The sequence below is a fragment of the Rutidosis leptorrhynchoides genome, chromosome 10, assembly GCF_046630445.1.
Source record: "Rutidosis leptorrhynchoides isolate AG116_Rl617_1_P2 chromosome 10, CSIRO_AGI_Rlap_v1, whole genome shotgun sequence".
NCBI classification, from domain to species: Eukaryota; Viridiplantae; Streptophyta; class Magnoliopsida; order Asterales; family Asteraceae; genus Rutidosis; species Rutidosis leptorrhynchoides.
This window is the reverse complement of record NC_092342.1, coordinates 347,929,608-348,001,696: the sequence shown is the minus strand read 5'-3', so window position 1 is coordinate 348,001,696 and position 72,089 is coordinate 347,929,608. Positions and strand designations below refer to the sequence as shown.

The following is a 72,089-nucleotide window of genomic DNA, read 5'->3' as shown; positions in this document are numbered from 1 at the left end:
TCAAAAATCTAATTTATCAATCTTACACACAAGTTGTTTAAATATTAATTGCAGATTCAAAAGCATTTCCAATTAACGTCAATTATAATTCAGTTGATCATATCTTTTAATCCGTTCATCGAAACTATTCGATATCTAAATGAAAAGTTATTGATTTTTCGCCAGCTTTCCAAAAACATGTATATCATATACCTTTTACCAGTAATATATGTATTTAATTTGTGATTCATTATAAACTGTTTAACGATGAAATTTAGCATACAAGCATGTATCAATATATATACTCGAGCACTAGTCAGGGATATTCTATTAATATATAATAGATAAGATATAAATGCTTACGTATCAATATTGTGATTCAATATTGTAGGAAAGTACGTAGACGTAACAGAAATGATAACACTAGGTTTATCTTGCAAACAATATCCATGAATATTACCCATAGCCCCCATAGCTATAACCCATAATTTCCTTAGTTCTATCCCGCTCGAAAACCCATTTTTGAAAGTGACATGCTCATAACCTCGTCGTAGTATTTTATGTGTAATACTAATTAATAATACTAATAATGATAAGATTAATAATAATATTAATCTTAATAATAATAATAATAATAATAATAATAATAATAATAATAATAATAATAATAATAATAATAATAATAATAATAACTACAGAGGGAGTAATATGTATTCGGATATGTGTGTGTGTGTTAAAAGTGCAGGAACCAGCTCGATTTATAGATGTTTGCTGAATCTGATGCCCATGCGAGTGCATGGGATTTTAGCGCAAATCTCATGCACTTGCATGAGATCATGCACTCGCATGGGTTTTATGCCTATTTCCCATGCGATCGCATGGCCGTCAGATCCAGCTCACATATTTTTTTTGTTTTCTTGTTTGTCGACATAATTAAATATAATATATATAATATATATAATTTAAATAATTAATTATATATTATATTAAATTCATGTGCATAGTTGACTTATAATTTTCGTTCCGATGACTCGTACGTTGTCACTCGACTTATGTCCCGGTTCCGGTTTCTCGAACGCATTTTCGTACGCTTAGAAAACTCGCAATTTAAGTTTTGTGACTCGTACCTTTGTCAAAATATAGTCTTAAATTATCAATAAACTATATCATTCAAAGTGTATCTTAAACTTTCGAGTGTTTTGGTTATTTACTTCTATAAATCATTGTCTCGCTATTTGTTGATATATATATAATAACAAATCGTTTTATGACCAAGTTAATATATATTTTCAACATTCATAAACACGTTTTAAATATACATCGCAAGTTATTCATACAATTAATATTCCAACTTATCATATATATTCAAATAAATATTTAAACCAATAAGTTTAATGTACGGTATCAAACAATTAATACATTGTTACGTTTTCAAGTTATAGTATATATATATGTATCTATATACATATAATTGTTCGCGAATTTTCAAGAACAACCGAAAGGTATTTGAATATATGAAAGTAGTTCAAAAATTTTGAGATTCAGTTTTACAGACTTTGCTTATCGTGTCAGAAATATTAAACCATATCGAGAATTTGGTTCAGAATAAGTCGAAATTTTCCGGGTCATCACATCATGTCTAGGCGTCACTGCTACATTTTTTCACATCTGGTTTGCGGCTTGGGTGGATTGTTTTCAATGATCATACACGCGTCCTTAAGCAACATGGCGTTCTCTCTGTTCCTCATGTGTTCTTAGATATATATGTGTGTATAGTCTTTGAGCTCAATTATATATGTCTGTTCTAGTTTATGAATCTTGTTCAGATCATGGATTGCATTATGGGATATCTCAATACAATTTGTGACTCCATCGTTATTCAGGTTCGTTATCAGTGCTACACCTAGTTAACGATTATGTCTTTGATAATTTATCTCATATTACCTCAAAAGATTATTGAATATTCTTTTTGGATGCATATATCTATGGACTTGTAGGGAGAATTTTTTTATATCCTTGAGATAACTAGAGAACATCCATTTGTAGCTGTTCGGGGTTTGTAGTTTTTGTTAGTTGATTTTCAGTTTCCGATTTGTGATGTTACTTTGGAAACAAGGATTTTCAAATGAGTTATAGTAATTTTGTTTAGATTAATTGGATTCAAGTTGTAATTTATCAAAAGATTCACAGCAAGGTTGTAAAACTCGCGACTCGGGGAGAACTTGACAGGAGGTTTTTGAGGAGTTCTCGGCGACTCGGGGAGAACTCGGGGGAGAGCTCGGACGTTGATTTTTTAATATAGCTATATATATATTTTGATAATATATAAATAACAGGGACTGTTATTGTCATGTTATCAAAGGTTCAAGAGTGATTATCAAATTTGTTCTTTTTATTAATGTTTGGTAATAGTTGAGGGGCTGTTAATGTCATTTGATAAAGAACAAGAAATTATTAAAATATTTAAAATATCACTTTTTATAAACGTCTAAGATCTATACATCCTACCAGATCTAAAATTCAAAACACACGCTCCCTTCCCTTTATATTCAGATACAGTGTCAACTAAAAACCCTAAAATTTTGCTACAAGAATTTGTGGTCTTGCTTAATTCACGACATGTTTCACCTTTTTCCTTCTTCTATTATCTTCCTTTTCCTTTTCTTGCTCTCCTTCCTCCTCTTTAAATATTTCAGGAAAGATCTGTGTTTTCCGATGTCGTTGACCACCGTTTGACCGTCGTTGACCGGCGTTGACCGAGTAATTGGGCGAGTTAGACACTGATTTCGGGTTATGATCTTCCAGCCGATTACTCAGCCGAGTTGGCCGAGTTTTGCAACACTGATTCAGATAATAATGTAAAAAATTTTGTTTGTAGACATTGTTGTTTGTCTATGTTACATTTGATTTTGAATAAATATGTGGGTTGTTTACTTTTTTCCTAGCATGTTTAATATTTAATTTTGATCATTCATTAGCTAGTTTTGGTAGTAAAAAATTGAAAAATTATAATATTGTTCTTCAAATAATGATGCGTGGGAATGGGAATGATAGTCGGTCATTTAGACGTGTTAAAAACGGGGTTTAAAAGACCAGTTGACATGTATGCGCGCTTACAATATAACAAATCTAATTAAGAATATTTAGACAGGTTGACATGTATGCGTGCCATAAGGTTATGCTCTACATAACTATAAGCAATTAGACCTCCTCTATCTTGACGTGTTAAAAACACGTCTAAATAACCTTTTTAACACGTCTACTTGACTTTTTATGTAGTAGTGGTAGTCGGTTAATAAGGTAGGTAGTGGAAGCAAGAGCTTCAGGCCAAAAACTTTTAAGAACTTTTGATTCAATTAATAAAGCTCTTGTCATTTAGAAAAGTATGGGATTTTTTCGTTCGGATACTCCATTTTGTTCGGGAGTATGAGCACAGGAGGCCTGATGAATAATTCCGTTATTTTTCGCAAAAACGTTTCATTAATGTATTAACAAACTCCCCCCCCCCCCCCCCCCAACCCCCACACACACACATTATCGGATCTTAGTATTTGTCTGTTTTTATCATTTTATAAAATTGAGAAAATTTCTCAAACACTTCTGATTTGTAAGTTAAAAAATAAATTCAAGTCATTCGACTATGATCATCAATAAATAGGACAAAATACCGGTAATTGTTTCCCCCATTAACCGGATTTGGACCCCACACATCGGAATGAATCAAGGCAAAAGGTACATCCTTTCTAGTATTACTAGGTTTAAATGTACTACGGTGACTTTTAGCCAAAATACAAATTTCACATTTTAACATAACATTTGATGGAAATAAACTAGGAAATAAAGCATGTAAATATCCGACTGACGGGTGACCCAATCTCCTATGTCATAACCAGGTTTCCCTCGTAGGTGTTCCGTGAGCAAGCAACACGGTACCTTGTTGAGAAACCTCTTCAACATAGTATAACCCTCATTTTTCAGTGCCACGTCCAATCAACAGTCCCGTCCGAATGTCCTGCAAGATGCAGAAAGTCGGATACATTAAGACTTTACAGTTTAATTCTTTTGTAACATGACTTACCGATAACAGCTTATGAGATAAAGCTGTAATATATAGACAATTAGGTAACTTAATAGTTGATGAAATTTCAATAGTACCGCCACTTTTAACTTGAACAATTTCACCGTGAATCTTATTTTTCCTAGGTTTTGTTTTAAAAATAATATCTTTTTCGTCAAAATTCATAGTATCCGTTACCCCACAATCAAATATCCAAGTTTTAGACTTAAAATTATTTGAGACAATGTTTACTTCGGAAGGATCTCTTTGTATTTTAGTTAGGACAGAGTACTTATTTTGACACGAAATCAGTTTGGACTTGTTTTGTACATTATTATTAAATTTTGTTATGTGTTTGGGCTCAATTTTCGATTTTGGCCCACTTATAATTTTGATAGAGTCATGTGTTGGCTTGTTTACATACTTAATATTAGTCCAGCCCATAACTGTGGGCTTACCACATTGTGACCCATTAAACGTTTTATCCTTTGACCTAGCACGTCTACCTAGGTTATCCCCGGATCGTTCCCTTTCATCCCCAAACGGTTTTGTCCAGTTCCCCATTTTTATCATCTCTAGATCGCATGTACAATATCCTAAATTTATCATCTCTAAATTGTTTATCATCCCTAGACTCGCTATGCAGTATATCAGTATCATCCCTAATTTTATCATCTCTAATCTGATTTGGCTATTCATCTTATTATCTTTATTTTCATAAAACCTAGATTTTGTTCTACTTATATCTGTAAAATAAGAGATGAAAGGTAAAAATTGTGTACCATTGGTTTTAGAGGTGGATGCGATACCGATGAAGCCTTGATCGGTGTCAGTGGCGGCTTGAGTGGTGGTTGGCTCGTTTATTGTTGCTACTACCGCCGCCTTGCCAGGTTTCGTCCACCATTCTGGAAACCCTTTAAGCTTGAAACACTGCTCCTTAGTGTGTCTTGATTTTCCACATTCGGTGCACTTTAACTTCGATTTGTCAATTCGAGGTGGATAACCGGTACGGTGTGGCTGTGATGGTTGAGATGATGGGTTATACGATGGTCTTTTTTCGTCAATTGCAACTAATACAGTTGCAATTCCATGACTGGTAGAAGATTCATTGGTTGTTAACCCTAAAATTTGTTGATGTGCAGCTTCTTTTCTAACAGCAGCGTATGCTTCTTCTGCTGTTGGTAAAGGATTTAATCGTAGCATTTCTCTTTTGATAGTGTCATGCTTTCTGTTTAAAGCATTTAAAAATTGGAAGAGTTTATGCTCAGATCTGATTTTGTTGTACTTTACGATATCGGATGCATTGTCCATGGGATTGGGATCTCGTCTTTCGAGTTCTCCCCATACACCTTGCATCTTTATCCATAACTCTTCCAGAGTCATGTTTGATTGTTCCATTTTGATAGCTTTTACATATAAATCGTATGTTTGCAGCTTATCTTGACCACTACTGTAAGTGGTAATGAGAGCATCCCATAGTGACTTGACAGTTGGAAACGATGTCAAGTCACTTGCGAGATTAGGCTCGATGTTTTGAATTAGCCAGGAAAAAACCACAAGGTCCTCGTGTTCCCATTGACTATAGCTTGAATCGTCGCTTTCGAGTCCGTTTGAAGTTAAGTGGTTTAGGAGGTTTTTTGATTCACCTCCTATTGCCACTTTCATCATTCGGGACCATAGCGCATAGTTATGGCTATTCAGATTAATATTAATCTTCAAGCTGCTGGTCAATTTGAGTTTAGGTTGAAAATTCATGCCATTTTTTAAAAAACAATTCGAGTTGGGTTTGAAAATCAGATTTGTTACTTGAATCACTTGATGATTCAATTCGGGATCGATACCGTTAGCTCTGATACCATGATAAAATTAAAAGAAATTGATTGTTTGTATTGATAACTTTGATTATTTGATACAGATACAATTGGGTTGTATGCTTACAAGAGATTGGTGTTTTATACACAAAGTATCCTAACAGCTATTTCTTAATATGGGATGGCTCCAACACTACTTTGGAACCCCCATGTACAAATGAGGAAACCTGCTGAATTGTTGATGCACTTTGACGCGTTGTATTGGCTGCTAGTTGATCTTGTGACATGTCCAAAAGGGAAATGATGAACTTAACTTTCCGATCTCCAAAAGTTACCAAAATAGATAATTTGACTTCTTTGTTTTGTTCCTGTATTCTAACATGACAATGATAAATTATTACGTAGTAGTAAATATTATGTAATTGTGTCTAATTTCGTTTTTTATTGGCCGGAAACAACAATAGCTAATGTTTTATTTTATTAATGTGGTATAGACACTTTTGTCTTTTTACTCTGAAGGGTTCGGGTAAAATTCTCTTACTATTTTTAAACGGTAAATACATACATTCATTTTTAATTAAAGAACTTCTGGCAGAACTGTATCAGGGAGTCTCCTCCCCTATTGCATAACCAATTCAACATCTTAAGTTTTTTATGTCATTTGAAACGGATAACTATAACTATACTCTTTACATAGTAGTAATATGCACCTACTACTTTTACTGTATTAATAAATATGAATAAAAGTTTTGTTGACCATCGCTTTAACGGCTAAACTTATAATGTATACATGTAAGGCATATAAAGGCACAAGATGTTAAATGTTAACATTGTGGGAAGTTCGATTGTTTTGACTCAAGTTTGCGATGGTGAAGTTGATGCTGCGAAGATGGGTTTTAAGTCTTCAAAGAAGTCGGTGGTTGAAGAGGAGGTCACAGTGCCCAGTGTGCATGATATCGTGGATGATGAAGACGAGTCGTATAAAAACCTTGTCTTTTAAGCGATTTGCGATGCGCGGCTTGATATCTCCTTCATCGGGAGCTCTAATTGGAAACGGTTCGGGAGATGTGTTGTCTTACTCCTTTGAATCTCGTTCCGATAAAGATGTCAATTACAATAAAATTGACGGCAAGGCATCTTAGCCTGTTATCAAGGATCGTAAGAGTAAATCCGTGATTCGGTAGTTCTATTCTTGTGGTGGTTTGCCTCTCTGTTTAGCTAGCAGCTTTGTTTGATTCTTTGTTACGCTTGTGATTCTTTGTTTTGTTTGTATGCGGGGTCGCTTGTTCGGTTTTTGTATAGTGATCGGGTTTTGAAAAGGCTCGTATCTAGTTAGCGATAACTCGTGTCCTTCATTAAAGTACGTTTACTACTATCGAACCTTGCCGTTTTGATTGTATTATTGTTTGTCTTTTCAACTTTCAATAAAAACTTAATATATGGTTTCGTTATTTTTGAAAAATAAAAGGTACTACGTAAAAGCATGTAATAAATAAAAGTATCATGAATATGTTAGTAATTAAAGCAAGGCCAACTTTTTGTGAAATCTTCCAAAACTTATCTATTTCTCTGTGACTTTGGACCATGAAAATTGTATAAGGCTTATTGGATTTACAAGGTCCAGCTAGAGTTTAATGAAACAAGGCCCAGAGCCATAATCATTGTCCATGTTAGACGCAAACAAATCCCAATATAACGGGTTGTTTTCACTAACAGGAATACCGGATTATCCATATTCAAAACCACCCAATTAGTATTATCTATATATCTAATAGACAAAATCCTGTAGCACTATTTATCAATAGTAACTAGGAATATTTTCGTCATTTCACTTTTTTTTTTGTCTCCAACGATAAAAAAAACCAACTCTCATAGAAGAACCAACCCTTCAATGTAACCAAAAGATGTCGGAAAAAATTCCTTTTTACCAAAAAAATCAACTAACTTTTTTTTTCTTCCTTTTCTTCCTCAACGATAAAGGAGACAACTTTCTAAAAGGAACAACCCTTCAATGCTACCAAAAGATGTCGAAAAACATTCTTTTTTTACAAAATAGATCAACTAACTTTAAAAAAAACGAACGCTAAAAGAAACAACTTTCACAAAAGGAACAACCCTTCAATGTTAGATGTCGAAAAAAAAATTCTTTTTTACAAAATAGATCAAGAATTTTTTTTATAACTCGCATTCAAAAAGGAGCCCCCGGCGCGAAGCGAGGGCTCCACAACTAGTTAGTAGCATTTTACTTTTCTACTTACGAAAACGTAAACTCAGGATGATCTCCTTTCATTTATAATCGGTTTTAAAAGATAGAATAGATGTTTTTGTTCGGATTACCTGAAAGGACGAGTAATCCGACTCCATACTCTTATGGGCAGTCCAGCAGAATTACTCCATGATTATTTCTAACCATTTTATGACTACCACTAAATATTCTTTCTAAGTAATATTTGAACCTGAGATCTCTTACAAGGAACTCAGAACCCCAATCACTAGATTATCTTGTAATGGTTTATACCGGTTTCTAACTCGCAAATTAAGAAATTAATATTAAAAACTAATATGGAATAATTTAATAAATATAAATACTTGAATATAAATTAACAATTAATAATTAATAATTAATAAGAAGAATATTATTTACAAAAGATAAAGTAAAGAATAATAATAATAATAATAATAGTAATAAATAACTGGTATTAATATCGATAATTTGTATATTTATAATAAGAATAAAAATTAAATAAAAATTAAAAAATTAATTTTTATTGCATTACGAAATCAATAATTTGAATTTTATGACCTAATCATCAGTTAAATCAATAGTAAAATTATGTTTTTTTTAAAAGCTGGGTTTAGAATCACTGACGAGATCGTAATCACCCCACACATACACGTTTCTAGACAGAAACCTAAAACGCATAACAAAGACTCGATTAAATATTACACATGTATTTTTTTGTTAACTTTTCAGTCTTAAATCTTATTTTTTATCCATCTTTTTGTCTTACATATATAAAGTAGGATCGTAAAAGAATTTTATCACATTAATTTTTTCCATTAATGGAAGTGGACAATTAATTTGGGACATTCCAAAAAAAAATACTGAACTATAGAATTGGGACGGAGGGAGTATTTAACAGTGGAGTTGAATGTAACACTCTAATTTTAACTTTCATTTAATAGGTAAGTTAGAGTTATATTAGAAGTTACATTATATTATATTAAAGGTATTAATTCATGTATTTACACCTCTTTTGTTTCTTCTTTCATTTTCACTGCCTTAAATTGTTTGTAAAGATATATAAAATATTGAATTTAATTTAAGAATAATTAGGTAAAAGTTAGTCGAGATAATGATACATTAACACATGTTTCCTATTAGTGACATTCAGGCCAGTCCCGAAGATTTATGGGCCTAGAACGAGATGAAAAAAACGGGCCCTTAGGCCCTAACGAATAATATACAGTATTTAAAAAAGACCCTTTCGGCCTTTCAAGAATGCTAGTGGATTTTGACTTCTTTTTTTTGTTGCTTTTGATTGTTGTTTTTTCACCTATTGTGCTTTGCCTTCGCTACTTTAGTTGTATTTTCCTAGTTCTCATGCTTCTCAAATCTTCGATTAAGTCTATATATACAAAAAAAAAAAAAAATTTGTGCCCCTGAAAATTCTGGGCCCTGAGCGGTCGATCAATTTGCTCCCCCTCCGGGCCTCCCCTGGTGACATTACTTAGATTACTCGTTACAGTGACTACGACATGAAGGAAAATTTTGTGTTTTTCGAAGGAAAAAGAAAAATTTGACTATAATGTGGCAAAGTCAAAATTTGAAATTGTATTATGGTAATTGTCAAATTTGAATGTTTAATTGAAGTAAAAAGATTTTGAGTGACGTGGTAAAATATTGTACTTTAATTAAAGTTTGAAATAAATAAATAAATATAGTAGAAATGCGTGTCAAATTTTTACTAGTGTCAAAAAAGTGATTTGCCTATCGTGTTTGTAACTGACGCCTCACTAGCGTCATAACTGACGTCCCGTAATATCTTTTTAGGCGTTATATTTTTAGAATTTAGATTCCACATAATTTTCTGGGCGTCAGATTTCGTATGTCATGTCCGTAATCGATGGTTTTATAGGCTTTAGCTAACACGCGTTATCATTTAGTTAATTATAAATGTACAAATTTTATGTTCGCGACTAACAATTATTGACCATATATATATATATATATATATATATATATATATATATATATATATATATATATATATATATATATATATATATGTATGTATGTATGTATGTATGTATGTATGTATGTATGTATGTATGTATGTGTGTGTGTGTGATAATATAAATTAAATTAAATTAAATTAGATCAAAAAGTTTTAAATGTGATACGATTGTTACAGTGTGTGTATGTTTGATAAGACCCTATGATTTATTTGAAGTTCTATTGAACTAGAACCACAACTACCGAATACATTGAATTAGGGTTGAGTCAAATCATTGCAAAAACACAAATCAACCATATTAACTACTAAACCTTCATCCCGGAGAGCAATCCACATGAATACCAATTAGTGAACCATTAGGATTGAGATCCCCTAACATCAAAGTACACCCTAGAAAAACCGAAAGCCTTTACCATTGACTTTTTATATTAAATCATACGTCTCATCAGCATTAAATTCTATGTTCGTAAAATGTACTCCATAAGTTATTACCGTAAATATATTTCATCCCATGTGAAAACTTTCTATATCCTAAATCTGGCAATTTTAGGTTGAGTTGTAGATAACTAGATATAGCTACTCATCCTATAAAATACTTTACTCCGTATTTAGCTAAAAATTTGACATAATATAGACCCTATAATTTTCCTTTCATTGTACGGCTTTAAATTTTAATAAATTATATAAATAAATTATTACAGTAAATACGTATTGTTATTGCAGGCTCTACCCATTTTTGTTGAGGCACTTCCTGAGCACGAGTTAAGACCCCAAAGTATACTATAGTACAAACGTATCTAAAATGTCGTTAATAGTAGGTAGCTTTTGTTTCCTACAGAGTATATGTTTTATCCCTAACTATTTAATAATATTTTTATTTTACATACATGTATTACAAGACGGTAACGTTTTTTTTTTCTTTCTCAAACTCGTTTTCGGTAGTGCTGCTGGAAAGCTCAAATGGAACCATAGTTCTTCACCGGTCATCATCTTCCTCCCTTCGCATCTTTAATCCCTTCTGTTGAGAAATTACGGTCTCACTAATTCCTACCACACAGCCCAATTGTTGGAGATAATCGGTTAAGGAAATGCACAATGGTCCCACATCGGAAAGTGATAGAACCAAATGTATGTATATAAGCTTATGAGAACCTCACTCTATTACCGATTGGTTTTAGAGTAATGTGGAACTCATGAGCTTATATATTGTACATGTTGGTGGACCTGAAACGATCCTACACGTGGTATCAGAGCTGGAGCAGGGAGAAAGTAAAACGGGACGCAAGATAATGAAATTCGGTGATCGATAGCATGTAGCAAGTAGCATGCAGAAAGTAAGAGCAAGGATGATCACCGATGCTCGTCAAGCAGCATGGATTAACCGATTAAGGGGGGTGATTGTTGGAGATAATCGGTTAAGAAAATGCACAATGGTCCCACATCGGAAAGTGATAGAACTAAATGTATGTATATAAGCTTATGAGAACCTCACTCTATCACCAATTGGTTTTAGAGTAATGTGGAACTCATGAGCTTATATGTTGTACATGTTGGTGGACCTGAAACGATCCTACACGTGGTATCAGGTTAATCGGGTTTAATATTTTAAGAAAGTATTTACTAAATATTAACTTTAATTATTAGGAAGTTTCTAGGAAACTCATATGATCAAAACTTGGTGAGAAAGACAAGATCATTGAGTTAACTAGAATGATATAATTACTATTATTAGTTTTTGTAATTGGCTATATAAGCCTATTATTTAATGAATAAAGATGTGGTCGAATGAATTAAATAAATTGTTTCTCGTGTCTACATTCTGACGAATGTGAGTTTGTTTCCAAGCAATATCATGCGTTTTTCGGTTTAATATCGAATTATAGTTTCATAACACGTAACAACTCTTGTTACTCATAGTATTTTTAATTCCGTAATATATAGTTCAAGTCAAGTTTATCATTTAAGTTCCAACATTTGGTATCAAGAGCTTGGTTCGTTTGTAGGAGGGTCGATTGCAACCTTATGCAATCAAAGCAAGATTGATCATTATCCGTGATCATAGCAAGAGCAAGAGCAAGAGCAAGGTGATCACCATAGTGATTACAAGAAAGTAGCAAGAAGCAAGTTAGCAAGTTGTAAAAATAGCAAGAAGCAAGTAGTGACAAATTTGTGAGCAAGTTAGCAAGAAGACAAGCACCACGTAGCAAGAATTGTAAGCAAGAAAAAAGAAGAGTAAGTAGCAAGTTGTAAAAGATGGAAGAAACACTTGCAATCCGTGAGCAAGGAAACGTACCACTCCAATGTAGTGACCCGAACTTTTCCATGTTTATATATATATTAAATGAAATTGTTATTTACATGATTAAGTGTTTCCAACATGTTAAGCAATCAAACTTGTTAAGACTTGATTAATTGAAATAGGTTTCATATAGACAATTGACCACCCAAGTTGACCTGTGATTTACGAACGTTAAAACTTGTAAAAACTATACGATGACATATATATGGTTATATATATAGTTAACATGATTTTATTATAAGTATGTATCTCATTAGGTATTTTAACAATGAGTTATATACATAAAAATGAAACTATTAATTTAAGAAACTCGAAAACGATATATATAACGATTATCGTTATAACAACGTCTTACTAGGTACATATGAATCATATTAAGATATTGATACACTTGGTTAATTATGTTAAATGATAAGTAAATATATTATTAAGTGTATTAACAATGAAATACATATGTAAAAATAAGACTACTAACTTAATGATTTCGAAACGAGACATATATGTAACGACATTTAACTGTATATATATCATGCTAAGATATATTATATATCATAATATCATGATAATATAATAATTTAACATCTCATTTGTTATAATAAACAATGGGTTAACAACATTCAACAAGATCGTTAACCTAAAGGTTTCAAAACAACATTTACATGTAACGACTAACGATGACTTAACGACTCAGTTAAAATGTATATACATGTAGTGTTTTAATATGTATTCATACACTTTTGAAAGACTTCAAGACACTTATCAAAATACTTCTACTTAACAAAAATGCTTACAATTACATCCTCGTTCAGTTTCATCAACAATTCTACTCGTATGCACCCGTATTCGTACTCGTACAATACACAGCTTTTAGATGTATGTACTATTAGTATATACACTCCAATGATCAGCTCTTAGTAGCCCATGTGAGTCACCTAACACATGTGGGAACCATCATTTGGCAACTAGCATGAAATATCTCATAAAATTACAAAAATATGAGTAATCATTCATGACTTATTTACATGAAAACAAAATTACATATCCTTTATATCTAATCCATACACCAACGACCAAAAACACCTATAAACACTTTCATTCTTCAATTTTCTTCATCTAATTGATCTCTCTCAAGTTCTATCTTCAAGTTCTAAGTGTTCTTCATAAATTCCAAAAGTTCTAGTTTCATAAAATCAAGAATACTTCCAAGATTGCAAGTTTACTTCCAAGTTTTCTATATCCATTCCAAGTAATCATCCAAGATCAAGAAACCTTTGTTACTTACAGTAGGTTATCTTTCTAATACAAGGTAATAATCATATTCAAACTTTAATTCAATTTCTATAACTATAACAATCTTATTTCGAGTGGAAATCTTTCTTGAAATTGTTTTCGTGTCATGATTCTGCTTCAAGAACTTTCAAGCCATCCAAGGATCCTTTGAAGCTAGATCTATTTTTCTCATTTCCAGTAGGTTTATCCAAGGAAATTGAGGTAGTAATGATATTCATAACATCATTCGATTCATACATATAAAGCTATCTTATTCGAAGGTTTAAACTTGTAATCACTAGAACATAGTTTAGTTAATTCTAAACTTGTTCGCAAATAAAAGTTAATCCTTCTAACTTGACTTTTAAAATCAACTAAACACATGTTCTTTATCTATATTATATGCTAACTTAATGATTTAAAACCTGTAAACATGAAAAACACCGTAAAACCGGATTTACGCCGTCGTAGTAACACTGCGGGCTGTTTTGGGTTAGTTAATTAAAAACTATGATAAACTTTGATTTAAAAGTTGTTATTCTGGGAAAATGATTTTGATTATGAACATGAAACTATATCCAAAAATTATGGTTAAACTCAAAGTGGAAGTATGTTTTCTAAAATGGTCATCTAGACGTCGTTCTTTCGACTGAAATGACTACCTTTACAAAAACGACTTGTAACTTATTTTTCCGACTATAAACCTATACTTTTTCTGTTTAGATTCATAAAATAGAGTTCAATATGAAACCATAGCAATTTGATTCACTCAAAACGGATTTAAAATGAAGAAGTTATGGGTAAAACAAGATTGGATAATTTTTCTCATTTTAGCTACGTGAAAATTGGTAACAAATCTATTCCAACCATAACTTAATCAACTTGTATTGTATATTATGTAATCTTGAGATACCATAGACACGTATACAATGTTTCGACCTATCATGTCGACACATCTATATATATTTCGGAACAACCATAGACACTCTATATGTGAATGTTGGAGTTAGCTATACAGGGTTGAGGTTGATTCCAAAATATATATAGTTTGAGTTGTGATTAATACTGAGATACGTATACACTGGGTCGTGGATTGATTCAAGATAATATTTATCGATTTATTTCTGTACATCTAACTGTGGACAACTAGTTGTAGGTTACTAACGAGGGCAGCTGACTTAATAAACTTAAAACATCAAAATATATTAAAAGTGTTGTAAATATATTTTGAACATACTTTGATATATATGTATATATTGTTATAGGTTCGTTAATCAACCAGTGGCCAAGTCTTACTTCCCGACGAAGTAAAAATCTGTGAAAGTGAGTTATAGTCCCACTTTTAAAATATAATATTTTTGGGATGAGAATACATGCAGATTTTATAAATGATTTACAAAATAGACACAAGTACGTGAAACTACATTCTATGGTTGAATTATCGAAATCGAATATGCCCCTCTTTATTAAGTCTGGTAATCTAAGAATTAGGGAACAGACACCCTAATTGACGCGAATCCTAAAGATAGATCTATTGGGCCTAACAAACCCCATCCAAAGTACCGGATGCTTTAGTACTTCGAAATTTATATCATATCCGAAGGGTGTCCCGGAATGATGGGGATATTCTTATATATGCATCTTGTTAATGTCGGTTACCAGGTGTTCACCATATGAATGATTTTTATCTCTGTGTATGGGATGTATATTGAAATATGAAATCTTGTGGTCTATTGTTACGATTTGATATATATAGGTTAAACCTATAACTCACCAACATTTTTGTTGACGTTTAAAGCATGTTTATTCTCAGGTGAATATTAAGAGCTTCCGCTGTTGCATACTAAAATAAGGACAAGATTTGGAGTCCATGTTTGTATGATATTGTGTAAAAACTGCATTCATGAAACTGATTTCGATGTAACGTATTTGTATTGTAAACCATTATGTAATGGTCGTGTGTAAACAGGATATTTTATATTATCATTATTTGATAATCTACGTAAAGCTTTTTAAACCTTTATTTATGAAATAAAGGTTATGGTTTGTTTTAAAAATGAATGCAGTCTTTGAAAAACGTCTCATATAGAGGTCAAAACCTCGCAACGAAATCAATTAATATGGAACGTTTTTAATCAATAAGAACGGGACATTTCAGTTGGTATCCGAGCGTTGGTCTTAGAGAACCAGAAAATTTGCATTAGTGTGTCTTATCGAGTTTGTTAGGATGCATTAGTGAGTCTGGACTTCGACCGTGTTTTCTTTAGAAATGATTGCTTAACATTTTTGTTGGAAACTATATATTATTAACATGTATATATTATGTGATATATTAATCTCTTAACGTGTTTGATATTGTGTGATAGATGTCTACCTCTAGCACAAATCCCATTGACTCACCTAATAATAACGAAGAGTCGAATATATATTGGACTGAACCGGAAGAAGAATCAGAACCGGAAGAGGAGGAACCGGAGGAGGAAATAGAACCGGTGGGGGAAATAATAAAACGGTTAAGTAAAAGAAAATCCTCAACCAACCGACCAAGGTTAATTATGGTCAATGGTGTTTCCGCCAAGGAATCAAAATATTGGGAGGATTACCAATTCTCCGATGAATCGGATTCCGACGAGAATTCCGATGATGTTATAGAAATTACCCCAACTGAATTTAAAAAGGCAAAAGAAAATAATAAGGGAAAGGGCTTAAAAATAGAGAAATCTAATTCCAACCCTGATGAACTTTATATGTATCATCAACCCCCGAAGCCCTTAAGTTGTAACAATGACCCGGGAACCTCTAAACCGCCAGGTTTTTCTAAACCGTTGTGGAAAACGACAGCTCGTATTAGGGGAACATCATATATCCCTAGAAACTTGGCAAAATGAACCAAAACTGAAGAAGAAGAAACGAGCGAGTCGGAATAAGATAGTTGTATTCGTGTGGTGTAATATATGTAATATAGTGTGCTTATGCTTTATGATATATGTAAAAAATTGCTTGTATTAATAAGTATTTTTTTTATGAATCTAACTCTTGTCAATTTTAAAGTATAAAAACATAAAATGGATAGACAACCCAATATTTTAAGAGACCTACCCGGAGACATGATTGATGAAATCTTGTCTAGAGTCGGTCAGAATTCTTCGGCACAACTATTTACGGCGAAATCAGTTTGTAAGACATTCGAAGAACGTTCCAAGAATGCCTTGGTTTATAAGAGACTTTCGTTTGAAAGATGGGGAATATCACATTGGGAAACTCATAAGTTACGATGTGTTTACTTTGACGCATATATTGCGGGGAACCCAAATGCTATTTTACGCAATGGGTTAAGAAATTATTTTGACTCAATGTATCCGAATATAGGACTTCATGATTTAGAAAAAGCGGCTAACATGCAACATAAAGAAGCATGCTATGCTTACGGGTTAGTAATGTTCGCTTCTCACCAAAGTGAGAAAAAGAACATCGGGCTACAACTATTAAACAAAACGTTCCCACAAGTGACGGAGTCGGTAATTGGGGTAATAAATGAGGTTTTTAGGTTATTACGAGACTGTTGGTCATTACGTAACCCTCATCCCTTTGACGACGTTACAAAACGCTGTCTTATCAACGGCCATAACGGTTATGTTCCACAAGACCAAGGATGGGAAGTAGTCCTAGTAAAACCAGAATGCATGACTTGTTTCTGGACGTATGAATTACGTGTCTTTATTGCCTTTACTGAACGACTTGTGTACTAGCTAGAATTATCTTCACAACTATCTTGTATCAAATTTATTGTGTGCTATATTTCATGCTTTATGTAAAATAAGCGGAATTGTAAGTTTGTAAAATATTGTATAAAAGTTTGAACGCGAAATATTATTATAATCAGTTTTTCATATAGAATTGTAGTAGTTGAATTGTATATTAGCTACTAAGTATGAACTTAACGGGTAGGTACTACCCGAATTTAAACTTATAAAACGCTAATATGAAAAAAAGCTTTTATAAATGAGTTCATATTATGCTACGAAATACTATTAACTACTCTTAATATTCTGTATGATTAACTTGTTCCATTTGACTATTTTGAAGGAAATGGCACCGACTACTCGACACACCGTGAATATGAATGAAGAGGAATTCCGTACTTTTCTAGCTTCAAACATAGCCGCAGTACAGGCTGCGCTACATACCAACAATAACCTTGGATCTAGCAGTACAGGAAATCGTGTAGGATGCACCTACAAAGAATTCACTGCCTGCAAACCTTTGGAATTTGTTAGAACCGAAGGACCGATCGGATTGAAACGGTGGACCGAGAAGGTCGAATCGGTGTTTGCCATAAGTAAGTGTACTGAAGAGGACAAAGTGAAGTACGCTACGCATACCTTCACAGGTTCTGCGTTAATATGGTGGAATACCTATCTAGAGCAAGTGGGACAAGATGATGCGTACGCACTACCGTGGTCAGCATTCAAGCACTTGATGAACGAGAAGTACCGTCCCAGAACCGAGGTCAATAAGCTCAAGACAGAACTTAGAGGGTTACGAACCCAAGGATTTGATATTACCACGTACGAATGACGATTCACAGAATTGTGCCTATTGTGTCCGGGAGCGTTCGAAGATGAGGAAGAGAAGATCGACGCGTTTGTGAAAGGATTACCGAAAAGAATCCAAGAATATATAAGTTCACACGAGCCCGCCTCCATACAACAGGCATGTAGAATGGCTCACAAACTAGTGAACCAGATTGAGGAAAGAATTAAAGAACAGACGGCTGAAGAGGCCAATGTGAAGCAAGTCAAAAGAAAGTGGGAGGAAAACGGTGATAAGAATCACCAATACAATAACAACAGCAATTACAATAATAATCGCAACAATTATCCCAACAATCGCAACATCAATCGCAACTACAAAAAACGGCCCAACAACAACAACAACAACAGCAACAGCAACAACAGCAACTACAACAATCATCCCAACAACAATAACAACCGCAACAACAACAACAATCAGAAGCAGCTATGTCAAAGGTGTGAAAAGTATCACTCGGGGTTCTGCACCAAATTTTGCAACAAGTGTAAAAGAAATGGTCATAGCGCGGTGAAGTGTGAGGTCTACGGACCAGGAGTTAATAGAACGAAAGGAACAAATGGTGTCGGAATGAGTAATGGTGGAGCAAGTAGTGTCGGAGCAAGTTATGCCAATGTAGTTTGTTATAAATGTGGAAAACCGGGTCACATTATTAGAAATTGCCCGAACCAGGAGAACACGAATGGACAAGGCCGCGAAAGAGTTTTCAATATTAATGCGGCAGAGGCACAGGAAGACCCGGAGCTTGTTACGGGTACGTTTCTTATTGACAATAAATATGCTTACGTTTTATTTGATTCGGGTGCGGATAGAAGCTATATGAGTAGAGATTTTTGTGCTAAATTAAGTTGTCCATTGACACCATTAGATAGTAAATTTTTACTCGAATTAGCAAACGGTAAATTAATTTCAGCAGATAATATATGCCGGAATCGAGAAATTAAACTGGGTAGCGAAATATTTAAGATTGATTTGATACCAGTAGAGTTAGGGAGTTTTGATGTAATAGTTGGCATGGACTGGCTGGAGAAGGTGAAAGCAGAGATCGTATGTTATAAAAATGCAATTCGCATTGTATGAGAAGAAGGAGAACCCTTAATGGTGTACGGAGAAAAGGGCAACATGAAGCTACATCTTATTAGTAATTTGAAGGCACAAAAACTAATAAGAAAAGGTTGCTATGCTGTTCTAGCACACGTCGAGAAAGTACAAACTGAAGAAAAGAGCATCAATGATGTTCCCGTCGCAAAAGAATTTCCCGATGTATTTTCGAAAGAATTACCGGGACTACCTCCACATCGATTTGTTGAATTTCAAATAGATCTTGTACCAGGAGCTGCACCAATAGCTCGTGCTCCTTATAGACTCGCACCCAGCGAGATGAAAGAACTGCAAAGCCAACTAAAAGAACTATTAGAACGTGGTTTCATTCGACCAAGCACATCACCATGGGGAGCTCCTGTTTTGTTTGTCAAGAAGAAGGATGGTACATTTAGGTTGTGTATTGACTACAGAGAGTTGAACAAACTTACCATCAAAAACCGTTATCCACTGCCGAGAATTGACGACTTATTTGATCAACTACAAGGCTCGTCGGTTTATTCGAAGATCGATTTACGTTCTGGATATCATCAAATGCGAGTAAAGGAGGATGATATTCCAAAAACTGCTTTTAGGACGCGTTATGGTCATTACAAGTTTATGGTTATGCCGTTTGGATTGACTAACGCACCAGCTGTGTTCATGGACCTTATGAACCGAGTGTGTGGGCTATATCTTGACAAGTTTGTCATTGTTTTCATCGATGACATACTTATTTACTCAAAGAATGATCAAGAGCACGAAGAACATTTGAGAAAAGTGCTAGAAGTATTGAGGAAAGAAAAACTGTACGCTAAGTTTTCAAAGTGTGCATTTTGGTTGGAAGAAGTTCAATTCCTCGGTCACATAGTGAACAAAGAAGGTATCCAGGTGGACCCGGTAAAGATCGAAACCGTTGAAAAGTGGGAAACCCCAAAAACTCCGAAGCATATACGTCAATTTTTAGGATTGGCTGGTTACTACAGAAGATTCATCCAAGATTTCTCCAAAATAGCAAAACCCTTGACTGCATTAACGCATAAAGGGAAGAAATTTGAATGGAAGGATGAACAAGAGAAGGCGTTTCAATTATTAACGAAAAAGCTAACTACGGCACCTATATTGTCATTGCCTGAAGGGAATGATGATTTTGTGATTTATTGTGACGCATCAAAGCAAGGTCTCGGTTGTGTATTAATGCAACGGACGAAGGTGATTGCTTATGCGTCTAGACAATTGAAGATTCACGAGCAAAATTATACGACGCATGATTTGGAATTAGGCGCGGTTGTTTTTGCATTAAAGACTTGGAGGCACTACTTATATGGGGTCAAAAGTATTATATATACCGACCACAAAAGTCTTCAACACATATTTAATCAGAAACAACTGAATATGAGGCAGCGTAGGTGGATTGAATTGTTGAATGATTACGACTTTGAGATTCGTTACCACCCGGGGAAGGCAAATGTGGTAGCCGATGCCTTGAGCAGAAAGGACAGAGAACCCATTCGAGTAAAATCTATGAATATAATGAGTCACACTAACCTTACTACTCAAATAAAGGAGGCGCAACAAGGAGTTTTAAAAGAGGGAAATTTAAAGGATGAAATACCCAAAGGATCGGAGAAGCATCTTAATATTCGGGAAGACGGAACCCGGTATAGGGCTGAAAGAATCTGGGTACCAAAATTTGGAGATATGAGAGAAATGGTACTTAGAGAAGCTCATAAAACCAGATACTCAATACATCCTGGAACGGGGAAGATGTACAAGGATCTTAAGAAACATTTTTGGTGGCCAGGTATGAAAGCCGATATTGCTAAATATGTAGGAGAATGTTTGACGTGTTCTAAGGTCAAAGCTGAACATCAGAAACCATCAGGTCTACTACAACAACCTGAAATCCCGGAATGGAAATGGGAAAACATTACCATGGATTTCATTACTAAATTGCCAAGGACTGCAATTGGTTATGATACTATTTGGGTAATAGTTGATCGTCTCACCAAGTCAGCACACTTCCTGCCAATAAGAGAAGATGACAAGATGGAGAAGTTAGCACGACTGTATTTGAAGGAAGTCGTCTCCAGACATGGAATACCAATCTCTATTATCTCTGATAGGGATGACAGATTTATTTCAAGATTCTGGCAGACATTACAGCAAGCATTGGGAACTCGTCTAGACATGAGTACTGCCTATCATCCACAAACTGATGGGCAGAGTGAAAGGACGATACAAACGCTTGAAGACATACTACGAGCTTGTGTTATTGATTTCTGAAACAGTTGGGATCGACATCTACCGTTAGCAGAATTTTCCTACAACAACAGCTACCATTCAAGCATTGAGATGGCGCTGTTTGAAGCACTTTATGGTAGAAAGTGCAGGTCTCCGATTTGTTGGAGTGAAGTGGGGGATAGACATATTACGGGTCCGGAGATAATACAAGAAACTACCGAGAAAATCATCCAAATTCAACAAAGATTGAAAACCGCCCAGAGTCGACAAAAGAGCTACGCGGACAGTAAAAGAAAAGATATAGAGTTTGAAATTGGAGAAATGGTCATGCTTAAGGTTTCACCTTGGAAAGGCGTTGTTCGATTTGGTAAACGGGGGAAACTAAATCCAAGGTTCATTGGACCATTCAAGATTATAGATCGTGTCGGACCAGTAGCTTACCAACTGGAGCTACCTCAACAACTCACGGCTGTACATAACACTTTCCACGTCTCAAATTTGAAGAAATGTTTTGCTAAAGAAGATCTCACTATTCCGTTGGACGAAATCCAAATCAATGAAAAACTTCAATTCATTGAAGAACCCGTCGAAATAATGGATCGTGAGGTTAAGAGACTTAAACAAAACAAGATACCGATTGTTAAGGTTCGATGGAATGCTCGTAGAGGACCCGAGTTCAACTGGGAGCATGAAGATCAGATGAAGAAGAAATACCCGCATTTATTTCCAAAAGATACGTCAACACCTCCAACTTCTTAAAATTTCGGGACGAAATTTATTTAACGGGTAGGTACTGTAGTGACCCGAACTTTTCCATGTTTATATATATATATTAAATGAAATTGTTATTTACATGATTAAGTGTTTCCAACATGTTAAGCAATCAAACTTGTTAAGACTTGATTAATTGAAATAGGTTTCATATAGACAATTGACCACCCAAGTTGACCGGTGATTTACGAACGTTAAAACTTGTAAAAACTATACGATGACATATATATGGTTATATATATAGTTAACATGATTTTATTATAAGTATGTATCTCATTAGGTATTTTAACAATGAGTTATATACATAAAAATGAAACTATTAATTTAAGAAACTCGAAAACGATAAATATAACGATTATCGTTATAACAACGTCTTACTAGGTACATATGAATCATATTAAGATATTGATATACTTGGTTAATTATGTTAAATAATAAGTAAATATATTATTAAGTGTATTAACAATGAAATACATATGTAAAAATAAGACTACTAACTTAATGATTTCGAAACGAGACATATATGTAACGATTATCGTTGTAACGACATTTAACTGTATATATATTATACTAAGATATATTATATATCATAATATCATGATAATATAACAATTTAACATCTCATTTGTTATAATAAACAATGGGTTAACAACATTCAACAAGATCGTTAACCTAAAGGTTTCAAAACAACATTTACATGTAACGACTAACGATGACTTAACGACTCAGTTAAAATGTATATACATGTAGTGTTTTAATATGTATTCATACACTTTTGAAAGACTTCAAGACACTTATCAAAATACTTCTACTTAACAAAAATGCTTACAATTACATCCTCGTTCAGTTTCATCAACAATTCTACTCGTATGCACCCGTATTCGTACTCGTACAATACACAGCTTTTAGATGTATGTACTATTGGTATATACACTCCAATGATCAGCTCTTAGCAGCCCATATGAGTCACCTAACACATGTGGAAACCATAATTTGGCAACTAGCATGAAATATCTCATAAAATTACAAAAATATGAGTAATCATTCATGACTTATTTACATGAAAACAAAATTACATATCCTTTATATCTAATCCATACACCAACGACCAAAAACACCTACAAACACTTTCATTCTTCAATTTTCTTCATCTAATTGATCTCTTTCAAGTTCTATCTTCAAGTTCTAAGTGTTCTTCATAAATTCCAAAAGTTCTAGTTTCATAAAATCAAGAATACTTCCAAGATTGCAAGTTTACTTCCAAGTTTTCTAAATCCATTCCAAGTAATCATCCAAGATCAAGAAACCTTTGTTACTTACAGTAGGTTATCTTTATAATACAAGGTAATAATCATATTCAAACTTTAATTCAATTTCTATAACTATAACAATCTTATTTCGAGTGGAAATCTTTCTTGAAATTGTTTTCGTGTCATGATTCTGCTTCAAGAACTTTCAAGCCATCCAAGGATCCTTTGAAGCTAGATCTATTTTTCTCATTTCCAGTAGGTTTATCCAAGGAAATTGAGGTAGTAATGATGTTCATAACATCATTCGATTCATACATATAAAGCTATCTTATTCGAAGGTTTAAACTTGTAATCACTAGAACATAGTTTAGTTAATTCTAAACTTGTTCGCAAATAAAAGTTAATCCTTCTAACTTGACTTTTAAAATCAACTAAACACATGTTCTATATCTATATGATATGCTAACTTAATGATTTAAAACCTGGAAACATGAAAAACACCGTAAAACCGGATTTACGCCGTCGTAGTAACACCGCGGGCTGTTTTGGGTTAGTTAATTAAAAACTATGATAAACTTTGATTTAAAAGTTGTTATTCTGGGAAAATGATTTTGATTATGAACATGAAACTATATCCAAAAATTATGGTTAAACTCAAAGTGGAAGTATGTTTTCTAAAATGGTCATCTAGACGTCGTTCTTTCGACTGAAATGACTACCTTTACAAAAACGACTTGTAACTTATTTTTCCGACTATAAACCTATACTTTTTCTGTTTAGATTCATAAAATAGAGTTCAATATGAAACCATAGCAATTTGATTCACTCAAAACGGATTTAAAATGAAGAAGTTATGGGTAAAACAAGATTGGATAATTTTTCTCATTTTAGCTACGTGAAAATTGGTAACAAATCTATTCCAACCATAACTTAATCAACTTGTATTGTATATTATGTAATCTTGAGATACCAAAGACACGTATACAATGTTTCGACCTATCATGTCGACACATCTATATATATTTCGGAACAACCATAGACACTCTATATGTGAATGTTGGAGTTAGCTATACAGGGTTGAGGTTGATTCCAAAATATATATAGTTTGAGTTGTGATCAATACTGAGATACGTATACACTGGGTCGTGGATTGATTCAAGATAATATTTATCGATTTATTTCTGTACATCTAACTGTGGACAACTAGTTGTAGGTTACTAACGAGGACAGCTGACTTAATAAACTTAAAACATCAAAATATATTAAAAGTGTTGTAAATATATTTTGAACATACTTTGATATATATGTATATATTGTTATAGGTTCGTGAATCAACCAGTGGCCAAGTCTTACTTCCCGACGAAGTAAAAATCTGTGAAAGTGAGTTATAGTCCCACTTTTAAAATCTAATATTTTTGGGATGAGAATACATGCAGGTTTTATAAATGATTTACAAAATAGACACAAGTACTTGAAACTACATTCTATGGTTGAATTATCGAAATCGAATATGCCCCTTTTTGTTAAGTCTGGTAATCTAAGAATTAGGGAACAGACACCCTAATTGACACGAATCCTAAAGATAGATCTATTGGGCCTAACAAACCCCATCCAAAGTACTGGATGCTTTAGTACTTCGAAATTTATATCATATCCGAAGGGTGTCCCGGAATGATGGGGATATTCTTATATATGCATCTTGTTAATGTCGGTTACCAGGTGTTCACCATATGAATGATTTTTATCTCTATGTATGGGATGTATATTGAAATATGAAATCTTGTGGTCTATTGTTTCGATTTGATATATATAGGTTAAACCTATAACTCACCAACATTTTTGTTGACGTTTAAAGCATGTTTATTCTCAGGTGAATATTAAGAGCTTCCGCTGTTGCATACTAAAATAAGGACAAGATTTGGAGTCCATGTTTTTATGATATTGTGTAAAAACTGCATTCAAGAAACTGATTTCGATGTAACGTATTTGTATTGTAAACCATTATGTAATGGTCGTGTGTAAACATGATATTTTAGATTATCATTATTTGATAATCTACGTAAAGCTTTTTAAACCTTTATTTATGAAATAAAGGTTATGGTTTGTTTTAAAAATGAATGCAGTCTTTGAAAAACGTCTCATATAGAGGTCAAAACCTCGCAACAAAATCAATTAATATGGAACGTTTTTAATCAATAAGAACGGGACATTTCATCCAATGCCCTAAATTAACCGAATCAAACTACACGTCATGGTCGATTATGGTTGAAACGGTGTTAAAGGCATACGATTTATGGGAAGCTGTGGATCCCGTAACCGGAGGAAAGGTGGAAGCAAGAAAGAACCACACAACAAAAGGCATTACCTTCCAAAATCTACCGGAAGATATTCTGTTGCAAGTTGCTAAACATAACGACGCAAAGGATGTTTGGGAAGCAATTAAGACACGTTATTTAGGAGCCGATCGAGTCCAAAAGGCGCGTCTACAAACTCTTAGGAGTGAATTGGAGATGCTAAAGATGAAGGAGAACGAGACTATGAATGATTTTTGGGGCAAGATGAGTGCTATAGTTGCCAAATTTAAAAGCCTCGGTTCAAATCTGGAAGACGAAGTGGTTGTTAGGAAGCTTCTAAATTCAGCCCCGGAAAAATATCTACCAATTATTGCCTCTATCGAGCAATACTCAGATCTTGAAAAAATGTCTTTTGATGAAGCTGTGGGAAGACTCAAAGCGTATGAAGAAAGACTCAAAAGCCATGATGAAGAGGGTGAAGAACAAGGAAAATTGTTGTTTGCAAGTGGAGAGCATGATGGTAAGCAAGGTGGACGAGGAAGAGGTCGTGGAAGAGGATTTGGTAGAGGAGAAAGAGGACGTGGAAGAGGCACGGGTCAAGTTGACAAAAGCGGGTTAAGATGCTATGATTGTGGATCGTTTGGACACTTTGATAGAGAGTGTACTAAATGGAAAGATAAAGGTAACGAAGCCCATTTGATTGAAGAGGATGAACCGGCTTTGCTGTGATGAAGAAACAGGTAGTATGAATAAAACCGATTAAGGGATGATTGTTGGGTTAATCGGGTTTAATATTTTAAGAAAGTATTTACTAAATATTAACTTTAATTATTAGGAAGTTTCTAGGAAACTCATATGATCAAATCTTGGTGAGAAAGACAAGATCATTGAGTTAATTAGGATGATATAATTACTATTATTAGTTTTTGTAATTGGCTATATAAGCCTATTATTGAATGAATAAAGATGTGGTCGAATGAATTAATTAAATTGTTTCTCGTGTCTACATTCTGACGCATGTGAGTTTGTTTCCAAGCAATATCATGCGTTTTTCGGTTTAATATCGAATTATACTTTCATAACACGTAACAACTCTTGTTACTCATAGTATTTTTAATTCCGTAATATATAGTTCAAGTCAAGTTTATTATTTAAGTTCCAACATTTGGTATCAAGAGCTTGGTTCGTTCGTAGGAGGGTCGATTGCAACCTTATGCAATCAAAGCAAGATTGATCATTATCCGTGATCATAGCAAGAGCAAGAGCAAGGTGATCACCATAGTGATTACAAGAAAGTAGCAAGAAGCAAGTTAGCAAGTTGTAAAAATAGCAAGAAGCAAGTAGTCAAAAATTTGTGAGCAAGTTAGCAAGAAGAAAAGCACCACGTAGCAAGAATTGTAAGCAAGAAAAAGAAGAGTAAGTAGCAAGTTGTAAGAGATGGAAGGAACTCTTGCAATCCGTGAGCAAGGAAACGTACCACTCCAATGCCCCAAATTAACCGAATCAAACTACACGTCATGGTCGATTATGGTTGAAACGGTGTTAAAGGCATACGGTTTATGGGAAGCGGTGGATCCCGTAATCGGAGGAAAGGTGGAAGCAAGAAAGAACCACACAACGAAAGGCATTATCTTCCAAAATCTACCGGAAGATATTTTGTTGCAAGTTGCTAAACATAACGATGCAAAGGATGTTTGGGAAGCAATTAAGACACGTTATTTAGGAGCCAATCGAGTCCAAAAGGCGCGTCTACAAACTCTTAGGAGTGAATTGGAGATGCTAAAGATGAAGGAGAACGAGACTATGAATGATTTTTCGAGCAAGATAAGTGCTATAGTTGCCAAATTTAAAAGCCTCGGTTCAAATCTGGAAGACGAAGTGGTTGTTAGGAAGCTTCTAAATTCAGCCCCGGAAAAATATCTACCAATTATTGCCTCTATCGAGCAATACTCAGATCTTGAAAAAATGTCTTTTGATGAAGTTGTGGGAAGACTCAAAGCGTATGAAGAAAGACTCAAAAGCCATGATGAAGAGGGTGAAGAACAAGGAAAATTGTTGTTTGCAAGAGGAGAGCATGATGGTAAGCAAGGTGGACGAGGAAGAGGTCGTGGAAGAGGATTTGGTAGAGGAGAAAGAGGACGTGGAAGAGGCACGGGTCAAGTTGACAAGAGCGGGTTAAGATGCTATGATTGTGGATCGTTTGGACACTTTGCTAGAGAGTGTACTAAATGGAAAGATAAAGATAACGAAGCCCATTTGATTGAAGAGGATGAACCAGCTTTGTTGTGATGAAGAAACAGGTAGTATGAATAAAACCGATTAAGGGGTGATTGTTGGGTTAATCGAGTTTAATATTTTAAGAAAGTATTTACTAAATATTAACTTTAATTATTAGGAAGTTTCTAGGAAACTCATATGATCAAAACTTGGTGAGAAAGACAAGATCATTGAGTTAATTAGGATGATATAATTACTATTATTAGTTTTTGTAATTGGCTATATAAGCCTATTATTGAATGAATAAAGATGTGGTCGAATGAATTAATTAAATTGTTTCTCGTGTCTATATTCTGACGCATGTGAGTTTGTTTCCAAGCAATATCATGTGTTTTTCAGTTTAATATCGAATTATAGTTTCATAACACGTAACAACTCTTGTTACTCATAGTATTTTTAATTCCGTAATATATAGTTTAAGTCAAGTTTATTATTTAAGTTCCAACACCAATAATAACAGTAAAGAAATAAGAGCAATCCACAACACAAGAATTCAATGTGGAAACTCCAAAACAGGAGAAAAACCACGGGCCTCCAAAGAGAGAAATACACTATATCACAAATTATTACAATGACATAGAAGACTCTCTTAAGCCAACTACAATCTTCAAAGTATTTAACTAATACAACTCTCAAACAAAGATAAGAAAGAAAAAATAATAAAATACTTAAAATGTATTGATTGATGCAAGTTGGAAATATGCACATGACCTCCTTTTATATCCAAGTAAGTCACCCACACTTTCTTCATCTATCAATGTGGGACAAAACTCATTTTATACTAAAAGAGTTCACCCTCATTTCATCCACCAATGTGGGACAAACAACCTTATCAATTCTTCTAGCCAAAACTATAACCAACACCTTCAACCTTACTTCAAATTCATTTTAAATGACTCACATACCTAACTCAATTTCTTCCCCCTTTCCATTCCTCTCACAATTTTTCCGTTTTCTTTTTTTAATTTCGATAACCAAACCATAAATTCGGTCAATGATGTTCCTTATCATTCCATTCCAACCCTTCAAGCAATCAAGCTTCTCCTGCTTTCATTCTTCCATTGGAGCGGGTTTCTTGTCCGATTAAACAATGCTCAATAGGTCAGATGTTCCCGGTGGTCAATTGATGGTTTAAAGTTTTCATCTTAGGAAGACAGAGTCGGTAGTGTGTTCAAGGTGAACGGTATTCCTCCTACTACATACTTCAATTCGGTTTATGCAGAAGCTCGGGTGCACTTGATCACTATCTTTGTGGGTCGAATCGAGAAGTGCATCAAAGATATGTTTTGCAGTGTTTAGTAATGAAGGCGAAATCTCTGAAATCAAGTTATGGAATTCTACACGGTATGCATTTATGACGTATTCTGACTCTGCTTTCGTTAACTCGGTCGTGTCCAAGCTTAACGGATCGGGTATTTTTGAATGACCGATTTATGTTGGGTGGCCTAGGGTTCGTCCACCTTCATATAGCAGGTTTTTTGATTTACATAAATGTTCTTATTTTAACCTTTCACCTAATACTTTGGTGGTTTTGGGATTGGAGAAATGTGTTATGTTGGTTGACAAAGTTTTCTTTGATGTTCTAAGCTGATTACTTTTCTGATTAGCAGTAAGATTGTAGTGACCCGTCCTAATCCACCTGGACGAAGTCTTCAACAGTTGGTCCCATTGCGAGGTACTGACATCTATATGCCACGAACGACTCCATGTAATATCTTTAAAATGAGCAAATGCACAGCGGAATATTTCTTTCAGATATGAGAATAAACATGCTTAAAAGTGTCAATCAAAAGTTGGTGAGTTCATAGGTTTATCGTAAACAATAAAATTCAGTGATTTTGATAGACCATAAGGTTTAAATACAGTACACCTATCTCATGTACGAAATCATTTTTCATAAACGCTTGGCAGAGTAGGTGATGTGTGCTCTAGGGTGTGTATGAAACGGCTATCAATTTTATATTTATTTACTACAGGAAATCACCTAAATTAAACTAAAACACAAAAGGCAAGTATACCTATCGTGTAATAATATAGCTAAGGTAAAGTCTGGGAGGTCGATCCTTGGACACTATTATTGGGTGCCTTACTAGGTCAAATTAGTTAATTAAGTAGTTAAACTAGATTTAGTAATATATAGTAATTATAGGTAACTTTGGGGGAATTTACCGTTTAATGACCGGTTTGTCGATTTTGAGACTTATATCACAGTTAAAACCTAATGCAAAATATTAAATATAAATATAACTTATTTTAAAGCGTAAGTAAATGACGATAATTAAAATGTGATAAATTAAAGTGCGATAATTAAAATGACAGTAAATAAAAGTACGATGAGATATAAAATAAAGGAATTATGCTTATTTAAACTTCCGTAATCATGATGTTTGACGTTTTGATTTTAATTTATTACCATGGGTTAATTGTCCTTTGTCCTGGATTATTCGATATGTCCATACGGTTTTGTCCATAATAGTCCATCGGTCATAATTATAAAATGCGAGTGTCCTTGTCAAATTAACCTTGTACCCGAAGTCAAATATTCCAACTAATTGGGGATTCGAACTGTAACAAGGTCTTAATACTTTGTTTAATGAATACACCAGGTTATCGACTGCGTGTAATCCAAGGTTTTAATACTTTGTTAACAATTACACCAATTACCCTTGAATGTAATCCACCCCTATTTTAAAGAGTCCAGTGACTTTTAATTCATCTCCGTGTCCGGTCAAATGAACAATAATTCGTATTTATAAATATCCCGCCCACCGTACCCGATTAAGCGTATGTGGTTATATATAGATACTTCAAATTGTAACCTTTATATTAAATTAACGAGGTATCGTTTAGTCAATATAAATCCCATTAATAGCCCATAGTCTAATTTCCACAAGTGTCGGTCTTTTGTCCAAACCCCAATTATGGTACAAAGCCCAATAACCTAATCTTAATATTTAGCCCAACATCATGATTACTTTGATTAAAATAAGCATAATAATAACTTAGCTACGAGACATTAATTTAAAAAGGTTGAACATAACTTACAATGAGTATTAATCGCGTAGTGTTACACGGACAGAATTTCGACTTACAACTTAAAACATTCGCCACTATAACCTTATTATTATTAAACTTAAATTAAAATTAAAATTAAAATTAAAATTATAATTATAATATATATATATATATATATATATATATATATATATATATATATATATATATATATATATATATATATATATATATATATATATATATATATATGTTTACGTTGAGAAAGGAAAAGAAAAAGGTGTAGTTTCTTCATTACTCCGTGCCTTGCTTTTATAGGCAAATGATTGATACTGTTGTAGGTGGAATGTTAGCTGACTACCATTCAAAGTTGAATCAATAATATCTCGTTGCAAATTATTGATTTGAAATTTTCACTTATGACCCTTTAACTATGCTCAATTAACAACTTTTTATTATTTATTATTATTCTTATTATGAATTATTTAAATATTCTATTATATTCTTGTGCATAGTTGACTTGTACTTTCAGCTCCGTTGCGTTGAGCGTTGAAAGTTGGTTCATGTCTCGGTTCCGGATTTTCGAACGCCTTTTCGTATAATTTAATATCTTGTACTTTGCGTTTTGCGGCTTTTACTTTTGTAATTTGTAGACGTTTCTCATCAGTATATTGAACCACTTGATTTGTATCTTGTATATTTGAGCTTTTTGGTCATTTGCGTCTTCAAATCATCGAATCTGTCTTTTGTCTTCACCTTTTATTATTTAAACGAATATCACTTGTAAATAGAACAATTGCAACTAAAAGCTTGTCTTTCTTGAGGGATAATGCTATGAAATATATGTTCGTTTTTAGCATTATCAAAAAATCTCACACTTGAGCGTTGCTTGTCCTCAAGCAATATAGTCTTGAAATAAAAATACTAGAATCACTTATTTATTCTTCACACTTTGTACATCAGTGATTTCTATACGGCGGCATGAACAATGGTAGTAACATTATGGTTTACAGTCCCACATGACTATGAAAATTTAGATCCTTTAGGAAATTGGATCTTTATGAAAATATTTGATCTTTTGAAAATTCAATCTAGCTTTTACCCTAGATAAGTTTTCCGGAATAACCCTTCACCGGTGTTTGCAAAATGTTTTTTGTGGGTTTTGTGGGTTTTAGATTTGAAAATTTTAACTTAAAACTTATGGTTTTGTGTCATCCACTTGCTAACCTTGTATTGGGAAAGCAACACGTCCAGTTTACTTGCTCCGTATATTACCTTTCGGTAAACTACCGTCCGGTTGTAAAGGAAAGCTTTGAACAAGCAACTGTTAAGGAAATGTCCCGTGACATGCTTTTAATTATGGTCTATATCGTTTCGGATGCAATTACTATCCTTTGTAGGAGCAATAGTAAAGATCACCCTATAGTTTTTCGGTTTGGCACAAGGTCCTTTCTTCGACCATGCTATGCAACCACCGTTCTTACGGTTGACACCCGATTTGGTTCAGGTGACCTAATGAATTCCGATGAATTCTCAGGATTTTATGTTCAATGGTAATGAACGCATTGAAAATGGGTTTTCAGAAAACAAATCGGTTTGTAATTTGATCAAAATATTTTCTCGTTCAAGTTTGAGTTTAGATATCATCGAATTCTATGAGTTTGTAATTCTCAATCTTTAAGGTCAATCTCAAGGATTGAGTGATATCAGGCTTAAAAGCTGATTTTTAATCTTTAAGGAGATTATCCTTACTGGGGGTCTGATTCATTAGTCTTATCAAGCTAATTTGCACGGTGCCCTCCCCATTTTACGAGACAGATCCTCTCATGGTTAGAATAAGTCTGACCACATGGCGACCCTGTTTGATGCTGAGGTCCGTGGATTTCCTGCTGATTTTAGAGATGAATTTTCTAGAATTTTCGTCAACCTACAGCTGGTCTGGACGACAACTTCTTGACCTAAATCAAGAAGCGCGTATCTTTTTCGGAAGACTTTACTTCCTTTTAATGATGGAATTGATTCATCGTGTAGATCCATCTTTCATTCAAATAAATTACAGTAAATCGGGTAAAACTGATTAGTATCGTCCAAAACAAAAGTACCTGCAATAATCTTGTACAAAAATATGTGATATATGTTTTAAAGAACTTGGTAAATTCTTTCCACACTTAGCTTTTATTTTATCTTTCTTTGCCTTTTTATTCTCTTCTATTCCATTTTAAATGAATTCAAGCGTTTTGGGTTGTTTCTCAATTTATGTCCTTTTCGAGGTAACAATAATTTCGGTATTATCACCTAGTTTTATCGTTCATAAATATGTATAAATATGATTTTGAGTTCATTTAACTGAATTTTTTTTAAATTTTCACAAAATTTGGCAATTAAACCAAGTGTTAACCCGAGAGAATTTATAACCCTTCCCCACACTTGAGATCTTGCAATGCCCTCATTTGCAAGAAATCAGTAAAAATTTAAATTCATGAGGGTGATTAGTGTAGAAAAATGATTAAAATTACCGAGTTTGCAAACATATTGTTGTTATTTCACATTTGATATTTTGCGTCTTGTCGTCAAAATTAGTACCTTTTTCTGAACTTAATGACAGTCTTTGAAAGTGCATTGTTTTACCCTGTTTTATACATGACATAAAATACAAATATATATATACATATTTTTGAAGTTTGGTATATAACCCCACGTTCAAAAATTTATAAAATCTAATATTTTTTTGGCATACTTTAGATCAATAAAATTAAAAATAATGATAACAAAATTTGTCACCCCGCCCTCAGGTAAAGCAATTTCGGTTCAACGACCTAGTCTTCAACTCACGACGAATTTTAGGTATCAAATTTTTAACTTAATGAAATAAAGTACATTTTTATTTTTAAATTCACACCAAACTTAAATTTAAAATGCATAAAATTAAAAATTCATATTAATATTATTATACATTAATTTTACAAACTTATATTGAAAATATTAATTTTTAAAATATTTAAAAACTTAAATATATTGATTTTAAAAATTTACAATATTAATTTAATATTAATATAAAAACAAGGTAAAAATTAAAATTAAAAATCTTTTTGGTCTTTTATCCCGCTTTAATCAATCAAATATTATCAAAAATATACGCCCCTCTTTTGGGTAAAGTAATTTCGGCTATATTACCTAGTTTTACTCCTGACGAATTTCTAAAATATTTTGAATTGATTGATTAAAGATATTTATACCTTAAGAATAAACGGTAAATTTCGCAGTGATGTAATAAATTTTTGTATGATATCAATAATTTCGGTTTCGCATACCTAATTTTATTGAATACCGATTTAATACTTTATAGCGAACGATTCAGCGTTTATTATCAAAAGGTTAAAAGCAATAAAAACAAATAAAAACTGTACATACTTACCTGTAAGAAAGAATTCTCAGAGACCTGCTTTAGCCGACTCATAAGAGAGTCGTGTGATTTGGTTTTCCATAGCTACATAAGCGTAACCTCGATTCTTCAATAACTTTCCTTCTAAACATATGAACGGTCATTCTCTGCATAGAGTAACAAATTCGGTATTTGAATATGTTTGATTGTTTAAACATTTACCTTCGTGTGACCATTTTCCGCATTTATGACATCTTTCAAGGTGTCGTGCTCTTCTTTTTGTTGCGGATTTTGATTTTCCTTTACCAAAATGTATCTTATGATGATCTTTCCTGAGTTCTTTCCTTACTTCGTCCATTTTTCCTCTTATGAAGGATACCAGTTCACTCGAAAATGTGTCATTATTACGTTTAGTAATCATAGCGTGTAGCATTAGACCATGGTTCAGATCAAAGGAATTCTTCATCTCGTAGAACCTAAAAGAAATAAAAATTCAGAATGGAGGGAGAAGACTAGTTCTTTAGGGTCTGCTAGGGAAAGACCATGCGGATTCCATTCTCGAGAACTACACGAAAATGGAAAATCTAACTCTAACATAAATACATATTATCCTTAAAAAGACTTGATTCTCCCCACACTTAGTTAGCTGTGGTGTTGAAATTGTGATAAACTTCATTGTCAACTTCCATTGGACCATGTATGTAATGTTTAACTCTGTGACCATTAACTTTAAATTCAATCCCATTTGAATTTATCAACTCTATTGTTCCGTATGGGAAAACTCTTTTGACTATGAATGGTCCAGACCATCTTGATTTCAATTTTCCAGGAAATAACTTGAATTGTGAATTGAAAAGAAGAACTATGTCTCCTTCCTTAAATTCTTTTGAACTTCTGATTCTTTTATCATGCCATTTCTTCATTCTTTCTTTATAGATTAACGAATTTTCGTATGCTTCATGTCTTAATTCTTCTAATTCGTTTAGTTGACTTAACCGTAGACGTCCGGCTTCATGTAAATCAAGATTACATGTCTTCAAAGCCCAAAATGTTTTGTGCTCAATTTCTACTGGAAGATGACCTGCTTTTCCGTAAACGAGTTTAAAAGGTGTGGTTCCAATTGGAGTTTTGTAGGCTGTTCTAAAAGCCCAGAGTGCATCCTCCAATTTCATGGACCATTCCTTCGGATTTGATCCTACGGTTTTCTCTAGAATACATTTTAATGCTCGGTTGGTATTTTCAACTTGTCCACTTGTTTGTGGATGATAAGCGGTTGAAATTTTATGAGTTACTCCATATCTTTTGAGAACTTTCTCAAGTTGATTATTACAAAAATGAGTACCCCGATCACTTATTAAAGCTTTCGGTGTTCCGAACCTAGCAAAAAGACGTTTTAAAAAGTTGACTACAACTCGTACATCGTTAGTCGGGAGAGCTTGTGCTTCCGCCCATTTAGATACATAATCAATGGTAACAAGAATGTAGAGATTATTATGAGATTTTGGAAATGGACCCATAAAGTCAATACCCCAAACGTCAAATACTTCACATACTTGAATGACATTTTGTGGCATTTCATCACGTTGACTTATTTTTCCGGCCCTTTGACAAGCATCACAGGATTTACAAAGAAGGTGTGCGTCTTTGAAAATTGCAGGCCAATAGAATCCAGCGTCGTAAACTTTTCTTGCTGTAAGTTGAGGCCCATAATGCCCTCCTATTGGTCCTGTGTGACAGTGGTTTAAGATTTGACTGGCTTTATCCCCGAATACACATCGGCGAATTATTCCATCGGGACAACTTTTAAACAAATGTGGATCTTCCCAAAAATAGTGTTTTATATCACTAAAGAATTTCTTTCGTTTTTGGTATGACAACCCTTTTTCAAGAAATCCACATACTAAGTAGTTTGCATAGTCTGCAAACCATGAAATTTCATTATAATCTATCTTCAATAGAGATTCATCAGGAAAGTTATCTTGTATAGCCGATTCATTTAGAACTTCTAATTCGGGATTTTCAAGACGAGAAAGATGATCAGCGGCGAGATTCTCTGCTCCCTTTTTGTCTCGGATTTCAATATCGAACTCTTGTAAGAGTAAGATCCAACGGATTAATCATGGTTTAACATCTTGTTTCAAAAATAGGTATCTAAGAGCAGAATGATCAGTATAGACCACCGTTTTTGCTAGAACGAGATATGAACGAAATTTGTCAAAAGTAAAGACAATAGCAAGGAGTTCTTTTTCAGTAGTTGTGTAATTTTTTTTTGCTCCTTGTAACGTCTTACTAGCGTAATAAATAGGTTGAAATCGTTTTTCAATCCTTTGTCCTAAAACGGCTCCCATTGCAAAATCACTTGCATCGCACATGAGTTTAAACGGTAGATTCCAATTTGGAGTTATCATGATCGGCGCATTAGTGAGTTTTTCTTTAAGAATATTAAAAGATTTTATGCATTCATCTGAAAAGATGAATGGAGCATCCTTTTCTAAGAGTTTATTCATAGGAGTGGCAATTTTAGAGAAATCTTTTATGAAACGTCGGTAAAAACCGGCATGCCCTAGAAAACTCCTAACTCCTCTAACATTGGTGGGATGTGGAAGTTTAGCAATTACATCTACTTTAGCTCTATCCACTTCAATTCCTTCCTTTGAAATTTTATGACCAAGAACGATGCCTTCTTTAACCATGAAATGGCATTTCTCCCAATTAAGAACTAGATTTGATGGCTCGCATCTAATAAGCATTCGTTCAAGATTAACTAGACATGTTTCAAAAGTATCACCGAAGACTGAGAAGTCATCCATGAAAACTTCCATGCATTCTTCTATCATGTCGTGGAAAATGGCCATCATGCACCTTTGAAAGGTTGCAGGGGCGTTGCAAAGTCCAAATGGCATACGTTTGTAGGCAAAAGTACCATAAGGGCACGTGAACGTGATTTTTTCTTGGTCCTCGGGTGCTATTAGAATTTGAAAATATCCGGAAAAACCGTCAAGAAAACAATAGTAACTATTCCCGGCTAATCTTTCCAACATTTGATCAATGAAAGGTAAGGGAAAGTGATCTTTTTTGGTGGCTTCATTTAATTTTCTATAATCAATACAGTCACGCCATCTTGTTACAGTCCTAGTAGGAATAAGCTCATTTTTTTCATTTGTGATGACAGTCATGCCACCCTTCTTAGGTACGCATTGAACTGGGCTTACCCATGGACTATCAGAAATTGGATAAATTAAACCTGCATCTAGCAGTTTAATAATTTCTTTCTTAACAACATCTTGCATATTAGGGTTTAGTCTTCGTTGGCATTGCACATAGGTTTTATGACCTTCTTCCATAAGGATTTTATGTGTACGAAGGACTTATTCCTTTAATATCATGAATCTTTCATGCAATAGCTGGTTTATGAGCTTTTAGCACAGAAATGAGTTGAGATTTTTCATTTTCTGTAAGAGAAGACGATATTATTACAGGTAATTCAGATTCACCATGTAAATAAGCGTATTCCAAATGGTTTGGAAGTGGCTTTAACTCTAATTTCGGTGGTTCTTCTATCGATGATTTGTATCGATGATATTGCTCCAAAAGAACATATATTTAGTCGCAATATCATTCCAAAATGTAATGTTTTTAATTATAATTTCCTTATTTTTAGTTGTAATTGTTTAAAATAAATAAGTGTGAAGACGAAAGACGAAGATCGCTCGAAAACGAAGATTTAAAGTTGAAAACGATTTAAAAGGCGAAAACGTCCAAAATGCTCAAACGTACAAGTTACACTCCAAGTGGTTTAATTTATCGAAGAAAAACGTCTAAAGATTAACAAGAACGCAAGTCGCGAAACGCAAATTGCATGATATTAAATTGTACGAAAAGACTTTCGAGAAACCGGAACCGAGACATAAACCGGGCGTAAATGTACGAAACATCGGAGCCAAAATTACGAGTCAACTATGCACAAGAATATAATATAATATATATATAATTATATAAAATTATATATATATTATATATATTTATTAAATATGTCGACAAGCTAGTGTATAAAAAATATGTGAGCTGGATCTGGCGGCCATGCGATCGCATGGGAAATAGGCATAAAACCCATGCGATCGCATGGGTTACTGTAGCAGGCCAAAATGCTATAAATACCAGGCCTGTGCTCGAGCTTCAAACACACTCTTTTATATTTTCAAATTCAGTTTTTAATTTTTATTTTATGTAATTTAGTTTTAGGAGTAGGAGTAGGTTAATTTAGTGGTTATATTTCTACAAGTTTGCGTAGCGTAACGTTTATTTTACGGGTTTTCAAGTCGAAGTTCTGTCTGTGTAAAGCTACGCGATAAATACTCAATGTAAGTTATGTTCTCCTTTTTAAATTAATGTCTTGTAACTAAGTTATTATTATGCTTATTTAAATCGAAGTAATCATGATGTTGGGCTAAAATATTAAAGATTGGGTAATTGGGCTTTGTACCATAATTGGGGTTTGGACAAAAGAACGACACTTGTGGAAATTAGACTATGGGCTATTAATGGGCTTTATATTTGTTTAACTAAATGATAGTTTGTTAATTTAATATAAAGATTTACAATTAGACGTACCTATAAATAACCATATACACTCGATCGGACACGATGGGCGGGATATTTATAAGTACTAATAATCGTTCATTTAACCGGACACGGGAATGGATTAATAGTCAATGAAATTATTAAAACAGGGGTGAAATTATGTACAAGGACACTTGGCGTAATTGTTAACAAAGTATTAAAACCTTGGGTTACACGCAGTCGATATCCTGGTGTAATTATTAAACAAAGTATTAAGACCTTGTTACAGTTTAAGTCTCCAATTAGTTGGAATATTTGACTTCGGATATAAGGATAATTTGACGAGGACACTCGCACTTTATATTTATGACTGATGGACTGTTATGGACAAAAACCAGATGGACATATTGAATAATCCAGGACAAAGGACAATTAACCATGGTAATAAACTAAAATCAACACGTCAAACATCATGATTACGGAAGTTTAAATAAGCATAATATTTTTATTTCATATTTCATCGTACCTTTATTTACTGTCATTTTAATTACTGCAATTTACTTTATCGCAATTTAAATTCTGTCATTTATATTATCGTCATTTATCTTTACGCTTAAAATATAAAATCGACAAACCGGTCATTAAACGGTAAAAACCCCCTTTTATAATAATATTACTACTTATATTTATATTTATATTTATACAAATATAGTTTTAAAAAATATAGTGTTAAACTCAGCTAGCTCCCTGTGGAACGAACCGGACTTACTAAAAACTACACTACTCTACGATTAGGTACACTGCCTATAAGTGTTGTAGCAAGGTTTAGGTATATCTCATTCAATAAATAAATAAATAACTTGTGTAAAATTGTATCATATTTAATAGTATTTCGCAATAAAAATATAACTATTTCGTACCCCTCTGCTTTAACATCAAGTTTTTAGCGCCGCTGCCGGGGAAATGGCGAAACGCTATATTTTTAATATATATTTGTATAAATATATTTATTTATAATTTTTAGAAAAATAATATAAAATCTAAAAAAAAAAACAAAACAAAAAACCTGGACTCGTATTCCATGCGATCGCATGGATTAAAAGCTAAAACCCCATGCGATCGCATGGGGTGCCCTGACAGTTCTGATCACAGCATTTATTACGCATAGGGTTTATTTTTAATTAATATTATTTAATTAATTTAGGGTTTTGATTAAATATATAATTTTATTATTATATGTAATATTAAGTTTTAATTTAGTTTTATTAAATTAAAAGAGTTAATACTCTTATAAAATAATAATATAAAAATAATATTTATATAAAAATTGTAAGTTTATCATTTTTTTTATATAATTTGTATATTTTAAACATTTGTATATTTATCGTTCGTAATTAGTTTTAAACTTAGTTTTTGCCGTAGTTATTTTATATTTCTAGATTTTTAGGCTTTACCGTAAAATCCCTTAAGTGCTTTTTCTTTAGAATTAAAATTTAGGCGCTTTAGAATTTTACGACGTCGCTTATCGCTTTAGTTTTAAATAGATTTTAGTGCCTTTTAAGTGATTGCCATTTTCCGAATAAAATTGCATTTACCTTTAGACCTTTAGGCGTAACTTTTTAGATATAATTTTTAGACTTCTAAGTTTCGACGCTTTATTTTCTTATTTTTATATTTCGACTGTTTGTTTTTCGAAATTTATTTTTCGACCTTTTATTTTTCGACATTTTTCGACGTGCTCTTTTTCTTTCTTATTTCTCGACGCTCTAGTTTTTAGGACTTGGAATTTTTTCTATTTCTTCTCTAAAATTTCAAAACAAAAAATTATTTTAAGAAGTTAAATTAATAGACATCCAAATTTTCTGGTTCGTAGTAATAGTTGGATTTGTTAGTGGCGAGTTGTGGGCTTCCGATTTAAAGGGTCCTGGCTACCTGCTGCATCTATTGGCTATTCGAAACGTGGGCAAAATCAGAAAAGTCTATTAATTTGATAACTTATATAATTTTTATTTTATTTTATAACTAATAGGATAATTAATAAATGCACCACATTGTAGCTAAAATTTGGTAATAAGTGTATTATGGAAAATTTTGAGAATATGTTGGAAACTCTTTCTGACATGCGAAATCAATTAAATCAATACTCTCAAATGAATGTTGATGAAAATTCATTCGGTCAATCTTGGATCACGAATGACGAAACAATAACTGGTTGTGAAATCTGTGGAGATTATCACTCAACATGGGAATGTTATTATTACGTTCCTATGAAAAATTATACACCCATAGAACCTGAATGGAATGATTATGAAAAATACAATTCAAATTGGGATTATTCCCAAGAATATATCCAAACTCAACAACCAGAAGACGAGGAACATTATGTGTCTGAAAATCTTTTAGACAATATGAAAATCAAACTCGAAGAACTCGATGCTCAAAATGAACAAATGAGAGAGTTTGTAAATCGGCAAGCTGAAACTCTATCAGATTACACACCTGTTGATCTGAGGAGTATTGTGCAAGAAAATCTCATATCATCGAATTTTGATGAATTCGAGAGCTCCAAAATCACCAATTATCCCGATGATACTTTTTATTCAGCTTTACCAATTTCACAACATATCGACACATTAACCTCTGCCGACGAAATCAACGATCCATTAATGGATGAAGAAGAAGTAAGGGTGACAAATTGGTACTCTTGGGAAAACGATAACGTTGAAAATTTTACCCCCGAGACCAAAGTGGTGGGACCGATAAGTACCGTTAATGAAGAAGAATCTACTTCGATCCCGAAATTCACCATTCCACAACCTTCTAACCCAATATTCTCAATAGACAAGTCATCTACTGAAGATGAACTACGAGCTGTAATAGATAATGACACCTCAGATTTCACCCAATTGGGTAATAGATGTGAAAACTTTGATCCCGAGAATAAACGGAAGGAAATGTTAGGAATTATCCACCCTATAGAAATATGTATGTCAGTGTATATCGATCCATTTGACCAAGAACCAGAAAAGAGACGTATCCATTTACTAAAAGCTACACTTAAAAAAGAATTAAGTAGTGACGATCAGGTGGTTCTAAACTTTAAACCCATTGATATATTATACACCACCCGAGATGTAAATAACTGGCACACTATTCTAATTCGTAGAACTTATTCTACCCACTTCACATATCGTCAGCTAAGTGTGGGAAAGTCTAACCCCACTTAACGTTAAATTAGGGTTCGGGTTAGTGCATAACTCGTTAATAAACATGCATAATAAGTAAGGGTAAAAGACACATTTTCAAATATTAACAAACAGCTCAGAAAAGCAGCTGTTTTTAAAGAAAAAAAACATGTGTGATAAAACAAGAAGGGATGAACGATGAGGTGCACTACTTTGAAAATACAAACCGGGTATTTTTAATCATTTTCTACACTAATCACCCTCATGAATTTATAATTAGAGTCTGATTTCATGTAAATGAGGGCATTGCATGATCTCAAGTGTGGGGAAGGGTTATAAATTCTCTCAGGTTTATACTTGGCTTATTTTCTAAATTTTGTGAAAATTTTAAAAATTTTCAAATAAATGAATTCAAAATCATGTTTATACATTTTTATGAACGATGAAAACTAGGTGTTAATACCGAAATTATCGTTACCTCGGAAAGGACATAAATTGAGAAACACCCTAAAACACTTGAATTCATTTAAAATGGAATAAAGGAGAATAAAAAGGCAAAGAAAGAAACTAAGTGTGGGGAGAATGTACCAAGTTATTCAATAAAAAAAAAACTATCTATCACATGTTTCTGTAAAGTTATTGCAGGTGCTTTTGTTTTGGACTAAATTGACTGTTTTACCCGCAATATTATAATAGAGATAAAAGAAAAGATGGATCTACACGATGAATCAATTCCATCATTAAAAGGAAGTAAAGTCTTCCGAAAAAGACACGCGCTTCTTGATTTAGGTTAAGAAGTTGTCGTCCAGACCAGCTGTAGGTTGACGAAAAATCTAGAAAAGTCATCTCTAAAATCAGCAGGAAATCCATGGACCTCAGCATCAAACAGGGTCGCCAAGTGATCAGACTTTTCCTAACCATGAGAGGATCTGTCTCGTAAAATGGGGAGGGTGCCGTGCAAATTAGCTTGATAAGACTAATGAATCAGACCCCCAGAAAGGATAATCTCCTTAAAGATTAAAAATCAGCTTTTAAGACTGATATTACTCAATCCTTGAGATTGACTTTAAAGATTGAGAATTACAAACTCATGGAATTCGATGATATCTAAACTCGAGCTTGAACGAGAAAATATTTTGATCAAATTAAAAACGATTTGTTTTCTGAAAACCCATTTTCAATGCGTTCATTACCATTGAAAGTAAAATCCTAGGAATTCATCAGGAATTCATTAGGTCACCTGAACCAAATCGGGTGTCAACCGTAAGAACGGTGGTTGCATAGCATGGTCGAAGACAGGACCTTGTGCCAGACCGAAAAATCATAGGGTGATCTTTACTATTGCTCCTACAAAGGATAGTAATTGCATCCGACACGTTGTAGACCATGAACATCTGCATGTCATTAGACATTGCCTTAACAGTTGCTTGTTCAACGCTTTCCTTTACAACCGGACGGTAGTTTACCGAAAGGTAATATACGGAGTGAGTATACTGGACGTGTTGTTTTCCTAATACAAGGTTAGCAAGTGGGTGACACAAAACCATAAGTTTTGAGCTAAAATTTTCAAATCTGAAACCCACCAAACCCACAAAAACATTTTGCATACACCGGTGAAGGGTTATTCCGGAAAACTTATCTAGGGTAAAAGCTATAATAAATTTTCAAAAGATCAAATGTTTTCATAAAGATCCAATTTCCTTAAGGATCTAAATTTTTATAGTCATGTGGGACTGTAAACCACATCGTTACTATCATTGTTTATACCACCGTATCAAAATCACTAATGTATAAATTGTGAAGAATAAAGAAGTGATTCGTGTGATTTAATTTCAAGTTCTGTATTGCTTGAGGACAAGCAACGCTCAAGTGTAGGGATAATTGATATTGCTCCAAAAGAACATATATTTAGTCGCAATATCATTCCAAAATGTAATTTTTTTAATTGTAATTTCCTTATTTTTAGTTGTAATTGTTTAAAATAAATAAGTGTGAAGACAAAAGATGAAGATCGCTTGAAAACGAAGATTTAAAGTCGAAAACAAAGATTTAAAAGGCGAAAATGTCCAAAATGCTCAAACGTACAAGTTACACTCCAAGTGGTTTAATTTATCGAAGAAAAACGTCTAAAGATTAACAAGAACGCAAGTCGCGAAACGCAAATTGCACGATATTAAATTGTACGAAAAGACGTTCGAGAAACCGGAACCGAGACATAAACCGGGCGTAAATATACGAAACATCGGAGCCAAAATTACGAGCCAACTATGCACAAGAATATAATATAATATATATATAATTATATAAAATTATATATATATATATATATATATATATATATATATATATATATATTATATATTTATTAAATATGTCGACAAGCTAGTGTACAAAAAATATGTGAGCTGGATCTGGCGGCCATGCGATCGCATGGGAAATAGGTATAAAACCCATGCGATCGCATGGGTTACTGTAGCAGGCCAAAATGCTATAAATACCAGGCCTGTGCTCGAGTTTCAAACACACTCTTTTATATTTTCAAATTCAGTTTTTAATTTTTATTTTATGTAATTTAGTTTTAGGAGTAGGAGTAGGTTAATTTAGTGGTTATATTTCTACAAGTTTGGGTAGCGTAACGTTTATTTTACGGGTTTTTCAAGTCGAAGTTCTGTCTTTGTAAAGCTACGCGATAAATACTCAATGTAAGTTATGTTCTCCTTTTTAAATTAATGTCTTGTAACTAAGTTATTATTATGCTTATTTAAATCGAAGTAATCATGATGTTGGGATAAAATATTAAAGATTGGGTAATTGGGCTTTGTACCATAATTGGGGTTTGGACAAAAGAACGACACTTGTGGAAATTAGACTTTGGGCTATTAATGGGCTTTATATTTGTTTAACTAAATAATAGTTTGTTAATTTAATATAAAGATTTACAATTGGACGTACCTATAAATAACCATATACACTCGATCGGACACGATGGGCGGGATATTTATAAGTACTAATAATCGTTCATTTAATCGGACACGGGAATGGATTAATAGTCAATGAAATTATTAAAACAGGGGTGAAATTATGTACAAAGACACTTGGCGTAATTTTTAACAAAGTATTAAAACCTTGGGTTACACGCAGTCGATATCCTGGTGTAATTATTAAACAAAGTATTAAGACCTTGTTACAGTTTAAGTCCCCAATTAGTTGGAATATTTGACTTCGAATATAAGGATAATTTTACGAGGACACTCGCACTTTATATTTATGACTGATGGACTGTTATGGACAAAAACCAGATGGACATATTGAATAATCCAGTACAAAGGACAATTAACCATGGTAATAAACTAAAATCAATACGTCAAACATCATGATTACGGAAGTTTAAATAAGCATAATATTTTTATTTCATATTTCATCGTACCTTTATTTACTGTCATTTTAATTACTGCAATTTACTTTATCGCAATTTAAATTCTGTCATTTATATTATCGTCATTTATCTTTACGCTTAAAATATAAAATCGACAAACCGGTCATTAAACGGTAAAAACCCCCTTTTATAATAATATTACTACTTATATTTATATTTATATTTATACAAATATAGTTTTAAAAAATATAGTGTTAAACTCAGCTAGCTCCCTGTGGAACGAACCGAACTTACTAAAAACTACACTACTCTACGATTAGGTACACTGCCTATAAGTGTTGTAGCAAGGTTTAGGTATATCTCATTCAATAAATAAATAAATAACTTGTGTAAAATTGTATCATATTTAATAGTATTTCGCAATAAAAATATAACTATTTCGTACCCCTCTGCTTTAACATCAATCGATATCTGTCTTCTTCTTTTAACATTTGAATTTCTTATGTTGTTGGTTCATATCCATTAGCCATGAGTGTAGCTAATATTTCAGCTTCATTAATTGGTTTAGTTCCTTCTCCTAAAGAACATTCTCCCGTTCCTTATAATTCTGGAAATTCTTCTAACAATTCTGCATGTGAATCTATAGTTTGAATATAATAACATGTATCATCTGCAGTTTGCGATTGTTGCATGGCTCTAACAACAGAAAAGGTAACACTCTCATCCTCTATACTTAGGGTCAATTTCTTCCCGAACACGTTTATTATTGCTTTAGCTGTGTTTAAGAATGGTCTTCCTAATATGAGAGGAACTCGAGAATCTTCTTCCATGTCCAGAATAACAAAATCTACTGGAAATACTAAAGTACCAACTTTAACTAGCATGTTCTCCATTATCCCTCTAGAATATTTTACTGATCGATCCGCTAGTTGTATGTTTATTCGTGTTGGTTTCAATTCTCCAAGGTCTAGTTTAGCGTATAGTGAATACGGCATTAGATTTATACTAACACCTAAATCTGCCAATGCTTCTATTGAACTAAGACTACCCAAAAAACATGGAATTGTGAAACTTTCTGGATCTGATAATTTTTCTGGTATTTTATTCAACAACACTGCAGAACAATTTGCATTCATAGTAACAGCCGAGAGTCCTTCCATTTTTTTTTTCTATTTGTGATTAGATCTTTCAAGAATTTAGCATATCTAGGCATTCCTGAAATCACATCAATGAAAGGAAGATTGACATTTATTTGTTTAAACATATCCAAGAATTTGGATTGCTCGGCTTCAAGTCTTTCTTTTCTCATTTTACTCGGGTAAGGAAGTGGTGGTTGGTATGGTTTAACATAAGGTTTTTCCTTAACTTTGTTATCTTCATTAACCTTTTCAACTACCGGTTCTTTTTCCTTTTCTTGCTCAGGCTGTGGTGCCTGTGTAGTAGGAATAGCGTCATCAGAAATTACAGGTATTTCAGGTGGTTTAAGTGTAATACCACTTCTCGTGGTAATGGCTTTAGCTGTTTCATTCCGGGGGTTAGCATTTGTATCACTAGGTAGACTTTCCGGTTTTCTTTCACCTATCAACCTTGCTAGGTTGCTTACTTCTTGTTCCAGATTTTGAATAGAAGCTTATTGATTTCAAAATGCTTGAGCATTTTGTTCATTGGTTTGTTTCTGAGATGTGAAAAACTGCGTTTGAGATTCAACTAGCTTCGACAATATATCTTCAAAATTTGGATTTTTATCATCGGTTTGTGGTGGTTTATTTTGAAAAATAGGTCTTTGCTGATTGTAAGTATTATTGGATACTTGTTGATTGCTAGGACCTTGTTGATTGTTGTATGGAACATTTCGGTTATAATTCTGATTTTGATTGTAGATTGGTCTTGGTGGTTGATAATTATTCTGATAATTATTTCCAGGCCTTTGGTTCATGTATGAAACATTCTCTCTTTGTTCCATTGTTTGTTCAATACTGAGACAATCTTTTGTCAAATGTGGTCCTCCACACTGCTCACAACTAATTCGTATCGAGTGAATATCCTTAGTCATCTTTTCCATTCATCTTTCGACATCATCTATCTTTACGGAAATGGAATCAAAGTCATGGCTAGAATCGGCTCTAGCCGCTTTAGATGATCTAACGATATCTTTTTCTTGGTGCCACTTATGTGAGTGAGAAGCAGTGTTATCAATAATTTTGTAAGCTTCAGTTGCGGTTTTCTTCATAATAGAACCACCAGCTGCTATGTCGATGTCTTTTCGTGTAGTGATGTCGCATCCTTGGTAGAATATTTGTACTATTTGATAAGTGTCTAAACCATGTTGCGGACATCCTCTCAATAACTTTCCAAATCTTGTCCACGCCTCATATAAAGTTTCATTTGGCTTTTGTGTGAACGTAACAATTTCTCCTTGAAGTCTCACGGCTTTAGATGCCGGAAAAAATTGTTTAAGAAAATTTTCAACTAAAACATCCCATGTGTCAATCGCTCCTTTAGGTAACGATTCTAACCAATCTTTGGCTTCTCCCTTTAAAGTCCAGGGAAATAACATGAGATAGATCTGTTCATCCTCCACTTCTCGGATTTTAAATAGAGTACAGATCCTATTAAAGGTACGAAGATGTTCGTTTAGATCTTCCTTCGGCGCACCACTAAATTGCCATTGATTAGTTACCATATATAGGATTTGTCCTTTAATTTCATAAACTGGCGCATTAATGTCTGGTTGAGTAATTGCATGACCTTGGCCAGTGCGTTTAGCTCTCATTCGGTCTTCCATACTTAATGGTTCCAGATTCTCCATGATTGAATTGGTTGAATCTGAATCACTAGAGGATTCTGATTTAATAGTTTCTTCCTCGACAATCTCTGAATGAGTAATTTGTGGTTCAGGAGGAATGATTAGTGGTTCAGGATCTCTGAATTGTCCCTGAATATCCTCCGGATTCTCAATTGTGAGGTCGGGTTCAAAAAATGGATTATCGAAAATTTGAATTGGAGTACTTGGTCGACTAGATGACGATTCTAAAGAAAAATCAACGGCGACAATATTGGCTAGATGTCTTGATCTGGTTACAGGAGGTGAACGTATGAAAGGTGGTGCACGTTTTGCTCGGTGCATTCACTGAATATCCTATTAGTTATAAATATAAAAATTATATAAGTTATCAAATTAATAGACTTTTCTGATTTTGCCCATGTTTCGAATAGCCAATAGATGCAGCAGGTAGCCAGGACCCTTTAAATCGGAAGCGCACAACTCGCCACTAACAAATCCAACTATTACTACGAACTAGAAAATTTGGATGTCTATCAATTTAATCGCTTAAAATAATTTTTCGTTTGAAACTTTAGAGAAGAAATAGAAAATTCTATGTCCTAAAAACTAGAGCGTCGAGAAATAAGAAAGAAAAAGATTGCGTCGAAAAATGTCGAAAAAAATAAAAGGTCGAAAAATAAAAATAAGAAAGTAGCGCGTCGAAACTTAAAAGGTACTAAAATTTATAAACAGCGTCGCAAAATTCTAAAGCACCTAAATCTTAATCTAAAGAAAAGGCACTTAAGGGATTTTACGGCAAATCTTAGAAATCTAGAAATAAAAATAAACTACGACAAAATACTAGACTTAAAACTAAGGTAAATAACACTAAGGAAAAAAATAAAAACTAAGGAATTCTAAATGTAAAAACTAAAGGAAACTTAAAACTAAGGAAAAATTACTTTAAGTGAATCGTAAATTTACAATATTTTTGTGTTTTTCAAGATTTTAAGATTTAAATTTTTTTTAACTTAAAAAAAAGTAGAAAAGCAAAAACTATTTAATTATTTTTTAATTCATTTACTATTCATTAAATAGTAAATGAAATGAAATTAATTAATTTAATATTCACATGAAAGCGACATGATAGAAATTATTAATTATAAGTTACATAATATACCCCTGAAGTATTTAATAAATACGACTTTTTAAAACTTTACGATTCAAATTTGATTCAAAATTATTATTATATTATAATTTAATATTATTATATTTATTAAATTATTATATTTAAATTAATATATCTTTAATCAGTTAAAAACTAAAAAAAACTTAAATACACCGTGAAGACACAAAAAGTGTCCCCGGCAGCGGCGCCAAAAACTTGTTGTGTGCTCTAGGGTGTGTATGAAATGGCTATCAGTTTTATATTTATTTACTACGGGAAATCACCTAAATTAAACTAAAACACAAAAGGCAAGTATACCTATCGTGTAATAATATAGCTAAGGTAAAGTCCGGGAGGTCGATCCGTGGACACTATTATTGGGTGTCTTACTAGGTCAAATTAGTTAATTAAGTAGTTAAACTAGATTTAGTAATATATAGTAATTATAGGTAACTTTGGGGGGATTTACCGTTTAATGACCGGTTTGTCGATTTTGAGACTTATATCACAGTTAAAACCTAATGCAAAATATTAAATATAAATAAAACTTATTTTAAAGCGTAAGTAAATGACGATAATTAAAATGCGATAAATTAAAGTACGATAATTAAAATGACAGTAAATAAAAGTACGATGAGATATAAAATAAAGGGGTTATGCTTATTTAAACTTCCGTAATCATGATGTTTGACGTTTTGATTTTAATTTATTACCATGGGTTAATTGTCCTTGGTCCTGGATTATTCGATATGTCCATACGGTTTTGTCCATAATAATCCATCGGTCATAATAATAAAATGCGAGTGTCCTTGTCAAATTAACCTTATACCCGAAGTCAAATATTCCAACTAATTGGGGATTCGAACTGTAACAAGGTCTTAATACTTTGTTTAATGAATACACCAGGTTATCGACTGCGTGTAATCCAAGGTTTTAATACTTTGTTAACAATTACACCAATTACCCTTGAATGTAATCCACCCCTATTTTAAAGAGTCCAGTGACTTTTAATTCATCTCCGTGTCTGGTCAAATGAACAATAATTCGTATTTATAAATATCCCGCCCACCGTACCCGATTAAGCGTATGTGGTTATATATAGATAATTCAAATTGTAACCTTTATATTAAATTAACGAGGTATCGTTTAGTCAATATAAAGCCCATTAATAGCCCATAGTCTAATTTCCACAAGTGTCGGTCTTTTGTCCAAACCCCAATTATGGTACAAAGCCCAATAACTCAATCTTAATATTTAGCCCAACATCATGATTACTTTGATTTAAATAAGCATAATAATAACTTAGCTACGAGATATTAGTTTAAAAAGGTTGAACATAACTTACAATGAGTATTAATCGCGTAGTGTTACACGGACAGAATTTTGACTTACAACTTAAAACATTCGCCACTATAACCTTATTATTATTAAACTTAAACTAAAATTAAAATTATAATTATAATATATAAATATATATGTTTACGTTGAGAAAGGAAAAGAAAAAGGTGTAGTTTCTTCATTACTCTGTGCCTTACTTTTATAGGCAAATGATTGATACTGTTATAGGTGGAATGTTAGCTGGCTACCATTCAAAGTTGAATCAATAATATCTCGTTGCGAATTATTGATTTGAAATTTTCACTTATGACCCTTTAACTATGCTCAATTAACAACTTTTTATTATTTATTATTATTCTTATTATGAATTATTTAAATATTATATTATATTCTTGTGCATAGTTGACTTGTACTTTCAGCTCCGTTGCGTCGAGCGTTGAAAGTTGGTTCATGTCTCTGTTCCGGATTTTCGAACGCCTTTTCGTATAATTTAATATCTTGTAATTTGCGTTTTGCGGCTTTTACTTTTGTAATTTTTAGACGTTTCTCATCAATATATTGAACCACTTGAATTATATCTTGTATATTTGAGCTTTTTGGTCATTTGCGTCTTCAAATCGTCGAATCTGTCTTTTGTCTTCACCTTTTATTATTTAAACGAATATCACTTGTAAATAGAACAATTGCAACTAAAAGCTTGTCTTTCTTGAGGGATAATGCTATGAAATATATGTTCATTTTTAGCATTATCAGTAGGTTCGTATCCTTTTCTCCCCCGTAGGTTTCCTCGCGATTTTTAATAACCGTACACATATCTCGTGTACAAAATAACATACACATAACCTGTGTTAAAATCATTCTCTCTATATATAACCTTTGCTTGATAACCGACCTTAACATTTAATGCGCATCATGAATATCCCCAAAATAAACAGAACTTTCAGTCTGTAATAAATATATAAACCTCGAAGTACTAAACACCACGCCCACTAGCTCTTCTGTCTAGTGAACATTCTGGGTGGGTTGTTAAACCCGGTAGCTACCTTTAGGATTCGCGTCAATTAGAGGCCATTTCCCTAATTCTTAGGTTACCAAGCTATAATAATCAGGGTGAACTATTCGATATAATAACTTACAGAACTTCTGTCTGTATAATAATTCATTCGAGGAATGTTTTGCTTGTGTCTATCGTGTCAAACATTTATAAAAGCGTTTCATGTATTCTCAGTCCCAAAAATATATATTGCAAAAGTATTTAGTAAAAAAGGGAGCAAATGAACTCACGATACGATATTTTGTAGTAAAAATATGGATACGACGGAACTGAACAATGCATGGTTGGCCTCGGATTCACAAACCTCACAAGAATAAGTCTTTAAAAAAATATAACGCCTCAGCCGAGGCTCGAACCCGCGACCTCCCGCAAACACGACACCTCATTTAACCAGCTAAACTAACTTGCTTTTCTGTTTTAATTTGTTCCTAAATCTATTTAATAACTATCTCTGGTTTCTCTCATCTTCCCAACAACGACCGACATGCATATTATCATCATCATTATCTTATATGATAACAGCCTATTATCATCATGAATCATTATCTTCACTCATAGTCTTAATCAAAACAACATCATCATTCATAATCATCATCGACTTTCATCATTTTCCTTACCCCCCCGCCACTTGCAGCTTCATGCAACAGGTACAAGTAGCAGCAACATCCCAACAGAAAACCTGGGTTGGGTCACAGCCCAATTAGCTAACCCAACTTGGATACGACCCAACTGATGAATTTTATACTCCTAATAACCTAATCGTATGAGTAACAATGGGGAAAGAAAATATACCGCAGGTCCACGGTTATCATAACATAATATATGCTTCATTCATTATCACCACCAACAGATCATCATCATTGTTATAATCTTACATCTAATATCAATCTCTTCATCGTGGTCCACCAAGAAGGAGAAAAATATATCGCGTATGGTAAAAGGGAGTCAAGTCAATGGGGCCGATAGCTTTTCATTTGTTTTAGTTATTGGCATGTATCTTTATACTTTTCCACTATAACCCACTAGCAAAAAGAATAATTGTAAGTGGTTAATACTTGATTAAAGATTGTCGGCCATATACAGAAATATATATAGTAGCTTCGACCGCATGCTTCAATTTACTCTCAAAATGATAGCAATTGTTAACTTGCTGATCGATTATTCAATTTGACTGGAAACAGTTTCGAACGGAAGTAAAAGATAATGAAGGTGTTTGATTGATTAACAACAATAGTATCATTCGTTTACACACACACACACACACACACACACAGATATATATATATATATATATATATGTGTGTGTGTGTGTGTGTGTGTGTGTGTGTGTATGTGTGTGTGTGTGTGAGGGATGATGAAGATGGTTATCAAAACAGAAAACAAGTAACAAAAGCTTGATCCTAGGTAGTAAGTTTAGGTTTGTTCGATAGAATCATAAAACTAGATTGGTGATGAAGTGGTGTTTGGTGTATCCAGCAACAGAAGAGATCGATGGTGGTGTTGGGTGGTTTTCGATTTGAAACAGGTATAGTAATAGGCAGTAGTATGTAAACGTAGATGGTGGTGTTAGATAATGGTAGTAGGGTGACGGTTAATGGTGATTGAAGTTGAAGTTAAAGTAGTAGCAGTTTGGTGATTTGAATACAACAAAAAGAAAAGAAACAGAAAGGTAATATGGTGGTTGTTTTGGTTTAACAATAGCCGATGGTTGTGTTGGTGGTGGCCGTGGTTCTTGGTGGTTCTAGATTAACAAAAGGTGGTGTTATGGCAGTAAACAGAAGGTTTGTAAATGTATATATCTAGTATGTGTGTGTATGTATATTTATATATAGAGAGAAAAATGATTCCATGGTGTGAAGGTGGTGAGATCAAAGTGGTTTTGTTGTGGTTTTTGGTTCTCGTTGTTGATTTTTCAGAAGAGCAGAGTGATGAATTGTTTTATAGTAGTGAAGGGTTCAACAGATATATTCGAGCCCGGAAGAACAAACAACAATATATAAAGCAGAAAGTGAAGTGTAACAGATTCGTACGATATATACAGCACAAGATTCGATTACAGTTTATTTCGTAGCTTTGATTGGGTCGACAGAAGAATCAATCAGGTACATTAATATATCTTTTTCATATAGCAAATTATTGTTTTCATGGATACAGAGTTTTTAACTTTACTTCTAATCTTGTGAATTATTGTCTGTAGTAAAGATTGTGGTCGACAATTATATTCGGGCAGGAGGAAGAAGATAAGGAAAATAGAAATAGATAGGGACTTGAAACAGATCGTATGCTTTAACTGTTATTGACAGCTAACAATTTTTGTATCTGTCTGATCGATTTCTTTTCTCCTCCTTTATTCGAATTGTAGTAAGGGAATTTTATAGTGTAAGTATACGACGGATGCAGTAACAAGATTTTCTGTAGTGGTGATATGGGATCGACAGGAAGAATCGAGCAGAAGAAGAAATCAAAGAAAAATATCAAAACGAATAAAGCTGATCACGATGTCTAACTGAATTGTATCTGTAGTTGTTTTGTAGAGTTTAATTGAAGTCATCCAAGAATCTTGAGCAGGGGAAGGAAGGACATGAAAAAGATTTAAAACAAATAGTGTCTTGTAACAAATTTGTACGATTATTTGATATTGATAGGGATTTGATTTGTACGAATGATTTGAATGTATAACAAATTTTGTAACTGTCGTCTCTTTTCTTTTTCTCTCTTATCATTCAAATTTGCAGTCAGTATTATATATAGCAGGATTGAAGACTTGAGGTAAATCCAAATCATTTGTGAAGTGGACGTGTAACAAATTACAGACAGGAATCTAATTTGTGCAGTAGCAGAAAGAATTAAAGCTGATAATATTAATAAAAAATTGTATAGTTGAAATTGATCTTAAACTGATTTGAATGTATTGTGATATGAATTCGACAGGTAACAGATTGCAGACAGAAACAAAATTATATAAAGGTTGAAAGAGTTGCTAACAAATTCACGTAATTATTTATCTATCATATTTGATATTAATAAATATAAATGCAAAGATATTTAATAATAATAAAACTTTTAAATTTTATTAGTAAAAATAATAATAATAATAATATTAATATAAAAATAATACTTGTAATATTAATAATAATGATAAAAGTAATAAAAATCCTGATAATGATAATTCTAAATAAAAATAATAATTTTTAGTAATAATAATAATAATAATATTCATAATAATAGCTAAAATTATAATTTTACTACTAATAATCATAACAATGATATTAGTGATTAAATATATCAAATTTCATATTTATGTATTATATATATAGTAATAATAATAACACTGATATTAGTATTTAATATTTATTTTAATAATAGTAATGAAAGTAATAATAATATTACTATAACAACTATATTTTAACTTGTAATAAAATTTCATATAATAACCTTACATATTATTAATTATGTAATACTTATGCTATATAATAACATATTTGAATATTTAATATTTATATGTTTTATATATATAATATAATATACATATATTATAGAAGTCATACATACATATATATATATATATATATATATATATATATATATATATATATATATATAATAACAAATTAACTATTCTTTATATTGTTTTACATATTTATTTATAACAATTATTTCATACAAACGATTAATAACATTTATTTTATAAATATATTTATTTATATATATATATATATACATATCTATTTACAAATAGTTGTTCGTGAATCGTCGGGAACAGTCGAAGTTGAATGAATGCAAGAAAACAGTTCAAAAAATTTGAGACTCAACATTACAGACTTTGCTTATCGAGTCAAAATATTAAATCGTATCGAGAGTTTGATTTAAATTTAGTCGAAATTTTCCGGGTCATTACAAAGATTGTAGTGTCTTTGGTTTGTAAATTAGGTTTGTATGGATGTATTGTTCACTGTCACGATGATTCAAGTTTGGCAAGATTATTAACGCCCTTACCAGCTTCGGAATTTGTGGTAGTATCACCACTTTCAGCGAAAGCGAAAACCATCTATAGATATGTATGGCTTGAAATATGAGAGGTGCGAATTGCTTTCTTATAGGATCATAATGCTTCAAATCTTGCCTCTCATTTTGGTAAGGTTGTCTTTGTTGCAAAATTGTCGAATGCCTTTGTTAATTGATATTGCTCAAATCGTATACATTTTCAGTCGTAATATCAGTCTCGTTTGTATCAGTTTCGCGCATTATTTAAAGCTTTATTGATGATTATTGGTTGAAGATCGCGCCTTTGTATCACGATGTGATTTGAAGTATTTTGGGTGATTTATGTGTGTTTTGGAGCTTAAACATCAGTATGGTTGGTTCCGGTTAAAGTCATGGATCAAAATGCACATTTCAGAATTTTTCCACAACAAAACGAGTTTTCGGCCTCGCTTTTGTGAGGTTTTGGCACCCATTCACAAGATATTGATCGCGTTCGCGAGGATTTTGATTTTGGCCGCGAGATTGGGCCTGGACGGGTTTTTTTATTTAAAAACCTAATTTTAAGTCATAAGTTGGGATATCCTTTGTACAACCGATTTTTGGGGTTTCAAGGACAACAAATGTGATTTTTAGAGAACTCTGGGATCATCTAATCAATCCATTTAATCCAGAAACAAGCTACACTCCTAACAAGATTCATGATCGTTAATTGTTCTTCAGTTAATTCTTGTCTTTAGACTATGAATTCTCCATTGATTTCAATTGTGATTTTGTTTATTACAATGATTTTTGGCTAAGTTCTTAATGCTTGTCTAGACTAATAACCAAAATGCTTGGATGATTAATTTTTGTGATTGATCATTTTATGCATGATAGTTTGATGCTTAAATAAAAGATCCATTATTGTTAATACTTTTGATCAACTTAATTGGTTTATGTGATTGTGTAATTGAGTGAACACTCGTTGGAGTCTAATGTACTTATATGGGGTCAAAAGTATCATATATACCGATCACAAAAGTCTCCAACATATATTTGATCAGAAACAGCTGAACATGAGGCAACATAGGTGGATTGAACTATTGAACGATTATGACTTTGAGATTCGATACCACCCGGGGAAGGCGAATGTGGTAGCCGACGCTTTGAGTAGGAAGGATAGAGAACCTATGCGGGTAAAAGCTATGAATATAATTATTCGTACTAACCTTACTACTCAAATAAAAGAGGCGCAACGGAGAGTTTTAAAAGAAGGAAAATTGAAGAATGAAATACCCAAAGTATCAGAGAAACATCTTAATATTCGGGAAGACGAAACCCGATATAGGGCTGAAAGAATTTGGGTACCAAAGTTTAGAGATGTGAGAGAAATGGTACTTAAGGAAGCACATAAGACCAGAAATTCAATACATCCCGGAGCGGGGAAGATGTACAAAGATCTCAAGAAACACTTTTGGTGGCCGGGTATGAAAGCCGATATTGCTAAATACGTAGGAGAATGTTTGACGTGTTCTAAGGTCAAAGCTGAACATCAGAAACCATCAGGTCTACTTCAACAACTTGAAATCCCGGAATGGAAATGGGTTCCCACTATGGATTTCGTTACTAAATTGCCAAAGACTGCAAGTGGTTATGATACTATTTGGGTAATAGTCGATCGTCTCACCAAGTGAGCACACTTTCTGCCAATGAGAGAAGATGATAAAATGGAGAAGTTAGCACGACTATACTTGAAGGAAGTTGTCTCCAGACATGGAATACCAATCTCTATTATCTCTGATAGGGATGGCAGATTTGTCTCAAGGTTTTGGCAAATGTTACAATAAGCATTGGGGACTCGTCTAGACATGAGTACTGCCTATCATCCATAAACTGATGGGCAAAGTGAAAGGAGGATACAGACCCTTGAAGACATGCTACGAGCATGTGTTATTGATTTTGGAAACAGTTGGGATCGACATCTGTAACACCCCGTCAAAAATCCCTTTAACGGAATGTTAACTCTGGTCCCAGTGCTTGGCTTGACTTCTACGTAACAGCAATATTCTACAGTGGAAGCAATTAATACCTGAGAATAAAACACGCAAAACGGATCAACAATAATGTTGAGTGAATCTACAGGTTTTAGGTAAACAATACAGTATGTTTAAGAAATACATTTCGAAAACGTTTATCAGTGGAAGACCTCCAAGGTTCAATGTTAAAAGTTTGTAGACAACTTCGTGTCCCATTTCAAAAGTTTGTTGACACTACCATGTCAAGTTTCAATCATTTGTAGACAATACCATGTCAAGTTTCAAATATTCGTAGACAATACCATGTCAAGTTTTATCTCATTTGTTCGTAAACCACAGTTTTAAATAACGTTGTATAGTATCTGAAAAACAGTTATCAGAAAATAGTTTAAGTTCCTTGACCACGAGATTTTACAAGTACAACTCCAAGTTGCAAAACGTTTGCATAATCTATGAGCACCTGAATACTAGTAATGACCCGAGTATAGAATCCACTATACCCGCCTTTACCTCATAAAAATGTTATACACTTGTACGAATGTATTATGTTCAAAATAAATGCACCACCGTTTTTATAGCGGGTGAGGTTGTCAACCTAACGGATCCGTCCATCTAAATTGTGCCTACACCGATGGTATTTAAAGTATTCAAGCTAGAGGCTTTGTGTACAAACTCAATATGCATATATAGTACTCGTGTCAATACAAAAGCATTTGTAAAAATTGTAAGCAACAATAGCGTGTATTCTCATCCCTGAAAACATGTAAAAAGCGGGACTATAGACTCACTTTTGAATAAAGCTCGGATTGAAAAATGGATAATTTACTTGTACAGTTTATAGCCGAGTAATGCAACCTAAGTATATGTATTTAGGTTGGTCAATAAATATGTCTTAAACAAGTGTGGTTTCATAGTATAAGTTGTTTTATTGCTCGAATCGACGCGTTTCAAAGTAGAAGTCAACATACAGTCAACTAATTCATGCAAGTCAAACAAAGTCAACCGAAGTCAAACCGAAAGTCAAACTTGGTCAAAGTAGTCAAATAAAGTCAACATCAGTAGGTTCATGTCAAATGTTGGTCAACATGTCAAACCTAATTCAAACAACACGTTTTAGATCATAATTGGTCAATTTCACAATTTCAGTTTATCGTTGTGCACAAAGTTCATGTACAAGGTTCAGAATTTACATAATGTGTGGCCCTATTGTGCCCAATGTATAAGGTTTCATAGATTGACATTAACTAACCATATGTCACATATCATGTTAAGATTCATTTTCCAGAAGCATACATGCTAATTCAATAAACACAAACCACAGAGTATAAAACAGAGAGCAAGTTGCTGTTTCGATTCTAGTTTAGTTACTCACATTCGTACGCAATTATTCGAAGATCTAGATACAATTTGACTATGATATCTACATTAAAAGTGAATTAATTTTTATGTAAATTTCAAATATGTAAAACTTTAATCTCAGAAGTTAACATATTTTATCATACAAGGTTGTTTTCATGCAAGTCTTGTATAAATCCACTTTTTCACTAAATCATGCATATCTTAAGTTATACATAAGCAAACAATATGATATCCTAGTGTAACCTGAGTGTTTTTAAATTACCTATCCAATGGTATTAATTTCACAATCCAATTCGTGGTCTATCAAACCCGGAATTTCCGATCAATCACAAAAACACAACGTTAATTTCAATTGGTCATAACTTGATCATCCGAAAACGAAATCAAGCGAATCCAAAGCCTAAAATTAATAGTTTTTCGTAAGGAACCTAATTATCATATAATATAATGCATTAGAAAAATCAAAATTCACTTATCATGCAATATACAATTTGGTTTTCGCAACAAATAAACAAAACGAGTGATCTAACGCATTAAACAATCAACAAACATCAAGACTTGAACAATAGACAACCTAATTTATGAAACCTTAATAAAATTCTAATTTTAAAGATTAGGGTTTAGCTAATTATACCTTTGATCACAAAATTGTTTATACTAGCGCGTAGAGAACGACGATCGGAGCAAGATTGATCAAACGAGTAAGAGCAATTGAGCAATTTTTGATGGTGATTTGGTGGTGGTGATATATGATGTGAAAGAGAGGGAGGAGAGGAAGGATGAGCTGCATTTTTTTCATGGTAGGATGGAATGAATGATTAAAGATTGTATAGAGAATTATCTAACTAGTTACTTAGTGCCTAAAAACCAAAAGTCAACAAACATTGGCCTAAACTAATAGTCAACATGCATTGGCTACTCATGGGGCCAAGGATGATGAGGTATGAGGTCATGTCCATGTGGCCTCGGGCTTGGGTCTCGGGCTCGTTTTGTGTAAAATCTCATTCGCGCGTGGTTCGTTTCGAGTGCCATTAACCGTACCGAATCTCCGGAACGTTAACTAGTCGTTGAAACAAAATCACCGTGTTTAATTCATTAAGTAAATAATAAATTAAATTTCTTTCGTAAGTTCAATAATTATTAACAATAATTATTCTATCATTTTTCTGAGTTCCGTTAACTTAAAAAGTTTTCTAGGCGATTAACTTTAATCGTGTCGTTTATAGTTTAATTTGTCAACCGAATTAAGTTCACTAATTAATATAACATATTAATTCAAGTAATTCACTAAGGATCAAGTACGCATTTAATTACTTTAAATACGAAAAAGTTTCACGTAGCCACTGTTAACTATTCTGAAAAAAGAAAAAAAATTCGGCGTATGAAAATCGTATGATTTAACTAACAATCATCAAGTATTTAACGGAAGTTTTAACGGAAAAGCTCGGGTTATTACATTACCCACCCGTTATTGAAAATTTCGTCCCGAAATTTGGATAATGGCAGTTATTGATGAAAATAAAATATTTTCATATTATTAGATATCCACGTTTCAACGTGAGCTTGAATTCTATAACGAAGTTTGCAAATAAAGTTTATACTTGGCTTGAATAGTTTGTCTTTTCTACGTAAGCCTTCATAGATTCTTTTAATAAAAGAATTTGGTCATATACGAGTGTTTCGTCAAATAATATGATAAGATTAAATAATCTTTTGAGATCTCTATACGGATGGACTTCTAAGGTCCGTTCGGTTTCGTAATGATTTACAATCTTATTAATCTCGCTTGATTTGTGGTCGGGACCGGGATGAATAATTTCTAAAACTTTCGAAATTACATAATCGCCGAAAAATGAAAATGGTGTCTGGGGTGCTGGCGCTCATGGTGCGGGTGCCTATGCGTATGATGTTGATATCCGAGGTACCGGGTGTGATGTTGAGGTGTGGGATGCGGATGTTGTTGTTGGTATTGGTGCTGTTAGTACTGGTGGTGCTGGTTATGCTGCTGGTGTTGCTTGTGGTATTTGGTTAGTAGGTGTGAGCCTAGCTTTCAAATCGTGCACCGTTTCCTCCAGGGTTTCTACTTTATGCTCGAGTCTATGGATTTGTTCTACCTATTCCTCCGTAAGGTTTGTCAATTCTTGATATTTAGTTCGAAGTCTTCTAACTTCTTGTAATAATCCTATCCGATTAGAATCCGGGAGTATAGGACGAATACTGTCGTTGGTTACATCGAGTCGACCTTCGAGGCGGAAAATCCTTGCGAAAAGAGTGAAAACGGTATTGCGAACAGGTTCGCCGGTAAGCGGATCGAGTACTCCGACGTTTGGTGGTAAGTTTGGCTCGTGATAAGGAGTATCTTCTTCATTTCTCCATAGGGTGAGTATTTCACGAACCCATCCCCATTTTCTGAAGAAATTACGGTAATTGATCGGTGGGTGTGCTCCCGTCACGCTATCTTCGGAGCTAGAAGAACTTGAGGAATCAGGTGAGAAATCCATATTATGTGTTTGGAATAGGGTTTGATATGAGATGAGTTATTGAATACTGAATGATATATTTGTCTCCTTGAATATGTATATATAGCAAAAGATTTCCGTAATTTACGGAAGAAATTTAGGAAAAGTGTTAGACAAAGTCTATTGGGATAGATATGATAAGATATGATAAGATATGATTTGTCTATACTCCAATAATGGCAGTATGATGTCGGTGGATCAAAAATGATAAGCAGTGAGAAGTAGTGATCGGTCGTGACTAGCAGTGAGAGACGGCGTTGAGTAGTAGTAAGCAACGATAAATAGCAAGGAGTAGTGGTATAAGATGATGAGTATGTCCAGGCAGTGTCTTCGTAGTGCCAAGTAGAAATCAGGGGTGACGGACAGTGTCGGGTAGTGACGAATTGTGACGTGATTACACGCTCCTTATAGGTTATAATAATAATTAAATCGTACGGTGTAATTTTCTACTCATATTTGAAATTAAACGGTTTATGTTCTAAACGGTATTTATCCAAGTAACCTACTTGACTCGCTCCCAATTCCTTATTTTGCGATGTCGGAACTTCAATATGAGTTACCGTAATGTAATCCCGGTCATTACATTACGCTATCTCACATTTCCATTCGACATAACTCCATAAGTTCAAGATGGCGTAATCAACTTAATTTAGTTAAATCTCGCGTCACGTTTACGTATGTGATTTGTAGTATAACGTTTAGTTCAAGTCCATATCATATGGGTATAGGGTGTATATGTACGTGATGTAATGTGTAGCCCTACATGTCGTATTGTGAAGAAAATAGTGCATGTATGGGGTATAAAAGTTATCCAAGACACACGACTATAGTCTAGACTTCACTAATGCGCCCTACGGTTAGACACACTAATGTATCCTAGTTCCCTATAGCCAAAGCTCTGATACCAAATGTAACACCTCGTCAAAAATCCCTTTAACGGAATGTTAACTCTGGTCCCAGTGCTTGGCTTGACTTCTACGTAACAGCAATATTCAACAGCGGAAGCAATAAATACCTGAGAATAAAACACGCAAAACGGATCAACAATAATGTTGAGTGAATCTACAGGTTTTAGGTAAACAATACAGTATGTTTAAGAAATACATTTCGAAAACGTTTATTAGTGGAAGACCTCCAAGGTTCAATGTTAAAAGTTTGTAGACAACTTCGTGTCCCATTTCAAAAGTTTGTTGACACTACCATGTCAAGTTTCAATCATTTGTAGACAATACCATGTCAAGTTTCAAATATTCGTAGACAATACCATGTCAAGTTTTATCTCATTTGTTCGTAAACCACAGTTTTAAATAACGTTGTATAGTATCTGAAAAACAGTTATCAGAAAATAGTTTAAGTTCCTTGACCACGAGATTTTACAAGTACAACTCCAAGTTGCAAAACGTTTGCATAATCTATGAGCACCTGAATACTAGCAATGACCCGAGTATAGAATCCACTATACCTGCCTTTACCTCATAAAAATGTTATACACTTGTACGAATGTATTATGTTCAAAATAAATGCACCACCGTTTTTATAGCGGGTGAGGTTGTCAACCTAACGGATCCGTCCATCTAAATTGTGCCTACACCGATGGTATTTAAAGTATTCAAGCTAGAGGCTTTGTGTACAAACTCAATATGCATATATAGTACTCGTGTCAATACAAAAGCATTTGTAAAAATTGTAAGCAACAATAGCGTGTATTCTCATCCCTGAAAACATGTAAAAAGCGGGACTGTAGACTCACTTTTGAATAAAGCTCGGATTGAAAAATGGACAATTTACTTGTACAGTTTATAGCCGAGTAATGCAACCTAAGTATATGTATTTAGGTTGGTCAATAAATATGTCTTAAACAAGTGTGGTTTCATAGTATAAGTTGTTTTATTGCTCGAATCGACGCGTTTCAAAGTAGAAGTCAACATACAGTCAACTAATTCATGCAAGTCAAACAAAGTCAACCGAAGTCAAACCGAAAGTCAAACTTGGTCAAAGTAGTCAAATAAAGTCAACATCAGTAGGTTCATGTCAAATGTTGGTCAACATGTCAAACCTAATTCAAACAACACGTTTTAGATCATAATTGGTCAATTTCACAATTTCAGTTTATCGTTGTGCACAAAGTTCATGTACATGTAGCAAACTTAGCATATTATCTCATAGTACAAAATTCAAGTAAACATGGAAAACTCCAGATCATAAGTATACTCAAAATCAATTCCAAAAAGTCCATCCAGGGTCTCATACGATAATTAAAAGTCAGGAATCAGAAGGGGTACATTTATAGTTTGCCAAGTAAGTTTTTGACCGCGCACTGATTTCGTTTTGGGTATAACCGGAGTTAGGGACATGCAATTGATACAAGACCAGTGACCATGGTTCAAAGACAAATCAAACTAACACATATCAAAAGTTGAGCAATTTTTGTTTAGCCAATTTGTACAGTTTATTCGTGCAAGTTGAATGTTCAGTTTTCAGCTCAATTCAGAATTTACATAATGTGTGGCCCTATTGTGCCCAATGTATAAGGTTTCATAGATTGACATTAACTAACCATATGTGACATATCATGTTAAGATTCATTTTCCAGAAGCATACATGCTAATTCAATAAACACAAACCACAGAGTATAAAACAGAGAGCAAGTTTCTGTTTCGATTCTAGTTTAGTTAGTCACATTCGTACGCAATTATTCGAAGATCTAGATACAATTTGACTATGATATCCACATTAAAAGTGAAGTAATTTTTCTGTAAATTTCAAATATGCAAAGCTTTAATCTCAGAAGTTAACATATTTTATCATACAAGGCTGTTTTCATCCAAGTGCTGTATAAATCCACTTTTTCACTAAATCATGCATATCTTAAGTTATACATAAGCAAACAACATGATATCCTAGTGTAACCTGAGTGTTTTTAAATTACCTATCCAATGGTATTAATTTCACAATCCAATTCGTGGTCTATCAAACCCAGAATTTCCGATCAATCACAAAAAAACAACGTTAATTTCAATTAGTCATAACTTGATCATCCGAAAACGAAATCAAGTGAATCCAAAGCCTAAAATTAATAGTTTTTCGCAAGGAACCTAATTATCATATAATATAATGCATTAGAAAAATCAAAATTCACTTATCATGCAATATACAATTCGGTTTTCGCAACAAATAAACAAAACGAGTGATCTAACGCATTAAACAATCAACAAACATCAAGACTTGAGCAATAGACAACCTAATTTATGAAACCTTAATAAAAATCTAATTTTAAAGATTAGGGTTTAGCTAATTATACCTTTGATCACAAAATTGTTTATACTAGCGCGTAGAGAACGACGATCGGAGCAAGATTGATCAAACGAGTAAGAGCAATTGAGCAATTTTTGATGTTGATTTGGTGGTGGTGATATATGATGTGAAAGAGAGGGAGGAGAGGAAGGATGAGCTGCATTTTTTTTCATGGTAGGATGGAATGAATGATTAAAGATTGTATAGAGAATTATTTAACTAGTTACTTAGTGCCTAAAAACTAAAAGTCAACAAACATGGGCCTAAACTAATAGTCAACATGCATTGGCTACTCATGGGGCCAAGGATGATGATGAAATGTCCCGTTCTTATTGATTAAAAACGTTCCATATTAATTGATTTCGTTGCGAGGTTTTGACCTCTATATGAGACGTTTTTCAAAGACTGCATTCATTTTAAAACAAACCATAACCTTTATTTCATCAATAAAGGTTTAAAAAGCTTTATGTAGATTATCAAATAATGATAATCTAAAATATCCTGTTTACACACGACCATTACATAATGGTTTACAATTCAAATATGTTACAACAAAATAAGTTTCTTGAATGCAGTTTTTACACAATATCATACAAGCATGGACTCCAAATCTCGTCCTTATTTAAGTATGCGACAGCGGAAGCTCTTAATAATCACCTGAGAATAAACATGCTTAAAACGTCAACAAAAATGTTGGTGAGTTATAGGTTTAACCTATATATATCAAATCATAATAATAGACCACAAGATTTCATATTTCAATACACATCCCATACATAGAGATAAAAATCATTCATATGGTGAACACCTAGTAACCGACATTAACAAGATGCATATATAAGAATATCCCCATCATTCCGGGACACCCTTCGGATATGATATAAATTTCGAAGTACTAAAGCATCCGGTACTTTGGATGGGGTTTGTTAGGCCCAATAGATCTATCTTTAGGATTCGCATCAATTAGGATGTATGTTCCCTAATTCTTAGATTACCAGACTTAATAAAAAGGGGCATATTCGATTTCGATAATTCAACCATAGAATGTAGTTTCACGTACTTGTGTCTATTTTGTAAATCATTTATAAAACCTGCATGTATTCTCATCCCAAAAATATTAGATTTTAAAAGTGGGACTATAACTCACTTTCACAGATTTTTACTTCATCGAGAAGTAAGACTTGGCCACTGATTGATTCACGAACCTATAACAATATATACATATATATCAAAGTATGTTCAAAATATATTTACAACACTTTTAATATATTTTGATGTTTTAAGTTTATTAAGTCAGCTGTCCTCGTTAGTAACCTACAACTAGTTGTCCACAGTTAGATGTACAGAAATAAATCGATAAATATTATCTTGAATCAATCCACGACCCAGTGTATACGTATCTCAGTATTGATCACAACTCAAACTATATATATTTTGGAATCAACCTCAACCCTGTATAGCTAACTCCAACATTCACATATAGAGTGTCTATGGTTGTTCCGAAATATATATAGATGTGTCGACATGATAAGTGGAAACATTGTATACGTGTATATGGTATCTCAAGATTACATAATATACAATACAAGTTGATTAAGTTATGGTTGGAATAAATTTGTTACCAATTTTCACGTAGCTAAAATGAGAAAAATTATCCAATCTTGTTTTACCCATAACTTCTTCATTTTAAATCCGTTTTGAGTGAATCAAATTGCTATGGTTTCATATTGAACTCTATTTTATGAATCTAAATAGAAAAAGTATAGGTTTATAGTCGAAAAAATAAGTTACAAGTCATTTTTGTAAAGGTAGTCATTTCAGTCGAAAGAACGACGTCTAGATGACCATTTTAGAAAACATACTTTCACTTTGAGTTTAACCATAATTTTTGGATATAGTTTCATGTTCATAATAAAAATCATTTTCTCAGAATAACAACTTTTAAATCAAAGTTTATCATAGTTTTTAATTAACTAACCCAAAACTGCCCGCGGTGTTACTACGACGGCGTAAATCCGGTTTTACGATGTTTTTCGTGTTTCCAGGTTTTAAATCATTAAGTTAGCATATCATATAGATATAGAACATGTGTTTAGTTGATTTTAAAAGTCAAGTTAGAAGGATTAACTTTTGTTTGCGAACAAGTTTAGAATTAACTAAACTATGTTCTAGTGATTACAAGTTTAAACCTTCGAATAAGATAGCTTTATATGTATGAATCGAATGATGTTATGAACATCATTACTACCTTAAGTTCCTTGGATAAACCTACTAGAAAATAGAAAAATGGATCTAGCTTCAACGGATCCTTGGATGGCTCAAAGTTCTTGAAGCAGAATCATGACACGAAAACAAGTTCAAGTAAGATCATCACTTGAAATAAGATTGTTATATTTATAGAAATTGAACCAAAGTTTGAATATGATTATTACCTTGTATTAGAATTATAACCTACTGTAAGAAACAAAGATTTCTTGAGGTTGGATGATCACCTTACAAGATTGGAAGTGAGCTAGCAAACTTGAAAGTATTCTTGATTTTATGTAACTAGAACTTGTAGAATTTATGAAGAACACTTAGAACTTGAAGATAGAACTTGAGAGAGATCAATTAGATGAAGAAAATTGAAGAATGAAAGTGTTTGTAGGTGTTTTTGGTCGTTGGTGTATGGATTAGATATAAAGGATATGTAATTTTGTTTTCATGTAAATAAGTCATGAATGATTACTCATATTTTTGTAATTTTATGAGATATTTCATGCTAGTTGCCAAATGATGGTTCCCACATGTGTTAGTTGACTCACATGGGCTGCTAAGAGCTGATCATTGGAGTGTATATACCAATAGTACATACATCTAAAAGCTGTGTATTGTACGAGTACGAATACGAGTGCATACGAGTAGAATTGTTGATGAAACTGAACGAGGATGTAATTGTAAGCATTTTTTTTAAGTAGAAGTATTTTGATAAGTGTATTGAAGTCTTTCAAAAGTGTATAAATACATATTAAAACACTACATGTATATACATTTTAACTGAGTCGTTAAGTCATCGTTAGTCGTTACATGTAAGTGTTGTTTTGAAACCTTTAGGTTAACGATCTTGTTAAATGTTGTTAACCCAATGTTTATAATATCAAATGAGATTTTAAATTATTATATTATCATGATATTATCATGTATGAATATCTCTTAATATGATATATATACATTAAATGTCTTTACAACGATAATCGTTACATATATGTCTCGTTTAAAAATCATTAAGTTAGTAGTCTTGTTTTTACATATGTAGTTCATTGTTAATATACTTAATGATATGTTTACTTATCATAGTATCATGTTAACTATATATATATCCATATATATGTCATCATATAGTTTTTACAAGTTTTAACGTTCGTGAATCACCGGTCAACTTGGGTGGTCAATTGTCTATATGAAACATATTTCAATTAATCAAGTCTTAACAAGTTTGATTGCTTAACATGTTGGAAACATTTAATCATGTAAATATCAATCTCAATTAATATATATAAACATGGAAAAGTTCGGTTCACTACAGTACCTACCCGTTAAATAAATTTCGTCCCGAAATTTTAAGCTGTTGAAGGTGTTGACGAATCTTCTGGAAATAGATGCGGGTATTTATTCTTCATCTGATCTTCACGCTCCCAGGTGAACTCGGGTCCTCTACGAGCGTTCCATCGAACCTTAACAATTGGTATCTTGTTTTGCTTAAGTCTTTTAACCTCACGATCCATTATTTCGACGGGTTCTTCGATGAATTGAAGTTTTTCGTTGATTTGGATTTCATCTAACGGAATAGTGAGATCTTCTTTAGCAAAACATTTCTTCAAATTCGAGACGTGGAAAGTGTTATGTACAGCCGCGAGTTGTTGAGGTAACTCAAGTCGGTAAGCTACTGGTCCGACACGATCAATAATCTTGAATGGTCCAATATACCTTGGATTTAATTTCCCTCGTTTACCAAATCGAAAAATGCCTTTCCAAGGTGCAACTTTAAGCATGACCATCTCTCCAATTTCAAATTATATATCTTTTCTTTTAATGTCAGCGTAGCTCTTTTGTCGACTTTGTGTGGTTTTCAACCGTTGTTGAATTTGGATGATCTTCTCGGTAGTTTCTTGTATAATCTCCGGACTCGTAATCTGTCTATCCCCCACTTCACTCCAACAAATCGGAGACCTGCACTTTCTACCATAAAGTGCTTCAAACGGCGCCATCTCAATGCTTGAATGGCAGCTGTTGTTGTAGGAAAATTCTGCTAACGGTAGATGTCGATCCCAACTGTTTCCGAAATCAATAACACATGCTCGTAGCATGTCTTCAAGCGTTTGTATCGTACTTTCACTCTGCCCATCAGTTTGTGGATGATAGGGAGTACTCATGTCTAGACGAGTTCCTAATGCTTGCTGTAATGTCTGCCAGAATCTTGAAATAAATCTGCCATCCCTATCAGAGATAATAGAGATTGGTATTCCATGTCTGGAGACGACTTCCTTCAAATACAGTCGTGCTAACTTCTCCATCTTGTCATCTTCTCTTATTGGAAGGAAGTGTGCTAATTTGGTGAGACGATCAACTATTACCCAAATAGTATCAAAACCACTTGCAGTCCTTGGCAATTTAGTGATGAAATCCATGGTAATGTTTTCCCATTTCCATTCTGGGATTTCGGGTTGTTGAAGTAGACCTGATGGTTTCTGATGCTCAGCTTTGACCTTAGAACACGTCAAACATTCTCCTACATATTTAGCAACATCGGCTTTCATACCCGGCCACCAAAAATGTTTCTTGAGATCCTTGTACATCTTCCCCGTTCCAGGATGTATTGAGTATCTGGTTTTATGAGCTTCTCTAAGTACCATTTCTCTCATATCTCCAAATTTTGGTACCCAAATCCTTTCAGCCCTATACCGGGTTCCGTCTTCCCGAATATTAAGATGCTTCTCCGATCCTTTGGGTATTTCATCCTTTAAATTTCCCTCTTTTAAAACTCCTTGTTGCGCCTCCTTTATTTGAGTAGTAAGGTTATTATGAATCATTATATTCATAGATTTTACTCTAATGGGTTCTCTGTCCTTCCTGCTCAAGGCATCGGCTACTACATTTGCCTTCCCTGGGTGGTAACGAATCTCAAAGTCGTAATCATTCAACAATTCAATCCACCTACGCTGCCTCATATTCAGTTGTTTCTGATTAAATATGTGTTGAAGACTTTTGTGGTCGGTATATATAATACTTTTGACCCCATATAAGTAGTGCCTCCAAGTCTTTAATGCAAAAACAACCGCGCCTAATTCCAAATCATGCGTCGTATAATTTTGTTCGTGAATCTTCAATTGTCTAGACGCATAAGCAATCACCTTCGTTCGTTACATTAATACACAACCGAGACCTTGCTTTGATGCATCACAATAAATCACAAAATCATCATTCCCTTCAGGCACTGACAATATAGGTGCCGTAGTTAGCTTTTTCTTCAATAACTGAAACGCTTTCTCTTGTTCATCATTCCATTCAAATTTCTTCCCTTTATGCGTTAATGCAGTCAAGGGTTTTGCTATTCTGGAAAAGTCTTGGATGAACCTTCTGTAGTACCCATCTAGTCCTAAAAACTGGCGTATGTGTTTCAGAGTTTTCGGGGTTTCCCACTTTTCAACAGTTTCTATCTTTGCCGGATCCACCTTAATACCTTCTTTGTTCACTATGTGACCGAGGAATTGAACTTCTTCCAACCAAAATGCACACTTTGAAAACTTAGCGTACAATTCTTCCTTCCTCAATACTTCTAACACCTTTCTCAAATGTTCACCGTGTTCTTGGTCATTCTTTGAGTAAATAAGTATGTCATCAATGAAAACAATGACAAACTTGTCAAGGTATGGTCCACATACTCGGTTCATAAGGTCCATGAACACAGCTGGTGCATTAGTTAAACCAAACGGCATGACCATAAACTCGTAATGACCGTAACGTGTTCTGAAAGCAGTCTTTGGAATATCATCTTCTTTCACCCGCATTTGATGATACCCGGAATGTAAGTCAATCTTTGAATAAACAGACGAGCCTTGTAGTTGATCAAATAAGTCGTCGATTCTCGGTAGTAGGTAGCGGTTCTTGATGGTAAGTTTGTTCAACTCTCGGTAGTCGATACACAATCTGAATGTACCATCTTTCTTCTTGACAAACAAAACAGGAGCTCCCCACGGTGATGTGCTTGGTCGAATGAAACCACGCTCTAAAAGTTCTTGTAATTGGCTTTACAGTTCTTTCATCTCGCTGGGTGCGAGTCTGTAAGGAGCACGAGCTATTGGTGCAGCTCCTGGTACAAGATCTATTTGAAATTCAATGGATCGATGTGGGGGTAATCCCGGTAATTCTTTCGGAAATACATCAGGAAATTCTTTTGCAATGGGAACATCATTGTTGCTCTTTTCTTCAGTTTGTACTTTCTCGACGTGTGCTAGAACAGCATAACAACCTTTTCTTATTAGTTTTTGTGCCTTCAAATTACTAATAAGATGTAGCTTCGTGTTGCCCTTTTCTCCGTACACCATTAAGGGTTTTCCTTTTTCTCGTATAATGCGAATTGCATTTTTGTAACAAACGATCTCTGCTTTCACTTCTTTCAACCAGTCCATACCGATTATCACATCAAAACTCCCTAACTCTACTGGTATCAAATCAATCTTAAATGTTTCGCTAACCAGTTTAATTTCTCGATTCCGACATATATTATCTGCTGAAATTAATTTACCATTTGCTAATTCGAGTAAAAATTTACTATCCAAAGGCGTCAATGGACAACTTAATTTAGCACAAAAATCTCTACTCATATAGCTTCTATCCGCACCCGAATCAAATAAAACGTAAGCAGATTTATTGTCAAT

At 33.5% G+C, this 72,089-nt stretch overlaps 2 protein-coding genes across 2 annotated transcripts; both read left to right on the top strand.

Annotated features, from left to right (window-relative positions):
* The first annotated feature begins 25,849 nt into the window (after window positions 1-25,849).
* Window positions 25,850-26,611, top strand: LOC139871464 (uncharacterized). Its single transcript, XM_071859174.1, has one exon. The coding sequence runs from the start codon at window positions 25,850-25,852 to the stop codon at window positions 26,609-26,611; it is 762 nt and encodes a 253-aa protein (XP_071715275.1).
* A 708-nt stretch (window positions 26,612-27,319) lies between these two features.
* LOC139871462 (uncharacterized) lies at window positions 27,320-28,171 on the top strand. Its single transcript, XM_071859173.1, has one exon. The coding sequence runs from the start codon at window positions 27,320-27,322 to the stop codon at window positions 28,169-28,171; it is 852 nt and encodes a 283-aa protein (XP_071715274.1).
* The last annotated feature ends 43,918 nt before the right edge of the window (window positions 28,172-72,089 follow it).

Excerpts from the sequence above, each read along its gene's own strand:
- LOC139871464 (XM_071859174.1), top strand. The coding sequence starts at position 25,850 with ATGGTTGAAACGGTGTTAAAGGCATACGATTTATGGGAAGCTGTGGAT.
- LOC139871462 (XM_071859173.1), top strand. The coding sequence starts at position 27,320 with ATGGAAGGAACTCTTGCAATCCGTGAGCAAGGAAACGTACCACTCCAA.